Below are 60075 nucleotides of genomic sequence, written 5' to 3'. Positions count from 1 at the left end.
GGTTTTTCCTTAGGAAAACAAAGCCGCAGCAGCCCAGATATGTAGAGATGGAAGGTGTGTTTCAGATGGGAGCAGTTGGGTATAGTTCACACTTGTATATTCCACTTGAAAGACTGCCCTCAGAATGACCCAATGCATATAGCCACATAACAATCACTCTTACGTAGCACTGTTGAGTGTTCAGAGTGCTTAATATACACTACCTTCCTGTACAACAACCCTGTGAGGCTATTATTTCCATATTGCCAGGGAAAAGGTGAGGCTGAGAGGGAGTGGCTTGTCTAAAACCACCGTATGAATTTGTAGGGGACGGGGTTCTGAGGGGGTGCCCTTCCTAATATGTAGCGCTCTCTCACTCTCTCTCTCTCTCTCCCCCATTTGCTACAATAGTATGTGTGTCTTAATGGGACTCCCAGAAGGAACAAATGATGGCCAGAAAATCAAAATGTTGCTGGTCCCTAACACACTGGGAAAAGAATTCTTGGTCCGCCACATCAAATAGTTTGAGTAGTGCTGACATTGATAAGCAACTAGTGTGTGAATAAGGCTTCTTCTAGTGGCCACCAGATGGCACTCTGCCCTTAGAAAACATGAGATGCTCCAGCACCCAAGAGCTGTATTTTCTGTTAAAGAGATTCGTTGAGAGAAAAGCATCCTAAGCATGGACTGGGGGTGCTTTGTATAACAAGCTGCTGAGACACCATTAAAACTAACCATTCATGTGTGCAGTCAGCATGGTTAATGGATAGCTTTTTTCCTCTCTAATCCTGCAAACTCCTGCTTTCTTGCATTGGTTTTCTACCTGCAAATCTACCCTTTCTGGGTTCCACTGTTTTAGATCTCCAGTCAACTGAAAAGAGACAGACTTTGCCAAGACCCCTTAGAGCTGTGTGAGTCATGGCTCCCCAGGGAGCCACAGAAACCTATCAGGAACCACGGAATCTTTGTGGAAAACCTGCCACCCTATACAATGCATAGGATTGTAGCCCTAATGAGGAGCCAGGGCCAATGGCCCAGTAGGTCAAGAGAGCCACCAGTTGAAAAAGTTTGGGAACCATTGCCTTAGAGGTTGATCAAGGGACTTCCCTATCTCAGAAAGCTAATAACAATCCATGACAATGCAACTTTTTAACCACCACACTTTGACTGCACATGCTCAAATTGCAGTGAGCTGGGCAGGTTTTTTTTCCACTTTGGCTGTCTTTATGGCAAATGGTACCAAGACACAGTGCAGAACTGCTTGATGTACAAAGGGGGTTTCTAAGGGCCCAATCCTATCCAACTTTCCAGCACTGCAGCTGTAATGCAGCCCTGAGGTAAAGGAACAAATGTTCCCATACCTTGAGGAGGCCTCTGTGACTGCCTCCCCACCACAGGATGCAGTGCACACCCCATTGGCACAGCTACACTAGCACTGGAACATTGGAAAGGATTTGGCCCTATAGAATTTATCACAGTGCAAAAACCTCACACTGTTCTAAACTAGCCTGTTTTTCTTGGCCCTGCATGCATTGCTTCATTCCAGGGGGCTACCTAAAGCTTCTTCCGTAGAGTGATGGGTGACAGTTTCACTGTCTGCCAAGAACAATCAGTTTTGTTGTGTTTTAGGAGCCAAAAGAGTGCCCTTGAAGGTGGGTAGCAAGAGGCTGGAGGTGTTTGATCACCTCTTGTCTCCAGGCCCACCTGTAAGGTCTCAGGACTTATTTGCTCCATGTTCCTTTAACTATACCATTCCCAGAGGCACTCTCAGTTTAAAAGGTCTCCTTCAATGCAGAAGACATCAGAATTTTGCCTGCATCCACTCTTCGATCATTCTTTGACGAGTCAGCATTATGATGATGATGATTCAGAAATATGTCCCCTTGAGTTTGTTATGTTGAGCGTGCATAGGATCGCAGTCCAAATATTTCCTTTGAAATTACACTAGCTGATTCTTGTCCTTCCGTCTTTTAAACTGTGTGCTTGTGTCAAAGGCCCTGATAAAAACTTTCATTTTAGGCATCTCCCATCATAACAATGAGTTGCTTTCCCATTTCTTTGATTCCTGGGGCGTTTTCTCTCATTGTGGATAAATGCTAGTGTACCTATATAAACATTGGCTTGTATGAATCCTAACACTCCAAGCTGAATGCATCCCGCTATTCCTGTGTAGAAGCCCACAAGGAGCTTGATGAAGTTAGGGTTACACAAATATGGGAACACCTGACAACTTTCAATCTATTGGTAGGTTCCGTATTCACAGAAGTGTAGGAAGCTGCCTTATGTAGAGACCATTGATACCACTAGCTTAGTATTGAAAATCCAGAGTGCCTCTGGATAATCCAGAGGTTGAACCTGGGATTTTCTGCATGTGTGGAAGTTGCTCAACCATCAAGCCACAACAACTTTTGTTTGCTGGCTTCACAAGGTCTAGTATATTTTCCTCTCTTGAATGATCTTCCTATCACTCCACAACAGTCAAATTTTCTCTTATTGTTTTTTAAAGAGCTATGCTCCAAAGGCCCAGAGCTGTATGGGGCAAATGCCCTATATTTCGTATTGCTGTGCCTTAATGTGCAACATGTGGTTTTCCAGCTTAAATTGGCACATAAGGGAGCCTTTCTTGGCATGGAAAGCTACAAAACCTGCTTTCAGCCACTTGAAAACGGCCATCCTCTCCCTGCTTCATTTTCTAAGCTAAATAGGCCTAGTTCCTTAGCCAGGTTTTTGTATATGCCACGCTGCCAAAGTTTTTATCCCCCTTGTTAAATCTCTCTCCACATTGCCTGTGTCCTCCTTGAAGTGCAGCAATCAAAACATGGCATAATATTTCAACTAAAGCCTTTCCAATGCCAGCTAGACCATGCTTAAGGTTGCTGCCCGGTCAGACTCAACTAGCCTCCTTTCTTAAATGTATTGAACTGTGCATGAGTTGCATCCAATATTTAGATAGCCTGTGTCTGATCACCTGAGAGGAGTGAGACCAAGCAGGGATTGTTATGCAAACTAGAAAAGGAGGGTGTTGATTAATTTCCTTCTTTCAGGCTGTCAATGTGCTACAAATGTATAACACATGTCTGTACAGCAGATGGGGGAAAACTGAGAATTAATAATTTTTGGAACTTGGGAGAGGGGTTAGTTAGTTAGTTAGTTAGTTAGTTAGTTAGTTAGTTAGTTAGTTAGTTAGTTAGTTAGTTAGTTAGTTAGTTAGTTAGTTAGTTAGTTAGTTAGCAAGCAACCTTCAGTTTCGAAAGACTATGGTATTGCGCTCTGAATGGTGGTTCTGGCACAGCATCTAGTGTGGCTGAAAAGGCCAATTCAGGAGTGACAATCCCTTCCACACTGGGAGCAAGTGCAGTCTGTCCCTGGTCTGTCTCCCTCGCTATGGGCCTTTGCCTCAGTCTCTTGGCCAAGTGTCTCTTCAAACTGGAAAAGGCCATGCTGCACAGCCTGCCTCCAAGCAGGCCACTGAGAGGCCAGGGTTTCCCACCTGTTGAGGTCCACTCCTAAGGCCTTCAGATCCCTCTTGCAGATGTCCTTGTATCACAGCTGTGGTCTACCTGTAGGGCGCTTTCCTTGCATGAGTTCTCCATAGAGGAAATCCTTTGGGATCCGGCCATCATCCATTCTCACGACATGACCAAGCCAACGCAGATGTCTCTGTTTCAGCAGTGCATACATGCTAGGGATTCCAGCTCGTTCCAGGACTGTGTTGTTTGGAACTTTGTCCTGCCAGGTGATGCCAAGGATGCGTCGGAGGCAGAGCATGTGGAAAGCATTCAGTTTCCTCTCCTGTTGTGAGCAAAGAGTCCATGACTCGCTGCAGTACAGAAGTGTACTCAGGACGCAAGCTCTGTAGACCTGGATCTTGGTATGTTCTGTCAGATTCTTGTTGGACCAGACTCTCTTTGTGAGTCTGGAAAACGTGGTAGCTGCTTTGCCGAGAGAGGGGTCAAGGTTGATATATATTGTACATATAATGTATACTGCCCATGTAAACAGCCTTGAATAAAGCTAGACAGTCCAATGTTCTCCTCTCCATCAGGAAGAAGAGAGGCTAACATATCACCAAGTAAGGGGAAAGCAACAGTTGACATGTCACCTCAAGTAGCGGGAGTCTTTGGTCAGCATTGTTTTCTTTCTTTTGGGTGTCATTCCCTGCTACTCTGCAGTTGACCTCTGACCTCATCCACGCAGTGGTCAACCCAGTAGTGTCACAGCAGGGGTGCAGTGGGTGCAGGCTGCACTGGGTGTCACATTCAGGAAGCTTGACTACACACCTCCCTAGCCTCTGTTTGTCTGTCTTTGACCCAGCCACTCTGCGCTCTCACCGACTAATGTTTTCACCACTCAACAGCGAGAACACAAAGTGATTGGGCCTGGAGCGAGCTAAAGCTCACTGGAGGTGGTTCAGAAGAGGGCTTTTTGCATTTAAAGCAATGCAATAGCCTGGAAGGTATTTTTCTGGAGGAAAAATCCTGGAGGTATTTTTCTGGAGGAAAAATCCATTACGGGGTACAAGCCATGATGTGTATGCGCAACCTCCTGATTATAGAAATAGGCTATGTCAGAACGCCAGATGCAAGGGAGGGCACCAGGATGAGGTCTCTTGTTATCTGGTGTGCTCCCTGGGGCATTTGGTGGGCTGCTGTGAGATACAGGAAGCTGGACTGGATGGGCCTATGGCCTGATCCAGTGGGGCTGTTCTTATGTTCTTAAGGTAAGGGACAATATGATTACATCATTATGTCACCCACGAACTTCTGGAACACTCAGCTCCTGTGTGTGCTGGAGCTGCAGTGGGTGGCACCCCCCTCCAGGACACTTCTACACAACCACCAGCAGCCAGGCCTAGGCATCAGTGCAGTATGATGAGCTGCAAGGCCAGCCACCAGCAGCAGGATCTGAAAGTGGCCAGCAATCCAATAAGGCTGTGTCTTGGAGCAGGAGGAGCCTGTGCCCTGCCACCAGATGCCCATGACAAAGCCAGTCCTCCCTACTTCAACTGCAGGAATAGAGTGTCCATTGCCTGCAGCAATTCTGGGACAGAGAGAGAAGAGATGAAAGGACATTTGTTTAAAGTTAAGCTTAAATCAACAGCACTGCTATTACAGCCTGTATTAGCCTCTTTTGCAGCAGTGACATGCTGATGGCCTATTCGGTTTGCTGTTACCGTATTTTTCGCTCCATAAGACGCACTTTTTCCCCCCAAAAAAGTGGGGGGAAAAGTGTGTGCATCTTATGGAGCGAATACTGCAAAAAAAAAAAAAAACTCCGCTCCAGCCCTGGCCCCGCCCCCTGCCCGCTGGCTCTGCTCTGCTTCCCCGGGCAGTCAGAGGCTACTCAGAAGTAAGTCTCAGAGTCAGTGGGGCTCACTCCCAGGAAAGCGTGGGTGGGGTGGCAGTCTCGCTGCCCAATCCTGTGCATGCCTACTCTGAAGTAAGTCCCATTAGAGTCAGGGGGGCTTACTCCCAGGAAAGCCTCTCTCTCCCCCCCCCCAAGCCTGGAGCATCACAGCCTCTCTTTCCCCCCACCCCAAGCCTGGAGCATCACAACTTCTCTGCAACACAAACACTTTCCCCCCTCTCTCACACACATAGGCTGCCCCCTTCTCTTACACACACAGATGCTCTGCCCCCCCACACACAAACTCACACAGCAGGGGAGGGGCGCTTTCACTTACCTCATCCAGCATCTGAATGTAAGCCCCCCCCCCCCCATCACAAAGAAAAAACTGTCTCCTTGGTCAGAATGCCAGTGTTTGCTTATTGCACAAGCCCCAGGTAAGGCTGGGTTCTCACTATAAATCCAGAGGTTTGTTGTGTCTTGAGAATTCAAGTTGTGGTTGGACTTTCCACTTGTTCATTTGTATTGGAATCACGGAAGAACTGGCAAGGAGGTAGATGTGGTGTCAGCAGTGGCTCCTTTAAGGGTAAGGCCTGGGCATTCAGCAGAGTGTGCTGCACAGCTGCAGCCACTGGAAGGCAATAGGGCCCTCAGGGATATAAGGAGTACCTGAGGCAGAAAGGGTTTGTGGGTTTTGAAGGAGTGCAGGTTGGAGGTAGGAGAGGAGACTGACTGGGTTTATTGAATTTGGAACCTGACTGTGGATTGTGACTGGACTTGGATACCCTGATGGATTTGACTGACCTTGGACTGTAATTTGGCTTATTGGTTCTGGACTCTGATTTGGCAACTCTGATTGATGGGACTGATTCACTTGGCATCTGTGGACTAGAACTGGACTCACTTTTGCTTGCTGCGCTGGTGAGTTGCACAAGGGGGACTGATCAGCCTTAAGCGGGCACAAGGCCCAGTGGATTGGAATTTGGCAGAACATCATTGTAGCAGAAAGATAATGTGATCCCTTATTTGTGTGCACCTACTTTTGTGAGCTTCATAAATTCTGACTCTAGCAATGATGAGTTCTTGGGGTTTCCAGAAAGCTAGAGTACTCAAACCTTTAAGTCTCTCCATTTGTTAATGGCAGTGATAATGGTTCTTAATGCCACTGTTGACTGCTGTTCACTTTATGTGGTTCAAATAGTTTATTAAATATTTTATTACACTATTTGGTTCAGAATATTTTTTTCCTGTTTTCCTCCTCTAAAAACTAGGTGTGTCTTATAGTCAGGTGCGTCTTATGGAGCGAAAAATACGGTAATTACTACTTTCTCAGTGGTGCTATAGCCTAGCAAGTTTCCTTCTTATAGTTCTAATATGTGTACATTAGTGTTCTTTGTAATGTGTAATCCTTCATTTTTGTCGTTCCTGAAATGCCTCCTATTACTTTATAACTCAGTGCTTTGACTTAATTAAGGATAACTTTAATCCTGTGTTCAAACAGTTTGCAGTTTTGTGCAACCATTTGCATATTTTCATGTCCTGTGCAAAATGACTAACTATATTCCCAAATTCTTCACCAGCTCACCTTGGACATGTTGAAACGCAGTGAAACTTCCTCCCCATCCAGCCACAGAATCGTTAATTGCTACTCCCAGGGTGTGACTTTCCACCCAGTGGTGTTACATTATAGCACCTTTTATACTGTTTCTCCCATTTCCTCTTCGCAATGACAAGTGGACTCATCTAAGCAGCTTTCTGATGTAAGAAAGCATTTGTTGCCTTATCACTGCCCACCAAAGTCTGACACAGGGAAAATATTTGTTTGGGATAGTTTTTCCTTGATTCTGCGACCTCTTCAGGCAGGGCTGCCATGTGCTTTCTTGGCAGAGATTTCTGGGCCTTTACCACTGGATGTAAATTTCAACAGATGCATTTTACTCAACAGCTCTAACAGCCAGAAGATACACCTGTTGACTGTCTTACAGGCCTGCAGGTATTAACAACATAGGGTTGCCTCCTCCATTCCTGGCTTCACACTGGGGGAAAAATGAATTTGTGGGAGCAGAGGAACGATTTCTGTGTCAGTTACCCATCTTGAAGGATTAATTTCATGGCCAGGAAGAGCCAGCATCTACTGTCTGTGATAGCTTTGTGATCTCCAAAAAGAGGGAAATCATTAGCCTAAAAAATTGCTGTTATTTCCCCAGAGAATTCTGGGAACTGTAGCTTTATGAATGATAGAGCAACTACAAGGTACACATTCCTCCATTATCCAAACTATATGTTTTCACAAATAACAAAGCAAGCTTCTCTTTGTTCTTTCCTAGTCTTTGGAGCACCCTGGTTCTAAAAACTCGCCTTCCAGTAAGCTGAGCTGAGGTTGAATGTGTACGGTACTGCCATTTAGTGTGCTCTCTTAATACCAGGTCCCACTGTTCAAACATAATTTATCTTTAATCTGCTTTTAAAAAGTATGCAAATAATGAAAAATCCAATTTTTACTACTTCATCCATCACAGTCGATCTTTGGCAGTTAGTCATTTTGTTAAGTAGCTCACATATATCCCTTGGGGCACAATCCTAACCCAGTCTACTCAGAAGTTAGTCCTATTTTGTTCAACGGGGTTTATTCTCAGGAAAGTGTGGTTAGGATTGCAGCCTTGGTTGCCTACCCCTGGCGTAGTTTTAATGGGTATGTGCAAAGGAGAACTCAGCTGCATTCTCCAGACTGGCAATTCCCTACTTATGTGAATGAAAGTGTTTATTTCAGAAGGCTCCCTTCTACAACAACCTCAAGGATCTTACACTGCAACATAACAAAAGTTCTGGGCAATTAGACCGAAAGCATTTTGCATGGAATTTGGAGGTCCTGCTTCGATCTATGAGTTTGCCTAACCTTCGTTTCCATACTGCGATTAGCTGCAGTTTTCAAATGAAAACTCCTACAAAACAACATTGGGATCTGAAAATGCAGAAGACGGGCACCTCTTGCTGTTTACAAAGTTGGTACAGTTGGCAAGACCACTGGCTTGCTGGTGAGCGCCCCTATGACCTAAAAGTGGGTAGCAGCAGCAGGCAGGAGTTAATGCCTCACTCGTGCAAAACCGGATGTTTCAAGTGAATGAGAATTTCATCCATCCCTGGCAAGGGCTTCCAACCAGGCTTAGCTTCTGGCAGGCTCAGGAGGAAGCTGGACAGGGAAGTGGTTAAGGAACCAAGGAACCCTCTCCCCTCTCTCCCACCCCAACCATCTATTCCCAAATGAGAGCAACCAGCTGGCTGGGGGGGGGGGGACAATGGTGGGCCTTTCCCCCTTCAATTTGGAGCCCAAGGCAGCCTGGGGGTGCTAGAGGGGTGGAATAGATCCGGCCCTGGCCTGCTGTTCCTGGCCTCTTGCCACTTGGTGCCAACACATTTCCAGGCTCCAAGCCAGTTCCTTTTGGACTCGTACCCCCCTCCCCAAATTGCCATGGAAACCATCCCCAGAGGGGGGCCTATCCAGATTCCCCTTCTCAGCCACCCTGCACTTGGAAAGGTTCCCTCCTGGAGAGGCCTTCCTCCCTAAGCAGAGCACCCCTTGATACAAATCCCAGTCTCTGGGGGGTGCCTCCCCCAGGGCCAGGTCTAAGTTGAAAAGAAGAGCATAAGGGGGTGGCTGTTTGTCGAGCCTGCAAGTCCAACGCCTTGGCAGGCCAGCCCTGGCACACAAAAGGGCATTGAGAAGTCTCTCGCTTGCGCGTAACACACAAACACACCCTTCACAGCACCCGGCATTGGATCTTTTGTTCCCTTCACTGGGAAAAGTCCCCTCACCCTGAGCCCTGGCTCAGTGACCAGCCAGAGCCTCACACGGGTGGGAGGAAGGCCAGGAACGGAGAAGCTTGCAAAAGCAGCTGCTAATGGTCCACTCAGTAAGACTGCTGCTTTCTTTGCTGGCAGGGTGCATGTACCTTTAAAAACTGCCCTTGGCAGAAATGTAGCCTTATGTAGCAGGCTTCCCAGGGAGGCTGCACCTGTGGAATTTCTACCTGTCTCACAGCTGTGAAGCACAGTGGACACCTGCCAGAAAATAAGGCAACAGGTTCCAACCCCCTCAGAAAAACATCCAACATCTCAACATAGTCACTCCATAGCCCAGCAATTTGTGCCGCGAAGGGTTCACAGGTGCGCCATAGGAATCTGGGGGAGGAGGGTCCTTTATTCGTAGGGCCATTGGGAGATGCAAAACCCCTGCCAGTAGCACGTTGTGCCTTGTCAACTGTCAAACTGGCGTGCCTTGATAATCTCAGCGCCTTGTCAGCACGTTGTGAGATGGAAAAGGTTGAAAATTGCAGCTCAGAGGCTGTGTCTTTTTGGCCACAGAATATCGAGGACGAGTTAATGCCCACATTTTTTAAAAGACCACATTCTGCATTAGTCGATCCACTTGTGGCTTCTGTGCCCAGAGTCACTAATGAGCCGTACAGAGCAAGCCTGTGCATGTTTACTCAGACCAAACCCCCACTGTGTTCAGAGGATCTTTACTCCCAGGAAAGTGTGTCTAGGATTGCAGCCTTCACATTCTCCCTTCAGGTATTGAAAGAGTCAGAAAAATGCTGCCTTGACCGCTCTGTCACTATTCAGCAGATGACAGCCTGGTTAAAGGCTGTTAAGAGAGGTGACTAATCTGTATACAGTGTATCCTTTAAAGACACTTAACACAGAGTGCAGGCTTGCAGCTTCCATTCCCCTGCAAAAGGAAACCTGGCTTTCTGCGTCCTTAATTGTGCTGCGCAGTTTTTTCTCAGTCTGGCCTGATCAGCTGCACCTGCCCAAATTCCCTCTTTGTTCCCAGAACTATTAAAAGTACAGGCATTTCTTCCTCACGAAGGCCAAGCTGGCCTCATCACCTCAACACTGGAGTACTGTTAACATACGCTCGGTGGGGTCTGCCCTTGAAAAGCTTCCGAAACCTTCAATTGAGCCAGAATGCGCCGCCAGGCTGCTGAATGGGGATGACCACATGAGACGCAAATTGCACAGCTGCACTGGCTTCCTCTGTGTTTCTGGGAACAATTCAAGGTGATGCTTATGGTCTTCAAATGTCTTCAAAGCTTGAAACAGTTTGGAACCCAAGTACCTAAAGGGGTTGCTTCCCCCACTCCCACCCACCCCCCAACCCCCGGAGCCTGCCCAATCACTGGTAATCCAGAGAGGCTCTCTTGTGCATCTTGCCTATATCAAAAGTACATTTGGCTATGTCCTAACTAGAATACTGTAGTGGTCTCTGTAGTAGCACTGAAGCTGTGGAATTCCCTGCCACAAGAGAACTGTCTCCTACGCCTCACTCTGTATTTTTGCCACTTTATAAAATATGTACATTGGAGCAATATAGCTAGCAGACTTTCATTACCACATTCCTGGGAATGATCCTCCTGGAACTTTTTTCTGAGTAATCATGTCCTATAAGTTCTCTTGTGCTTTGTCTGCTTTGTTTTGCATTAATTTTAACTGTAAAGGTATATGATATTCTGTTTTGATATTAGCTGTTTGTTAGCCACCTTGAATGTTATAAAAATTTAAAACCTTTTCCTCTGCTGCATTTGGTCAGCATAATTTAAGGAGAACATGGGAATTCTCATTCCAAGACACATTTCTTATTTAAGCCATCTCTGCCCAACACTGCATATACGCAACAGAGATCAAATGTGCATACCTGTGGGCCAGGCAAAAATGGGTTAAACACTAGACCTGACTTGCCTTCCAGCCTGCAGACTCCCCCACTTTTTAAACCTAGAAACCCTTCTTTTCAAATCATAAAAACCCTTCTTTTTAAATCTAGAATAGCTACTATCATTTCATTCCATAGTCACATTCCCTAAGGTAGGTATATACTCCCCTTTTCTTAAGAACACAGTGGAAAAGTGGGGAGAACCCCTTCGTTTACCACCACTTGGTCATCTGAATTCAGCAGGGTGGCTAAAAGGGAAGACATCTAACCCAGGTTAAAACCTGTCTCTGAGATGCTCTGTGCCCCAAACTGCCTACCATCAAGCATTGCTGGGACCAACATCCCCCACCAAATCTTGGAATAAGGTCCAGGAGTCCTTGCTGCCCTCCCATTTGCACTGGTTGGTTGGTTGGCAACCTTCAGTCTCGAGAGACTATGGTATAAACCTACAGCACCCGGTATTCCCAGGCGGTCTCCCATCCAAGTACTAACCAGGCCTGACCCTGCTTAGCTTCTGAGATCAGACAAGATCAAGCACGTGCAGCACTACACACTAGGTTTGACTTTGTTTCTAGAGATTTCAGGGATCCTGTCCCCTTCCACCACCTCCTTGATCCCGTTCCCTCCTGTTTCTTCCCAGAGGTGGGGAGCAAGTCCAGGAGGGGAAGCATCCACTCCTCCCACCTTCCTCCAATAAGCAGTCTCTGTCATTCAGCGGCAACAGCTGCTTCCCTCTGCACCATGAAGGGATTAGCTCTTCCCAGTGCCCAGCCTGGGGTTAAGTGCATTTTGGGCCCGATTACAGAGCTGGTGTCTCCCACGCCCCCGTGCCTGCTCCGGTGTCTCTTTAAATCAATCCTTGTTCGCCTCACATGCTCTGCCAAGTGTCCTATTTTTAGAGACACTCCTTGTCTCCAGTTTGACCCCCCCACAACTTGTTTTGCAGCTTCCCCTGCCAGCCTCTCAGAGGGTGGGCCAGGGGGGACGGGCAGTGCCAACTGAGCTTGCCCCTTTGTCACTGCAGTGCCTCCACATTCCTCTCTTTGCCCGGCCACTGGAGTTCCCCGCAACACTGACTACTTGCCCATGGGACGGCCTCCTGGACTTGGTCCTAGACACACACATGCCCTGGCCTAGGGGTAATTTCAATCAGCTGCTCCCTCCTTCTCGAAACTAGCCCAAACTACTTCCCAAAGGCCAGGTCTTTTCTTCTCCTTCTTTCAAGGAGGAGATTTTTCACTACAAACTGGGTATTGTTGTATAGAAACCGAGGGGGGGGCTTCTCTTTTGTCCGAGTGCTCCCCTTTAGAGCTCAAGGGGGGAGGAGAGGGAGGCGAAAAGAACAGAGCTGAGGCCGGCTTCCTTGCCCTGCTCTGATAGTCCTGGAACAAAATGTCCCAGAAGAGAGTCCAAGAAAAAAAACAACCATGGGGTTGAGGGGTTTGGGGCAGAGGAGAAGAAGGGAAAGGAATTATCTAGAAGCACTAACTGAGCCTGAGGCTGGCATTTCCAAGGGGAGACAGGAAGGCTCAGTCACACTCTGAACCCAGGTACAAAGTAAGTTGAAGAGTCACTGATAGGCCAAATGGGCAGGATTTGGGACACCATTAAAGGGCCGTGCATTTGCTCTTGATTTTTTTCCCCTTTTGTTGCTGCTTCTTTAAGGGTGCGATTTGCATTCTCTTCATCCAGTGCCCAAAAAATACCTTTGGCAAACTCTACCGGAAGGGCCTCCAATCACCAAGTTTGCCCCTCCTATTGCCTCCGGATGAAACGCATCAAAATTCTGCATGCAACAAATCTTCCCCTCCACCACGATGCACCTAAGGATGTCTCTGCACCCAGACTTGCCGCTGATCTGTTGGGTTCGAGGGGTGCCAAGAATAGGAAAGGCCTCTCAGTGGTGATGGCTGATCACTAATGGCTGTTTCAACTATGAGAACAGATTTTTTTTAATTAAAATGTATTGGTATTAAGAGGAAAGTTTTGCCCTTCCTGCTCCCATGAGGCTCACGGTGGTTTACAGCAAAACAAAAAAACACCCAAATGTCCTTATAAAATCATAACAGCCATAACATAAACATTGTATTATAAAATAAAACAGTCATAGGCACACAGGTGTCCCCAGTTTTTTTCACCCAGTCCACAGATGTACACATTTGGTCCCTGTTGCATAAAGGCAACATTGGGAGGAATGGCTTAACAGCCAATCAATTCCACAAGTGTTTCCTGGCTTACTACAGTCATTTCCAAAGAGTGGGGTGTGAGACATCTGCTATGGTGCTGGGAGAAACTGACTTAGGGCGCAATCCTAACCCCTTATGTCAGTGCTTTCCAGCACAGACATCAGGGCAATGCAGTTCTGAGGCAAGGGAACAAACATTCCCATACTTTGAGGAGGCCTCCTTGAGTGACACCCAACTGGAGGATGCAGCACATGTCCCATTGGCACTGCTATGCAAGTGCTGGAAAGCACTGACATAAGGAGTTAGGACTGCACCCAAATTGACCCAAGTCTCCCTTAGCCCAACACACCCATTACGGAGTCAAGACTGCCTGCTGCCTCTCTGTGTGATTAACTAGTCTGACCTGGCCACATCAGACTCTGCTGGGTAAATCTGCTGTATTTCTGTATTGGGTGTGATTGGATAATTCAGTCCTTCCTGATATAAAGATGCTCCAGAATGATTTCTGCACCTTCAGCAGGAAGGAAGCGCATTCAGAATCCTGAGCCCCCCACAATGAAGTCCTATTCCACCTATTTCTCCCTTCTTTCAGTGATGGGGTCAGGCAAGGAGGAGGGGGAATAATAACAATAATTGTGCCATATCCCTGTTCATTATTGTTTGATGTTGCACTCATAAAAAAAAAAATCTATGGACTTTTCAAAGATGGCCGAAGATCTCTAGGCACCTGAGGTGGAATGCCAAATTCTGCCCCCCCCAACTTGATAGGGTGCCAGCCTCTGCTCCTTCCACTCTCCAATATTCTAGCTCAGCATTCTTCTCCCCTCTACATTTCCTCTTCCTCTATGTCCCCTTCTTCCTTTCCCAATCCAGGGAGCAGAAGGAGAAATTGCGGAGGCAAGCAGGTGGACAGAGATGGGCACCCACCACGGATCAGTTGCCTGAGGCAACCGGTTTAGTTGGCCTCAAGGATGAGCCCACCTAGAAAGTGTCCACTCGCACATACTCTAGGATTTATATATAATGTGTGTGGAGACCCAGGCCTAAACCCATTAGTTCCTGAGATGGAAAATTAAACTAGTGCCATGCCTCCAACCTTCTTTCCATGGTGGTAAAAATATAAAGAAACAATACGCTGCCCTTTTATGGTACCCAAAAACCTACTTCCAGTGCTAGAGACCGGCTTGCCGCAATCTGGGGCCAGGCAACCCAGTGTGTCTGTTGTCCTTGGAGGCTGAAATCTGGATGAATTGTTGCACAAACATGGAACGCTGCCTATAAGGAGCAGGGAGAATGGTTGAGAGTGAATCATTTACATTATTTCAATGAAGAATTTGCAGTTCATATTGCTGCTTATATTTAGAAAGTTGTAATTAAGGTTCAGACATTTTCTTTATACAGTGAGATTATTTTTAAATTGAATGCATGTTACGCTGTCTTGATCTGTTGAGAGTTAAAAAAAAAAAGCTGGTGAATAAACCAAATAAATAAAGAGAGGTATGTGTGTTCTTTCTGCTCAAATGTCAGCGTGTCTTCTCCTTGGTATTTATGTGTGAGTTCCTAATGTGGGGGATGCCAGGACTCCACAGTTGCTCTGGAAGCTCCGATCCTCTTATCTCAGAAGTGGAAACTGATTGTTTTTTTTCACTGGAAAAGGAAAAGCAGCCTGCATATGCTCAGAGGTACCCAGTCCTTTATTATGAATTCACATAGACTCAGGCAAATCCCAAGGGTCAATGAAAACCTGATATAACTGGATGAAGGTTTCAGCTAAAAAGTAATTACAAGTGGTTGTGGGGGGAAGTGGTGTACAAAGAGGGTGGCTGGGAGTGCCCCTGGTCTTGGGTGCCAGGCTGCAGGGGGGTGTCCGAAAGGCTGTGCCAAGACATTTAGAGCGCAATCCTATGCATGTCTTCTCAGAAGTAAGACCCATTATTGTCAATGGGGCTTGCTCCCAGGAAAGTATATATAGGATTGCAGCCTTGAACTTCTTTTTCAAGAAGAAAACACATTTCTTTCAAACTTATTATTCAATTGCTTATTGGTATGATTCTGTATATGAGGTTACAAAGTTGTATATAAATATACAAACTTACAAAGTGTCTGTGTGTGCGTGCACATAAAGTGTGTGTGTGTGGAGTTCAATAAAAGAAAATGTTCACGTCTGCGCTTCTCTGGCCATTATTATTATTATTCATTTCATATTATGACTATTACTGAAAATAATATTGTCATAGGGGTGGCCAAAAAATTGTAGGCCTCGGTTGCCAGATTACCTTGGTATGCCACTGGTGGGGGAGGGGGGAGACTTTGAGACTCAGAGTGGTTGCAAAGCTATATATTTAAGTACTCCTTCCTGTACTATCTGAAGATGATGAAGTTGGGTTCCACTAAAAAGGTCCCTTGAGCCACCTACGCAGAGTAGCCAGCAACACAGGAGAAGAAGAAGAAGAAAGGGTGCTGGAGGAGGCCAAGCCAGCCAGCCAAGGAACAAGCAGGGGAGGGTGTGTACCCATGTGTCTGGTGATCCTGAACAAGGATTGGGCCATCAAGCAAACAGTACCGGGCCTAACTGGTTTGACTAGATAGACATGGCGAAGGAATGTGCCAGGGAAAACAGCCCCACCCAGCTCTGCCAGAAAAAGCAGCAGCGTTGAAGGGGTGGGTTAGACACAGGATGCAGCCACGAGCCGTGAACGGATTAAAGTAGGAAGCTTGGGGTGGAGAGAAGTCATTTTCTAGCTCTCGAGCCAAACACAGCCCACCAGCCATGTTTTGGCAGCCTCACAAGGTGGGGGGGGGTAATCTTCCTCCAGTTTATACTGCCATCTTGGGAGCATAGAAACAGGGTAGGCCTGGGTCAAGCACCGGGCAGATCGCAACACATCGCGGGTGGGCTCTGAATTCATCTTGAGTTGGTCAAAAACGTAGACGGTCTGAATCAGAGGTAAACCTGCCAATGAGGTGGGAGGGAGCTTTATATTCTAGGGTTGCTCCAAGGGTGGCTGTTTACAAGGTTACATAACCAGCAATGATGATTTATAACAGATTTTTTTTTTTTTATTCCTAAAATCTTCTCCCAAAGAACTCAGGGCAGTGTATATGATCCCCAACCCACCTTTTTGCCTCACAACAACCCTGTGAGGTAGGTCAGGCTGGCAGATGGTGACCTGCCCAAGGGATGTTTGTAACTGAGCGGGTATTGGAAACCAGGCCTGCCCAGTCTTAAGTCCAAGATTCTAATGCAGGGCCAGCCCAAGACCTCCTTGTGCCTGAGGCAGCATGCCAAATCTGCCCCCCTACTTGATTATGTGCCAGTCTCTGCTCTTTGCACACTCCAATGTTTTTGTCCAGCACTCCCCTCCACATTTCCTCTTCCTCTCTGTACCCCTCTTCCTTTTCCTATCCAGGGAGTGGAAGGAAGCAGGGGAGCAGTGGAGGCAAGCAGGCAGACAGAGATGAGCAGCCCCCACCAATCTACTGCCCAAAGTGACAGCTTCAGTTGGCCTCACAGATGGGCTGGCCCTGTTCTAACTTTTAGGATGAGAATGAAACATGATCAGTGGACATGATGGCCCAGACATTAAGAATCAAGCTTGCCCCTGTCTGAATAGCCCTGTCCTGCATCCTGTTCCTCTGTCACATTAGAGTTTGACTGAGGGCTATGAACTCTTTTTTGTTTATTTTAATAGCGATTGATAAGGGGAAAGGTACCAACAGAATGCTGCCCCATTGCTCAGTAAAAGTTTAACCCACTCCACTTCCAGTATCCTGGTCAGCAAATATAAGCACACTGGTTTGATTGACAAAAGATCTTTAAACATTATTTTTTAAAGAAATATATCTGATTAATTTGGACTTAGGTTTTCAACAGACTGAGGCAGAGACGCAAAGAAGGAAGGCCCATAGCCAGGGAGACAGATCAGGGACACACTACACTTGCTCCCAGTGTGGAAGGGATTGTCACTCCCGAATCGGCGACGCTGTGCCAGAACCACCATTCAGAGCACGATACCGTAGCCTTCCGCGACTGAAGGTTGCCAACACTTCAGCCTGTCTACCCCCACTTCAGGCACATTCACTTATATTGGAAGGGGCCCAAACCTATCCAGTTTTCCAGCACTGATGCAGCTGAGCCAACAGGGCACATGCTGCATCCTGTAATGGGGGGGGGGCAGTCACAGAGGCCTCTTCAAGGTAAGCGTTTGTTCCCCTACCTTGCGGCTGCATTTTGGCTGCAACAGCGTGGAAAAGTTGGTTAGGATTGCGCCCAAAGCCTTTCACAGATTGGAAGCAAACTGAGAAAGGATTCCCAGAGCATCTTTGCCCAAGAATTCAAATTCATTTGGGAACAGATGTTCTGAAGTCATTTCTCTAGCTTCAGGTTTTCTTTCAAAAACACAGTTACCTGTATATTCTCCTGCTGATGGGTGCAGGGATGGATGCAGGGACTGTAGGGAGGAAAAATCCAACAAAGCAAAAGGTACTGAATTTGGAAAATTGATATTTAATATTATTACCTGAAGATTAATCAACAACCAAAACCACCACAAAAACAAACCCATAAAATTCAGAAGCCAAAAACCTGAAACTCTGGTATATTTTGGCTGAATTCTGAACCTTTGCAAAATGCAGTTCCAGCCACCAACACTGGAAACTCTGTGGAACTAAAGGAACTATTTGCACCACTCTGAGCTCCTTGGAGGAAGGGCGATATGAAGATTTGGAAAATAATAACTCAACAATATAGTGCTTAGATCTAATTGGGGGGGGGGAACACTGTATAAATTTAAATTGGTGATGAAAAGCTCAATCCCAGTTCAGCCAAGCACTCTCTAGTTGCTTCTACTTCATTTGGGCTTTAAACTGTTCAGACTTCTCAAAGAATCATACAATCCCACCAGCTCACACAGAGGCATTTTCTACAACACTGAAATTTCTACAGTTCTTTCATATTGACCTCTCTCACCCTGAGGCCTTTTGGACTTTTGTCTTACAGGGGCAGCACACACAAGAAACCTACTTGATCTAATGAGTTTTTCAATATCAGTCAACTCTTTCTCTGTTCTGCTGTTCCATTTTGGACTCTGTGGCTGACTGTGTACATGATGCTCAAATGTGTATTTTGTTTTTGATGTGGCTTTGTTATTGTCTCTAATGCCTATTTTACAAGCATTGTGCACCTTGGGGGGCGTTCTAGGGTCGAAACGAAGCCTATTTGTTTTAGGGCGCAATCCTAACCAACTTTCCAGCACTGAGGCAAGGGCAATGCAGCTCCGAGGTAAGGGAACAAACATTGCCTTACCTTGAGGAGGCCTCCATTGACTGCCACTCAACTGGAAGATGCAGCACATGCCCCATTGGCACATCTGTGTCAGTGCTGGAAAGTTGGTTAGGATTTGGGCCTTAGTTATATGCTTTAGTGTAGAATATATCACACTGCAGAGATTTCCAGAACTGGAAAGAGGAAGACCACGCTACTTGTCGAGATGTTACCACAAGGAATTTAACAGTAGGGTCAGATTATTGCACCCAGAGACACTTCCTTGCTAATAAACCTTGCTAGGATCTGGTTGCAACATGGGGGGAAAGCAGTGAAAATGATCTAGTTGGAGAAGATCTGTTGGAATGTGACTCAATGGATGCACTGATGGAAAAATCCAGCTCAGATGAGTTGAACAATCAATGGGTTCCTCTTCTACAATGCTGGGGAAACTTCAAACTTGCCCAGAAATCACAATTTGTGTCTTAGCCCTTCAGCTTCCATTCTTTATGATGGCTGAGCAATTAAATTAAATTAGCAAGTAATTAAAAAGCACGTAGGAGCATGTGCAGAGTGTTTCTGCACTCTGTTTCAGCAGCATGGTGTCAATTCTCAAAAAGCTGATGGTGTGCCTTGACAATTTTAGCACCTGATCAGTGTGCCCTGAGATGAAAAAGATTGAAAATCGCTGATCTGTATAGCAAGTAATCCAGGTCAGAGAAGGTGTCATGTCCAGGTTTTGAGGGAACCCCCCCCCCCCCCCACACACACACACTTTCCAAAAACAAATGTTAGCTATTTCCTCATCTCAGATTTGTGAGCATAAGATTTCTGGAGCTGGGATGCACTCTGTACATGCTTAGTGGCACTTTCTCTTTCTTGTTTTTCCTGGACTCAGGTGTTTCTGGGGCTCAGCCATGGAGGTTAGATGAAGCCTCCTATTCGAATAGCCACGAATAGCCTATGGTTTTATTCCAGATTAAGGACTACACAGATTATTTAAAAAAAAAAAAAAAGCTTTGTTTTGGACACGCCCCCTTCATGTTGTCCGCGGTTGGGGAGAGAGATTGGGGGACTTTTGCCCTATAGGGGGCGCTGCATCTCTTTTCCCCTTGTTTGTTTTTGCAACATATTATGTTTCTACTACGTGCAAAAAGTATCTTGCAATTGAAGATACTGGAGGGCTGGGTGAGGGGCTGTTGGGCACCCGGGGGGGTCCCTGTTCCCCCTTGCAGGGATCCCCTTTGTTACTGTGATCTAAGGAAAGATGGTTGCCTCTCTCTCAACCCTCCCTTGTTCCCCTCCTCCTCAACACCACCCCTTTCCCTTCCTTGCTGGCAATCAGCATTGGTAGAAGAGGCGGAGCTGGGGTGGGGGGAGGGGATCTGGGGGAGGGGTCTCTCCCTGGGGGTGGGGGGAGGTGGTGTTTGCAGTCAGAGAGTCAAAGGCAAGTGAAGGTGGAAAGACAGACGGAGCGACAGAGCGCACCCAGGGCAGTCGCCCCACAGACAGACGCACGGACAGTGGGTACCAAAAGCGGCGGAGGGGGGCATTCGGTGGGGGGGGGGGCAGGCTGCCAGTTTTCCAAGGGAGGCTGTTCTTTATTCCTCCCCGCCAGCTCCTTGTTTGCCTGCGGCGCCCCTGATCCTTTCCAGGCACCCCAAGGGGGGGGGAGTGAGATCCATTGCCAGATGTTGTCCAGTTAATAGGGGATTAAATGCCCTGTGTGGCAGACCGCCCCCCTTCTCAGTCCCTTAGATCGGGTGCCTTCCATCCCCTGACTAGGCAGCACAGCCCCTACTTCCCCCTCCCCCTAGATCAAGACCATTTCTTGCTAGCCTGAAGTGGTGGTGTCGTGATGCCTCTTCGTGGTTGTGTTTTTTTTTTGGGGGGGGGGGGCGCCTTCCTCCCGTGAGCTGGTTTGATTTGATTCCCTGCCCCTTTCCTCGAAGCGCTTCGCGATTGACACCATCAACACAGACCCAAATGTCAAATGGAAAAACACTCCGGATGGGAGGCAACCGGGCCCCCCTCCCCAGCACCAGCAGCCCTCGAAGCACCAGATTGTGGGGGGGGGGAGAAGAAAGGGGTTCCCCCTCGAGAGCACGGGGGGGGCTGGCAGGTTGGAGCAGGGGGAGAAATGGGGGCTGAGAAATCGTTGCCTTGGCTAGAGAAGAGGGATTCAGTGGGGTGCAGCGCGGGGCGGGGCTGCCCAGTCGGATTCCTGGGTTCTTTTGCAAGGGAGTGCCCTGGAGGGGAGAAGACGCCGAACTGGGGCAGGGGGGATGCGTGGCGATGTCTGGGAGGGCAGTGAGTTCTAATGGGTAGAGGCAAAGGGGGCGTGGGGCTGGCAGTCAGGGTGCAGGTGGAGCACGATGCCTGCCTGGGCTCATCCGAAGCAGGCTGGGCTCTAGAGGAGGTGGAGTGGGTGGATCCGGGATTTCTAGCACTCCTGGTTTTTAGGGGGGGCGATCTGCTGCCCACGGGGGTGGGGCTGGCCCCCCCCCCGGACTCCTGGGTTCTTCTTTGCAAGGTAAGAGCAGGTGAATCCAGGACTTTGGGGTTGTTTGGGAGAGAAATGGAGGTGAGAGGTGAATTGGGTGGGCTGGGTGCTACTCAGGTGGTGGGATCACACGAGGACCCCAGAAGGTTTGCTGCAGAGGCATGGGAGTTGGGGCTCCTGGCTTGGCAAGGAGGTCAGATTGGCCACTGGGAGTGAAGTCCAGTGAATTCAAGGCTTGGACACTGCCTTGACACTGAATAAGGACACTGTCCTTATTCCTGATGCCAGGAAGGGAGTTGGGATCAAGCAGTGCTTGGAGGTAGGACACTGTCCCTTGCTGGGAGCAGAGGGTGACTGGACAGTTGTGCTGCGTGTTCCTGCAGTCAGTCAGTCTTGCGGAGCTTCACATGGTCTGGGCTGCAGGTGTGTGTCTGCACATCCAGCTCCTCTGGTGTGGGTGCCCAGGCCTGCTGGCCCTGACAAATGCCCTGGGTCGGAACATGCAAGCCCTGGGGAGCAATCTGGCTCCCAACATTCTGTCTGTCTGTGTTGCATCGACTGACACTGAGAGACTGTCCCCTTCCCTTGTCGGCTGCAAAAGTGGTTGTGGTCGAAAATCTGGGGGGGGGGGCTTCACCCCAGGCACTGAGTCTGAGAGCAGCTCTGAAGCAACTTCACACGAAAGTCATTGGGGCAGGAAGGGCACTTTCCCAGAAATGGTCATTCCCCACTCCCCCATATTCTGAACCCAAAAGCATCGTTCAAAGCAGGTGCTGGGGGGGAGGGGCACTTGATCAAAACAAGGCCTGGACAGAGGCTGGTGTGTTAGTTAAGACACCCACCCACATTCTCACATTTTATTTTGCTTTCTTTTGAAGTGGGGGGATTCTTGAGATGGAGAAGGGCTGTAAGAGGATCAAAAAGGTTGATTTGGGCAGTGAGGATGAGAGTGGATGAGAGGATGAGAGTGGCAGAGCACATGCCTTGCATGCAGAAGATCCCAGGAAGCCCTGGGAAAGATCGCCATCCCAAACCTTGGAGGGCCGTGGTCAGCCAACTAGGCCAAGGGATTGAGCCTTATGCACCCATGAGCCAGGTTTCAGTGTTCAGTGGAAACAGAGCACACAGAGGACTATACCTCAGGTGGGTGTGGAGCTGGCAGGACACCTGGGTAAGAACCATGAGCCACCATGGCAAATGATGGAGGCAAGACTCCTTGGGTCTTGGCGGGTTAGAAAAGGTGGGTGTTGTTGGGGCAGGGAGGTGTGTTCTGCCAACCTTGTGAGCCAGCACAGCACATCAGCCAACCCAGGGTGGAGAGGCTGCAGTGTACATGGCTGGGAGGCCCCCCCCAATGTTATAGTATTTGTTTTCTACAAAGGGATATTGCAAGGTCTCCAGCCTGTTTTGGGGACTCTCCTAGATATGGAGACAGGAACTCTGCTCTGTGCATGCTCAAAGGAATTCTTTTCCTATTGCCCAAGGCTGAAACGTTAGGGACACCTGAGTCCTGGATCAAAATAGGCTCAATATGAGAGAGGAAAGAATGGGATATGTCATCTTCTGCTGTTCAAGATCACTTTGGCTACAAGTTCTTCAGTTCCATGCCGGATCTTTTAGTTTTATACTGGCTTAGTGAATTGAATGCTTTTTCCTGACAGGGCCTTCTGTACCTTTAAAAGCTGTGCAGCAGGCTTCCATTCAACAGGTGATCACTTTCTTCCAGGAACAGCAGCTCCGTGCCAGGAGAGCTGCACCTGTTGGATTTTGGCTTGACATCTTGCTGGAGAAGATACTGGGGGCCTTGCCAGAGCAAAGCAGAGTAGTAGCAACTGTACAAAAGACTATATACGAGGCCTTGAGAAAGCTGAAGGATAAGAGCCCTGAACTTTCAAGGATCCCCAAAACACTTAATTGTATTCTCCTGCTTTTCCCAAGTCTTTTGGAAACACAGACGCCAAATTCCTCTGTTCTGACTGCGGACCACACTCTTCCTTTTGCATCATCAGAACCAGAAATGACAGGATCCAGTCTCCCCAGTTTCCCAGCTTTCATCTTTCCTCTCTCCCTGTGTGGGTTGCCTGAAGACGGTGTCAGGTTATATCCAAGAGTTGGGTCCTTAGAGCTGGCGGGAGGATTTTCCCCTGAATGCCTGTCCTTGCAGGCCCTGTGGAGGGCCCCAGAGTGGCAGGGAGCCCCAGGGAACTGAATCCCTGCCCATGTCAGAGTGATCGAAACAGCTATTTATGGCCCAGGAGGGGGATCCTTGGGTGGAGGCCAGGTTGGAAGCCGGCCATGGCACCTGGGAGTGCGGGAGCCTGAGAAAAGGGGAAGCAGCTTGCTTTTGCAGGGCTCTGGGGAGATGGCTGGTCTGCCAGCCATGGACTGGCACCCAGGAATGGGAGGGGGGTGGGGAGGCTCTGAACCAGGGCTTTTGGTTCTCTTCCCTACACTAGCAAGGCTAGTCGGTGGGGGGGGGGATGATGCTTTGTCATCTATCTTCCCTTCCCCTCACCTTGCTCCCTGCTTTTCCTATTTTTGAAAGATAATTCCAATCTGTGGCATGATAGGACTTGCAAGTTGTTCTCTAAAGTCTCTTCCAAGAATTGGGGGGGGGGGGGTAGAAATTGCACCAATTAGGAGAAACCACAGAAATGGGGTCTGAGGCTCTGGTTCAATGCTGTCCAGGCCGGTACAGCATTTCTGGGGTACAGCATTTCTAGAAACAGCCGGTACAGCTTTCTGGGGTCCTGTGACCATTATGCATTCTGCTATGGGGCTCTGCCTCTGTTCGCGTGTGTGTGACATGTGAGTACATGCATGTACGCACGTATCTCCCTTTTCTCCTGGGTGCCTTGGGGCGGAGGGAAAGTCAGTTCCTTTTTTCAGCTGAAAGACACATTGGGATATGCACTAGCAACGTCTAGGCAAACACACCCCTTTCCCTTGCGCATCTGATTAGCTAGCGCTTTCATCTGGGAATGGCTTCTCAAACCTTTTTCATTTCCTCTCTGCCGTATCCCTGTGGGGCAGGTTAGGCTGAGGACTGGTTCACCCAGGCCAGTTCCTCACAGGACAACTGCAGCACCCAAGTGAAGATGATGATGATGTGTGTGAATGGGCTGCAGCAATTAGAACACTAGACCCTGCTGTTCAGTGGTGTCCATTCACACATTCAGTTGCCTATCATCATGTGCACAATAACTAGCATTCCAGCCTCAACACACTCACTTGTGAATGAGCCCCTTTCCAAGTAAACAGGCACATGTTGCAAAATGAACAGATGAGATAAAAAGTTGTACAGTATAATAATAATAATAATAATAATAATAATAATAATAATGTAGAGTATAGGCATGTGATATGCTAGTCCCAAGAGAGATAGAGTTGCCCAAGGCTACCCAATGAGCTCTGTAGTTTAGGGCCCCTTTACGACATTCTTCCTACAGGGATCAGATTATTGATTTAAATCATTTACATTTCATTTACAAATCATTAAATAACCATTTACATTACTTTGGGAAAAAAGACCTGTGTAAATACATTGTTCTGAATCGGGTTTTCAGGTTTCCTGCACATGCATTCAGGCTACCTACTTGCTTGCTATAGCAATGAGAACACTGGCTTGAGACTTCAGAACCTAGGTGCATGAGTGAAACTGTTTGGTCCTAGTGCCCTGCAGAATTATATCTGTTTGGAGATGAGTGACAGCTCTGTTAGACTCCCTACAGGGGTGGATCCAGAGTTTGTGTTTTGGAGGGGGGAGGGTCATGAACACTAGCTTAATTCCAGAGCCCAGGTCAACCAGGCAGGTAGTTCAGCTGGGCTCCCAGTTGAACTTTGGCCTATGTGGCTGAGGTTTGCTGGGTGGGTAGACCTATGCTCCTGCCTGGATTTGGAGCCCAGATCTACCTGCTGGGTTGACCTGGCCTCCCAGTCCACCTCTTTCAGACTGGGTTTCTGGTTGTACTTGGGCTGTTCCCTACCCTAGTAGTCATCCTTCCCCACTAGTGTCACAGTTTGGGGGGGGGAGCCATGCACCCATGGCCTCCCCCTTGGATCCATTCCTGACTCCCTGTACACGTGCAAGTATACTAAACAAAATAACTCACTAGAGTTAAGGCTGCAATCCTGCACACTTTCAAGTAGGTCCCATGGAAAAAAAATTCCCTTCCAAATCACTGTGTGGTCTGTAAATGTCCAGGATTTCATTAGCAAGAGCTGATAATTTGTGGACAAAATAAAGTGCTTCCATAAGATGGAAAATAAGTGTGTATGCTGTTTGCTTATCAGCCTCATAAATATTCATAATTTGAATGCTGAACACGTTGTAGGAAGGAAAGGAGGAGTGCAAGATCACCCATGCGCTCTCTGTGAATGATCCTGGTGATATGCGGGATGGCGCCTCCTTCCCCTTAGCACCTATGACAGCTTGCTAGTCTTTAGGTCCAGTAGAAAGCTCACAACAATCAACATGGGACATGACTCATAGTATCACTGTCAGCCTCTGAAGTCAGCTATCTTTCCCCATCCTCCAGCAGCCTTCAGCTCCATCTGTCTGAGCCTTCGCTCTCTTTAAAGAGGTTGTCAGTGTAAACATTCACTGTGTGTTTATATTACATTCTGATTTCATTTTAAACCAGATTATTTTTTTAAAAGTCTGTGATGAGATATACATACATATATACAGTATATTGATTTTTATCCATCCTGCCTAGGGAGAATTTAATATCCTTGTCACTGAACATACCTGCCAGCGAGAGGGACAAGGGAGACACATGAACTTGGTGAAGCCTCCAAACCTGGGGTGGGACCCCGAGTGAGAAAGCTGTGCAGTGCCCTTCTGGCTCTTCTTGTGACTACTAAAAACACGATCAACTATTTTGATTGATTTGTTTTTTTAACCCTAGTGACCCTGCTCTATACAGGCTACTGACCTCATCTTGCATGCACCACAGTAGATATGGTTTAATTATCCTATGTCTTGATCACATACTGCACTCCCAGCAGGGATGAACATCACCTGTGGGGCTGATCCAAACCATCCTGCTGCCACAAGATGTTGTACTGTGAGATCTAGGAAGTGCACCCCATGATCTCTTGCAACATCATAGAGAATGACAGCATGCCATTTTTTTAGCATGCATAACCATGTACAGTTTGAGAATTGTGTCCCTCAACAACCATGGGACTGTTGGAAGGAATTCTGGGGCACATTTCTCCAATGCTGCCTAGTTTTGTTAATGCCCCTCAAAAGTCATTGATAGCCCAAGCGTTTGCTTCAGTGATTTTGAGATTAAGCTGACCTTGGCTGCTTACCAAGGAATGGCCACTTATATATGACTCAGTTGCACCTAGTTACATAAGCAGAAGGTTTGGATCCAGGAGCCTTGAATTCACATCTCCACCTCTCTCCCAGACTCGTTGTGCAGCTGTGAGCAAGTCACTCTCTCTCAGAGTCATCTGCAACTGCTTTCTACTGAGTCAGACCTATGTTCCAGCTAGATTAGTGTGGCCAACACTGGTAGCAGGTTCTCCAGGGTTTCAGACAAGGGTCTTTTCCCAGCAGTACCTAGAGATATCAGAGGATGAACCTTGAACCCCGATCTACAGTTACCTGTAAAATGGGAGATAGTTGTCTTTATCACCCATGGATCACAAGTCCCTACACTACCACTAAGAGCAATGCAAATCAAGCAAGAGTACAAAGGCACAAAATAGTCCACATTAAAAAGAAAAGAAAAAATTTCAGATTATTCCAAATCTTGAACCCATTAAGATCAAATCACAAAAATGAGAACACAACACTCTGGATATGGTGTTTTTACAACGTCTGTTATATTCCCCCCTCTGATCAGTTTAATGTTGGGTCTGCCTTTGAAAGATGAGAGCGATCGTGTCTTTCCTCATAGGGGTGTCATATGGGTGACCACAGTACAGATGTTGAGAATTGCTATGGATGATGAACCATAAAAGTGGTGTTTGCAATATCTTTGTTGGCTGTTTCCACAAGTCAAGTGGAAGTTGAGCGTCCAAGGCCAACCCAAGATCCTTCGGTGCCTGAGGCACTATGCCAGATGCTGCCCTTCTTGACCAAATGGCATGCTAACCACTGCTCTGCCTGCCACTGCTCCTTCCACCTCCCATTTCCTGGGTTCAAAAAGGAAGAGGGGAACAGAGTGGAAGAGGAGTGTGGGGGAGAGGGGAGTGGCTGGGTGGGGTCAGGTGCTTCTGACTCAGTCAGCCTCATGAACAGAGCCAGACTCTGTGTGTGTGTGTGTGTGTGTGTGTGTGTGTGTGTGAGAGAGAGAGAGAGAGAGAGAGAGAGAGAGATTTCAAAATAAAACCTCCAAGAGTTCAAATGTCTGCAATTTTCAATGGGCTATCTTCCATCCACAGTGTTCACACAAGGAGGTGAACAATCAATATGAAAGGTGCTTTAAAGTTTTGTGTGTGTGAAAACAGGACTGACAAGTGTTGATTTCGTGGTTAGTTTAAATCCGATACTATGGAGAGAGAGAGAGAGAGAGAGAGAGAGAGAGAGAGAGAGAGAGAGAGAGTTCACATGTTTATGCCTTGGTTTCTACTGGCACTTGAATGTGAGAACTGATACCACCAGCAAGAGTTGCATTTGAGGGTAACTTCAGGTGTACAAGTCTTATCGGTGGTGTTATCTCCCTGGTGACTTGTTCACATCTGAGATTGTCGCTTGATGGTGCAGTCATGGACAATGAATGCAGACAAGAGAACCAGCCCTAAGCTCTAGCAGATGTTTTAGCGCTGTCAGGAAATAAACCTGATGGGCACCCCCCTGCAGCTGGTGGTTTTCCAGGTGTTCATGAGCTTCCTACTAATGTGTAGCTTGAAATGTCTTTGAGAATCTTTTTCTCTTTTACCCCAGGTGCCATGACGGAGCTTCAGGAAGTGCAGATCACAGAGGAGAAGGCACTTTTGCGGACCCCAGCAGGGCCTGATCCGGGCAAGGTTAGCAAAAGGACCCAATCCTGCCATTCCATTCCCTTCCCTTCCTTGCCACCACTCTTTCTCCTTCTCATCAGTGTTCCCCCCACCATGCAGCCCCACATCTTTCCCTCCTTGCTCATTTCCAGCTGGAATCCAGCTACATCATTTAGCCCAACCATTGATCCCTCCAGCCCAGTGGGTGCTTTTCTGCTCTGTTTGGCAGTGACTCTGAGGCCATTCGGGAGGGGCAGAGAGTGATGGAGCCTCAGCATGTGCTTCGTTTTGAGAGGCGGAGCGGGGAGAAAGAGCAACCAAAGTGAAGAAGGAGAGAGGGAGTGCCATGCCCAGGGTGAGGAGAGATGCTGAGGAGACTGAAGGGGCCTACTGAAAGTGGGTGGGGCCAAAGCAAACACCTGCAAAGGCTACCCTGGCTACCCTTCAAATAGTGCAGGCCTGATCTTCCAAACATAATGGCCACGTCAGCACTGCAGACACTCGCTGAGGTTAGGTTGCAACCCACTTCTGGATCCCAGCCCCAGAGGTGTCATGCACTGCCCAAGAGCTTGGGACAGTGATATTACGATATCACATGACATTGGGTCATGTGACATCACTTCCAGGTTCTCCCCAGGGAAGGGGTACCCTCTGTACCAGCTTTGCACACCCCTCCCCTTGAAGAGAACCATGGCACAACGCAGTCACTTCAGGGTTCTCCCTGGAGGAGGGGTGCTCACAGCAGCAGCTTCACACTCCCCATTCCTTCTCCTGTGGAGGTTCCCCTTCAAGCCTTCAAGTCCCTTCAAGCCTTCAGCCCTTCAATCACTTCAAGTGATTAGAGTGGAGCCTGGAGAGCAGTCATGCACCCCCCTTGGCATAGCACCGGGAGCAGGTGCATATATATATATATATATATATATATATATTTGTCCCTCACCGTTTGAATCTATGAACTTCACAGATTACAGTGTATTTGACTGGAGTTATCTTCTGCTATTTCTAAGTTTATTGGTTGGTTGGTTGGTTGGCAACCTTCAGTCTCAAAAGACTATGGTATAAACCTACAGCACCCGGTATTCCCAGGTGGTCTCCCATCCAAGTACTAACCAGACCTGACCCTGCTTAGCTTCCGAGATCAGACAAGATCAGACATGACATGTAAATCCAGTCATTGTTTGTCATACACTGCTGTCAAGCGAGGTATTGTGGGAGTCACCAACTGTTCTTCTGGCTGTGCTCCTAGGCCTTTTAACACCTGTGTGACCCCTGCTGGCAGGTGCAGCAATTTGAAAAGCTTTCTCTGCTGAATTTGTAGCCGTCAAACAGAACAGGAGCCCTGTCAAGAAAAGAAGTTGGCAGCCTTTAGCTTTTAAGAGACAGTTGTTCCATGCAAAACCTGGTCAGCCATTGTGGGGGAAGTTAGTGCCTTTTTACTATGGTACTACTTGCTTTCTAGCAAGGAAATCTAGAGATGGACTTCCGATCTGGAGCAGTACATGGGTTGAGGTGTGGACATTACTAGATGGCCCCAGGTATCCTAGGACATATACTATGAAATATGAGCTCAGCATAACCATCCTTACGAAGACCAGGATGGAAGGGCTGTGCAGTATAAGTCTCTAGTTACCTGCATGAAGCATGAATGCGTATAGCTGTGGGGAGAGGTGCAAGTCTTTGTCCTTCTCAAGGACACTTTCTGTGCTCATGAAATGAGAAGCACATCAGTCAACTGGTAGCAAGGGTAGGAAGCTGATAAGCTCTTGGATCATTAGGTTGGGACTCTAGAGCAGCCACTGTGCCATGGCACATAGGTGTGCCACGAATGGTCCCCAGGTGTGCCATAAAAATTTGCAAAAGGGTCATTTATTAGCGGGCCACTGGGGGATGCAAGCCCCCCATGGGCAGCACACTGTGCCTTGTCAATGGTCCAAAAACTGGCAGTGTGCCTTGACCATTTTAGTGCCCTGACAGTGTGCCGTGAGATGAAAAAGGTTGAAAATCACTGCTCTAGAGTGTGGTTAGCCATTCACCTAGCTCTTCCCAGTTTGAAAGGCCTCAACCAACCCACAGGGATCATTGCCCCCACCAACCCCCCATTCCTGTAATCCTGATTCTTTTTTTCTCACTTACCTCCCACCTTCTTGCACTGTCTCGTCTGTCTTTCTGTCTGCCTTTTTCCCCCTGTTCTTTCTCTGTGTTCTAGGATGTGGAACTGATAACAGCCAAACTTCTGCAGGAACATGGCCAGGTAATGCCCCTCTCCCCACCTTGATCATGGGGACAGAATTGGTGCCCCCTACAAGCCTACAGAAATCCCCAACCTCACAAAAGTCAAATAGTTTCTCACCGCAACATTTGTCTCCCAGTGGTCCCCCCCCCATCTTTATAATCACTGGATAACTTGCAGGTATAGATCCAAGGATTGGGGTGCCACCTTTTATTTTTTTATTGAGCCCAGTAGTCTGACATGTGCAGCTTTCCCCCATCCCAGGGCTGCAATGCTGGGGAAAAGCTGCACCTGTTGAATTTCTTTCAATCATGAAGCTGTTCAGGTGCAGAGCCTCTGTCAGGAAAAGAAGGCAGCAGCCTAAGAGTTAAAATCCCCATAGGGAAAGAACAGTGAAGTATGAGCTGGATTGTTTTGAAGGTTTCTACCATTTTCTCTGGCAGGGCTTCTGTGCCTTAACAGCCTTGTGACAACAGTGCAAACTTCTCACTGTATTTCAATACTGCAGAAAGCTGCATCTGTTGAATTTCTCCCTGTTATGTAATGCAAGAGCCTTGCCAGGAACAAACACAAAAGGAATATTGCAACCTTCCCCAAGAATCCTGGCCCCAGGCCCAACCTGCTTCCTCTTTGTTGGCTTGGATTTGTAGCTTGGCCTCTCCCTATAGCTGCAGCCTAACCCCTGCTCTTATTTGCCATCGGTTGGGTCCCACTGGACAGTGAGGCAGGCCTGAGAAACCAGACCAGGGTTTGAATTAGGACTGCTGCTTTCCCCACCTCCACTCTGTGACCTGAAATAGCTTCATGATATGTAGAACAGCTGCTCTTTCCCCTTTTCATGGTGTCTTAAGATGACCAAATGTTACACACAGCCCTACTCCTGTGCCTATGACTGTGGTTTACAGCCCAATCCTATGCATGTCTACTCAGAAGTAAGTCTCATTAGAGTCAGTGGGGCTTACTCCCAGGAAAGTGTGAATAGGATTGGGTTGTTAATCTGCAGGCTTTACCAGGAGATTGGACTGAACTCCAGGTTGCATAAAGCATCACCCATTGATGCTTGCAGCTCAGATTAGCTTCAAAGGGGCAATGAGCAGCCCTGACCATTTTTTATAATCAGGATAAATTTTTTCACACTTGCACTAGGGCAAGCTATACCTGTTGAGATTTCAGCCTGTCAGCTACCAACCCTAGCTGTCCTTGGTCGGTCTTAGGCAAGATACAGTCTCTTGATCTTTTTATTTTCCAAGTTAAAAAAAAAAATTTATAGGGCTATTGTAAGGTTAGATGACACAGCTATGTAAAAAAAACTTGTTGCACATTTATACATAATAATTGCACTTCCTGATTGCAAAAGACTTATGACACCGGTTTGTACTCATGTAAGGTAAGTCATTCCTGGGTCCACTTTCCCAATGACGAATTGAGTCAAGAAACTAGACTTGACCAAGACTAGGCAGCATGACACTGATGCCCAAAATGCCTAGCAGATCTAGAATTTGACTCAATAAATTCAAATTCCATCCCTGAACTTGGGAGAATATCCCAGAGACTTGACTTTCACCCCTTACCAGCTGTTAGCTGGTTGTGTTCCACTTAGTGGGTTATAAGTTTTTAATTTTTTTATAGAAATATTTCTACTCCAGCTTTCTATCCCACCCAGGAGGTCAACTCAGGCAGTTGCCACAAGTCCACTTGTCTTTCCACTCACTTCCACCACTCCTCTGTCTCCTTGGATTGGAGAACACAGTGGAAGAGATAGTGTGGAGAGTAGAGCGGTGAGCTAGAGTGCTGGATGCTCTAGACCACCCCTCTTCTCCACACTTCCTTTCCTGCACTTTCTCTTTTAATCCAGGGGATGGGGGAGTGAGGCTATCACCTCCCCATGTAAAGGGCCTCAGGTGCCAGGAGATCCTGAACCAACCCTGCATTTTGGAGACTTCCCAATTGACTCAGAAGTCAAGGTAAAACATGAAGGCAGATAAAACAACAGCTGGCATTAAACAGAGGGAGAAACAATGGTTCCTTATGCCTAAAGCATCCTGGCATAGCACTCTTTTCATCCGGTGTCTGAACATGTACAGTGAGAAGTCTGAACAGACTTCTCAGGATACAGTTCCATAGTGCTGACCTCTAGCAGTGTGAGCATTTGTTATGGAGGAGAGGGCTACTGCACCTTTAACAATTCTGCTTTAAGTGCAGCAGATGCAGCTTCTCTGCCTGCCCACCCACCCCCCATTTCTTCTTCTACAGTACTGTTAAAGGTACAGGTTCTCTTTTCCATCTGGCCACCCACTCAGAGATCTGCAACAACCATTCACCTCCCCAAGCCAAACAGCTGCCTTTGTAAGCGCCTGAGTTTGCTGCCTGCCTGGGACTGTAAAATTGGAGGACCTTCCAAGTGTCTGGCAGGCCATGATGCATGGCAGGCAGGCTGTGTTTAGGTTGGTGGGCTGCCTGTAGTGGTACCAATGTTAACCACTAATCCACCCCCAACATCTCCTTTGGGTCCAACAGTCCTGCCTTACAGTGCCAGGCTTCCTGCACCTCAGCTGCACAGCTTCTCTCCTGAACTGTCTCTTCCATCTCCACCTTTCACCCTTTTCTGACCTGCCTGTGTTATTGAGGTTCTGGTCAGGCGTTTGATCCCTCCTGGAACCTTTCCCATGTCTCCGGTTGCTTTGGAACACACGGAGTTCCCTTGTGTGCCACAAGAGAGATCTTGAGCAGGAAGGGCTGGGAAAAATCAACAATGGACTGAATGAAAAACCAAACATTAAAAACAGGCTGCGATTGTTTGAAACATTGACACATGCTTTTCTGAGCATATCACAGGGGCAATAAGGTGGAGCTGGTTCATTTGCCTTCGCTGAATCCTGCACTTGTTCAGGAAAGTTCTAAGCCACGTTTAAATTTTAAGATTGCAAGTGTGAGGCTTGCCAGACACACCCTCTGATCAATGAGTTCTTCAGGTTCATAGACAAAGTTGCAACATAGCTTGCCTTTTGCAGCCTTAATTGGAAGTGCCAGGGATTGAAACTGGGCATGTGCTCTGTCACTGACCTACCATATGGTGTAGTTGGGACCTGACATATGTGCCACTCCATCTCATCCCAGTTTGAGATTAGAGGAAAGGGCACTCTCTGTATGCTCAATAATACCATTTTTCTTAGTAATAGTCCTTGATATATTCCTGAACTGAAATCTGCCATATAAAATGGGATTTTAGCCCTGGTTTTCAGTATGTCTGTTGTCTTCTACTTCCTCTTGAGAGCCTCCACTAGTTTTCTGCAGGGTAGAAAACTGAAGTACTTGTTGAGCCTACCCAGTGTCCCCTACTAGAGCCATGACAGAGAACAACGTTTTGCATGTATGCAGTTAACACTAGATGATTTTGCAGGAGTTCGACTAGATGATTTTGGTGGGCAGTGTTTCTGGTGTACAAGAAACATAATTTCATCATCTCAAGAATCACAGTTTCATCTAAAAGAAACAGAGAAACCAAATGTCTAGTCTTTAACCCATTTCTGCCCAGGCCACAGGTAGACACATTTGATCCCAGTTGCATATATGCAATGTTGAGCAGAAATGGAATAGATGTAAAAACACAAGGCAAATGCCTGGTGAAATCTCAAACATTGAGGATCAGAGTGGGGGATAGGGATAAGATTGTCAACTTTTCATCTGCATTCAGTAGCTGTCTCTTTAACCCACCCCTTGACGAGCAGGCATTAGGATAATATGTATCTCCATACTGGAAAAAAAATCTTTGTTGATTTTGTAAAATCAAGTAGGTTAAGGCTCAGCAGCAGTCAAGGCTGTTTTTCCATCAGGTTGGTTTGCACCCCTTGGGAGGGGAGGGATCTTCTTTCTGTCTTTTAAAAAATAATTCTGATTTGATTCACTCCCCCAACCCCCTTTATTTTTAAGCACACCCTATACGCAGTCTATCAGGTGGGAAAAAGTAATGTGTGGCATGGCCCTGAACGATGTTCTGACTTGGCCCCTTTCTCTGTTGTGTCTCAGCCCCAGAGGTCTTCTTTCTCAGCCCTGCTCCTTGAGGTCTCTTAAATGGAAAAGCCAAGGATTGAGCCTGGGTCTTTCCTCATGCAAAATATGTCCTCTCCCTGAAGTATGGCTCCCTAGTCTCTCCCCAGACGGGTATGTTGCGCAAATGGGGCCCATAGGAGCCCTGGGAAAGTGGCTGCAATTGGGAGACATTGAGCACGTGGAACATGCACTGGCAAGCCCTACCTCCGGTCTCCTTGTATAGAATGTACTTTGTGCATAGAAGCTATGCACACACACGATGTGCATGCCTAGGTCCTGTCCCTATGATCTGAGGCTATGCATTTTGCACAGCAAGCCTGGATGTGTACAACTTGCACCCCCATCGGTTCTATTCACAAGGCATGATCTATGCATGGAGATCTGGGATCAAGCTTCCTGCCAAGATCTCACTCATCCATCCCTCCATGCCCACATGCTCACTGTGACCCAACTGCAGGTATCTGCCCAAGGTTAGAGTCTAGCATCACAGTACTGTACCTTCATTTGTTCACCTCTCTCTCTCTCTCTCTCTCTCTCTTTCTCTTTTTTCCCTTCCTCAGAAACACACAGTGGAGACACCTTATGGGGTTGTGACAATCACCATCCATGGAACACCCAAGCCCAAACGTCCAGCCATCCTCACCTACCATGATGTGGGACAAAATCGTAAGCCTGGAACACCCTCTTGTGGGGGGAGGGCTGGGAGTTTTCTCATCACTGCAGCCCCAAGAAAAAACTTAGATGGGTCATCCTACAGTCCAAATCACAGAACCTTGAAAAAGATCTTGCAATTCTGGAAAGACTACAAAAATAACTTATTTTGGAGAGAGCAAGAGTCCCCATGCATGCAAGTATTTGTGTGCATAGACACATGTGTCTCTTTTGTGACTTCCCCACGTGCTATCACAAACTCCTACCACCACAAGTGGAATAAGAGCCAGCATTCATATAGAGCAGAGATTCTTAACCTTTTTTACAATTACAGACCCCCCCCAAAAGATAGTTTGCCCAGTGTGTCCCTATTCCCCCTTACCCCTTCATTGAAGTCATCATCATCACCAGTCCTATTAGATACCAATGTAAAGATGGCAGTAACTTGGTTTTATTTTATACAGTATATTGATAGCTAGGAAAAGAACATCTTTTACTGTACTGATAATGGTGATAGTTAATCTAATCTAATCTAGCAACGTTTTTTTTAATTGTTCAGAGATCAAGGCCCATACCTCCATTTAGTTCCCATACCCCCAAAGGCAGAGGTTCCCAAAAGTACCACAGTCGTGGTGCTCTTCTTTTGCAGCAACTTTCCCGACTCTCTTGGGTGCCACCATCTTGAATCTTTTGAGATCTCATGTGATTCTCGCACAATCCAAGATTGTGTTGCCCAGGAAAGCCAGGAAGAAGAGGCCACTGGGGACAGCCCACACTGCCCCTGTGAGTTCAGGACGGCACCCTCGGACACCATGGCACACAGATTGGGAACCACTGGCCAAGTGGTATGGGTACTGCCAGTTAAGAATCCCTGTTATGCAGCCTTGTAAGACTTTAGAATTCTATCTTTGATTGATTGGTGACCCCCAAAAGGGGATACTTACATTCACATTGTGGACTCACTGGGTGGCCTTAAGCTCCTCATAGTCTGCCTGCCTGAGGATCATTAGGCTCTTTTCATGACTTATCTGCCTGTGACTCATTCTGAATTCCTTCGACAGACAGCTGAAAGCTGGAGGGGATAGAAATCTCTCTCACACAAACACACTGAAGAAAGGAGGAACCTGTGGCTGACTTTCCCTGCCTCTTGTTTATCTCCCCTTATCTCCCTGCTTAGCAGCTAATTTGCCCTAGGGAGGGAGAGGAATATTAGCTCCCAAGGAGAGATATCAGAGAAGTTAAAGAACAGGGGGATTCCGGCAAGCATCTTCCCCTCCTTCATGTGGTTATGTTTGCTATCATCTCTTACTTTCTTTGCCTGTTGGACTCTGGGGAAGGTGGAAAGCATGAGAATTCCCAACAACAGACTCTTGCCTGGTGGGGCTGCTATTATGCCAAGAGCGTAATGTGTACCCCTGCTCTCTGTTTCCCAGGTTGGCCTTCCCCACAGGGTTGTTGTGAGCCTGAATTAAACAATGTGTCTAATACACTTTCCACAGACCAAGGTCCATTGAAGTTATCTTGAGTAGTACGTTTTGAGAACCATGTTTTTGTTTGCCAAAGCTCAAATGTTGCAGTGCACAGACGTTTGATATTCATCCCTACATTTTTTGTTGTATGCATTGCTGCTTAAAAATATACTTCAGTATGAAAAAGGGGGGGGGGAAGAAATACATTTTCTGTCATCAGTTCTAAAATTTGAATTCAGATCATGAAATTAGGATCTCCATATTCTGATTAAAATGTGCATTTCCTTTTCTTTTATGTTTCCAATCTGACATGTGTTTTGTTCTGGAACACCCCAATCAACAGGACCAGTAATTTCTTGTTCTGAAAGAATCTGGAGGGTTTCTTTTCCCCTTGGAGCTGTGTGTCCCTTGCGTGCCAGATCTCCAAGTCAAGTTTGCTTGCTTGTTTGAACACTTCCCTGTTTTGTGGGGCCAAGTGAAGGCATTTTGGTGACTGAGGCAGAAAATCTAAATGTGCCTCCCAATGTAAAACTAATTGGTTAACCCCCGGTGTAAAACTACTGCAACTACTGAGAATTTACTGAGTTTTAGTGGCCCCCACACATCTGATACCCACTTCGTGGTAGGGCCACCCCTGTCCACTTCGTGGTAGGGCCACCCCTGTTTTATTTGCACCTTGCCAATCAGATGACAGTGCCTCTTGCCCTTCTGTAGTCTGACACCCCCTTCTTCTGTCTCCCCACCCCCAACTCCCAGATCATTCGTGCTTCGACACACTTTTCCACTATGAGGACATGCAAGAGATCATAAAGAACTTCGTGGTGATACATGTGGACGCGCCTGGCATGGAGGAGGGTGCCCCGGCCTTCCCTCTGGGGTGAGCCTTGCAGCCCCAATTTCCACCCCACCCTCATGGTAGGGTGTGATGGGGACGAAGTCCAGCTGTCTAATGTAGCCCCCCACTCTCTGCTTCCATCCTAGGTATCAGTATCCTTCGCTGGACCAGCTAGCTGACATGATCCCTTGCATCTTGCAATATGTCAAGTGAGTCAGGGTGGGATGGTGTGTGTGTGTGTGTGTTGGAGTCAGGGGAATCAGGTTCCAATGATGTTACCATGTGATCTCACATCAGTTTCTGCTCACCATGCCTCCATTAAGACAAACCAGAAGATGGTTGGCAACCTTCAGTCTTGAAAGACTATGGTATAAGCCTACAGCACCCAGTATTCCCAGGCAGTCTCCCATCCAAGTACTAACCAGGCCTGACCCTGCTTAGCTTCCAAGATCAGACGAGATCGGGCCAACAGCTGAAAGGCAGGATAAAAACCTAAAAGTCCTACCTGCTAGCCCAGGGCTATCAGGATCCCCTGGTAGATTTCAGGGTTATATGGGGTCAGCTGGCAAGAACTTTGAACTGCTAATAATTGACTGATGCAAGTGAAATTACAGGTTAGCACATCTACCCTTGAAACAGCTCTGTCTAGCCTTGTGCTGATTGCTCATCTCTCCATTTCTGAGTGGTCTTTGTGCAGCACTGCTGGCCAGTTTTAGAATTTTGTGGTAGGCTACCTGATCTATCTCAGATGCAGAGTTGTATTTATATGTACAGGTTTATCAAAATGTGCAGCCTGAGGGATGTATACTGAGGGGTGCAGCTTGAAAGGCGTACACTTCTTGAGCCCCTGTTTTGTCCCCGGTTGATAGTCTGGGAAAGTGGATCCCACAAACCTGAAATCTTCTCATCCCCTATATACTGACCTCCTCCTAAAATTGTGACTTTGTTTCTTAAAATAAGTTCAGTGCTTTTTAACAGCTGCTGGACAGCCAGTAATTTAACTGATGCAACTTTGCCTATCCAGACCCATGCTTTTCTTATAGACTTTATAAGTCCCCAGCTCCACAACATTCCCAGAAACTGAGGCCAGAATCCAGGCATTCTTGCTCCCAGCTTCCCTCTGCATTTCTACTGTGCTTCTTTTCCTTCCTGAATCTTGGCAGATGTTTGTGTATGGTGGAATCTAGGACCAGCTTCTAGAAGCTTCTCGCCCAGTCCTAGCTTGCTGGTGCCGTAGACAGAACCTAATGTTCCTTCTTATAGTCCCCTAAACCAAGAATCCTGACCTATTCAGCCTCCCCCTTGGGCACTAGCCAGTGTTGCTATTGTTCTGGAAAGTAGCCATGCTAGTCTGGGACAGGAAATGCCCAAATAAAGAGAGAAAGAAAAGAGGCTTGTGGCCCTTTTAAGGGGCTAACAGATTTATTGTGGCACAAGCATTTCATGGGCAAGAGAGCCTCCTTAATTAGATGCAGGAAGGGTTATCCACAATTTCTACAGGACACACACGCACACACGGGTATAGAGAACAAAAATTGTAAACAGTGGGGTGAAAAGGCCATGAAATGCAAGAGCTACAGCCTGTATCTTATTAGTCACCTTTCTATAAAAAGTGGATATGCAAAGCAACTTAACAAAGGCAGGAGATAAGGCGCTACAATAACAACTCCAGAGCACCATAAAAGACACCTCTTTTATAAGGAGGTTGGGCAGTGCTGGCTTCTTGTGTGTGTTTTGTAACTTGCCTCTCTCCTTCCCTCCCTCCCGCAGCTTCACCAGCATAATTGGAATCGGAGTTGGAGCTGGTGCCTACGTCCTGGCCCGTTACAGCGTAAGTGGCCCAGAGAAACGTGGGTTCAGAGCCCACATTTGCCAGAAGGAGGGGCAGGGGTGGGGCGCACATGAAACAAATATGCACCCTGCCAGATGGATGTGGTAAGATCACCTCGTGGTGGTTGGAACACCTCAGAAAGTAATGTGAAAATCATGCCACAGAATAGGGCTTGATAGTTCAATCAGACAAATCGCATTGCCCTGCTACGGTAGAGTGGTGTAGTTGTTATATTAATATTGTGTTTAAGAATAGTTATTGACCACTTTTCAACAAGAATCGCTTTATGCGGCAAAATGAACTAAGAAATGGCTCCCTGTCCCAAGAAGGCTAAAAAGGTGCAGGAAAAGCACCAGCTCACCGGTTATTTGGGGTGAGCTGGAGTGTGCAGTGGAAATACGAGTCCAGCATACATGCCACAGCAGAGCTAGTACCACGTAGTAGTTAACAGACTGGGCCATGAGCCAAAAATGCCCCTGCCTTCAATTCTCACCCTGGCCAAAATACCACTGAATATCAGGAGAGCCCTGTCAGATCAGACCAAAGTCCATGCTGCATCCTAATTCCTATATCTGCCAGTCAGGGGACTCCAGGAAGCCTATAAGCCAGCCATGAAGGCTCTTGCCCCACCACCACCACCGCAGCATCTGGTATTCAGATGTGTGCTGTCATTGGTTGTTAATAGATGCACCCTCTGTAAACTTGTCTAACTCTTTTAAAAATCATGTAATCCCATTGCTTAAGTGCTTCAAGCCCCTATCATTTTAGTACCTTTTATTTCTCTACCTTTTTCAGTGCTATATTCCAGGGCTATAAAGTCCTTTCTGAGATGGGGTTGCACAGTATGCTAAATATAGCCACTTCGTAGCTATGTGATGACGATGTTGATACTGCCAGTTTTATTTGCCATCCCTTTCCTAATAATTCCGAGCATCCACTTTGTTCATTGTTCTGCTTTTTGAAGCCTGGTTGGTGGCATGGCTTTCACTGCAATGGTCCCTGTTCTATGGAACTCCCTGCCATGTGAAATACATTTGGCTCCCTGCGATCAGTGGAAGTTGACAACGCTCTTGTTCCAACAAGCATTTGCAATTTTCTGTTGATCTCCAGATCCTGGCATTGATGGTTTCGGCTTTTCATGCTGCTCGTTATTTAATGTTATGCTATTGTTGAAATCACGGGTTGCTAACCTTTCAACTTTAGGGCTCCTGGACCTTTAAAAGTTGAAAGGTTGGCCACCTCTGGTTTAAATTAATGTGTTACCTGTGGTATTGTTTATTGTGTTGGGAAGCCACCTTGAGAAAGGTAGGGTAGAAATCTCTTCACTTAAAATATAAGATGTGTTGGGGGTATGTGTTTCCCCTATTTGCAGGGAGATTTTTATATGGCAAACATTCAAAACTGGTATCTTCTGCCCATAATCTGAAGTTCAGTCTATCTCCCTCTTCCCAGTCCTCTAACCCCCACCAAGCATTCACCTGCCTCATTGTTCTGCTTGTAGAAATCCAAAGCTGTATATGGGCAGGCCTTTGAACACATGAAAGCCCTATACAGAGAGTATAGCGCTGATAATTATTATTTATGATTCATATATTATTTCCTCCCCACAGCTCTCGCACCCAGACACTGTGGAGGGCTTGGTTCTGATCAACATTGACCCCAATGCCAAGGGCTGGATGGACTGGGCCGCTCACAAGGTGAGGCTGAGGATGTTGATGAGGAGGCTAAAGGATGCCTGTTTGTGTAATCGGTACTCAGTGAGGAGAAGCAGCCTGGCAACCAGTTCTGAGTCTAAACCCTAAATGGATTACAGCAGCAAACACAACTAATTCATCAACAAACCCCATACATTAATTGAATGTCAAACTACTGTTGATTCTGGGCCAGCAGACATGGAACAGCAGAACTGATGGACTGAAAAGAACATTTATCTGCCACGGAAAGCCTTTGGAGTTCTGTCACTCTGTGCCCACTCTTCTTTCTGATGTTCCATCTTTTTCTCTTTATCTCTCTCTCTCTCTCCAGTTCCTCCTACTCCATCCATCACCAGCCTGGTTTTCTTCCTCTGATCTTTTCCCAACTTGCTACACTTTGCTCTTCATTTGCTACGCATCCTTTGACCCCACAGGAGTAGCACTGGGTATTTTTTGCCTCCATAATAATGTGCGTCCTCATGTATTCCATTCTCATGTGCCCTTTCACAGGAACATTCTGGAATCAATCTCTCACTCTAACTCTCAGAGAGAGAACACCTTTGTTGGATCTCTCAAAGCCCCTATATAATGGGTGTTCATTTTTTGGCTCCGGTTCAAGGTTCAGCTCATTTTTGCATTCCAGACCATTGTTTTATTAGAATTCCACTAGAGGTGACCTTCTACTGCAGGGCTCTATGAGACCCCTTTTGTCATTTTTCAAGCACCTATGTCAGGCTCTCAATGGGTGCTGCTCCTCTGTCATCTCCTGCTGGTGTGACTTGCAGGCCAATTCCCAAAGGGCATTTTCATCTGCCTTTTTCTTTGTTAATGCTCCTGCACCACACTTCTTGAATCTGATGCTGCTCTGCCTGCCTGACCCTCTCTTTTCTTACTCTTTCCCTATTATAGCAGCTTCAGCAGTTTTACTCTCCAGCGATGCGGCAGCTGTCTTTTTTTTCTATCGCACTCCTGCTAAAATGGTTGCCCCTATACGTACAATGCATACATCTCGGATGATGCTTTTGTCAAATTTCTCAGAGAGGAAAATCAGCCTTTGTTCACTTGCATACATCAATTCACTGAAACTTTTTGCAAATTTAAAATGGCTTTGCACTGAAACTTAAAGAGGAAGGGGAAAATACAACTACACATTTCATCAAATGAGGGATTGTGGGGAGGAGGGGCTAAAAAGCCCATCAACCCTCAGCTCATGGCATCCACTTGCTAGTCATCTCTGTACTTTAGCCGCTCCCCAGATCAACCTACCCACCACAGCCACCATCAATATGCAAATAAAAATGGATGCATGGTTCACGATTTTAAAGTTTCTGTACTGCTTAGTACTGAAGTTGCACACTGAAAAGCACCAGGATCCCCTCCCCCCAAATCAGATTGGGCTGGTGGTAAACATTGGTCAGGTTTGCCATTGAGTCCCCAAGTTTACATTTCCTGCTCTTTCTTGGTCTCTAGCTGAAGGAACTGGGCAAAGGATAACAGCAGAAAGTCTGCTACACTCTCGGGCACCTTTTTCATGATTGGTTTGCATGTTTCAGGACCTAACCATAGCATTGAAGTTCTGGGTGAGTCACATTGAGCACTGACTTACATTTAAGCACTGGATGAGGAGCTGAGGACCACAGCATCACAAAGATCTTTATCTGTTCATTATGAACCCCTCCTTCCCATACAGACCCCACTGAGTCCTGTATCTCACTCTTGAACTCGTTCTGATTTATCTCTTCACTGATTCTGCTTCAGCTAATGGCTCGACATCCTCAGAGATGAGTTATGCAACATCTTCGATCTAGTAGGAGGTATGCTGGGGAGAGGAGGGAGGTGTGGCAGTGGTATGTGGGGCAGGGAGGTCAGCAACATGTGGCAGTGTTGAACCTCTCACAGAGGAAGTATTCTGGAATAGGAGGTTGTGTGTTTGTAAGTAATTTTAGTCTGTAATGTGTGTGTTTGTTCTGTTTTATTTGTACAAAAAAATTTTTTTTGTCCATTTGGGGGGGAGATCCATGAATGTTTGCAGTCTAATCATCCTATAGATATTTGCTGAGAAGTCAGTCTCATTTAACTCAGTAGACTAACTCCCAGGTGTGTGTATGATTGTAGCTAAGGCTTACTTTCCACATATGTGAGCAGCTTTCTGTGGCCAGCATGTGATGCAGGCAGTAGGTACACATGTCTATTCTAACTCCGGGTGAACACAATTTGCAGGAATTTACAAGCTCATTAGGTTCCTTGTGAGCCCCACTGAAATGACTGCAGCTGTTCTCAAGGAGCCTCCATAGCATTCAATTGGGCTTGCCCAAGAGAACTTTCCTAATCATGTGCTCATGATATGTCAGGGTGATTGTCTCTCTCCTACTCGCTGCCCCTCGACGCAATCTCAGATGCACCTTCTGGGTGCCACCTTGCCCTCCTCACAGTAGGTGTCCATGGCTTGCTTCTGCGCTCCGGAAAAATTCCTGGCTTGAGAGGAATGGAATGAGTCTCTGAGCTTCAGAGGGGACAGCTGTCAATCAGGGTCAGTGAACTGGGCTCCAGTGCTGCTAGCACTGTGTGAATGAGCCACACGTTTCTGTCAATTGGACAGTATTTACAAGCTGGACATTCAATCACAGTGGAAAATCTGAATTAGTGAAGTCCTGAAGGGAAAAAAGAGACCCATCGCAATGTCAGCTTCAGTTACTTCAGCAATCACCAGTGAAACTCAAGGGCCAGAGCAATACCTCCTTTGCAGATTTGATGAAAATGAGAAAGATTGTCTTTTTTCTCTCTAAACAAGCAGCCCATTCTTTGGTAACTCTCAACACAGTGATACAGTGGCACCAATGTGGCTGCTGCTATATCCTGTGGGGGAGTTTCAGCCTCTGGAGGCCTCCTTGGGTAAGCCCCAGCAGCTGTCATGGGTCAACTTGGGCTGCACCAGCACTACAACCAGCAGCCCTATAGCTGGCACAAGTCTGCATTGATCCAGGAAGGCGGATTGCTCCTTGTATGGGGGTTAGGATTTGGTGGACACCATTACAGTCAAACCCACCCCTTCCCAGGCCTTATCCACCCCCCTCCCCGTTCCCTGCCCCCATTCCATTCAACCCATTCCCAGGTCCCTCCCATCCCCTGTGCAGTTTTACCTGCACTGGTGGACTGTCCATCTTCATGCAGACCCAGAGGCTTGTGATGGCCAGGCCATGCACACAGGTGGTATAAACAACCCATAGGATTGGGCCAAAGGTGTGGTTGGATTTGATCTCCAGTTATGCACCTCAAGAAAATTCAGCTTGGATTTGATAGGTCAGTCTGGTTTAGGCCTGCAAGGGGAGTGGCAACACTGTTTGCAGTCTTTTGAATTTCTGGAAAGTTTTAACTTCAGCTTGAGGGAAGATACGAAGATTGTCAAATGACCAGGAATAAAAAACCTTCACCTGCTCTCTTTGTCTTTAACTTATCTGCAGAAATCAGCTTTCCCTAGTGGAAAGTTACTTGCTAGTGCCTTTAGCATCAGTTTGTTGCGCAGACACAGTTACAACTTGCTAGATGGACAATGGGGTAGCTTTGGAAGGTAGATCAGTCTACAGAGGTCAGAGTGATGCTAGGATGCCTTAGTAATGCCCCTCCCTGGTCTTCCGCAGGAGGAGCTTTCCAAGAACAATGAGTTGGTGCATCAGCAGCGGGACATCTTGAGTCATGCGACCAATTTGCCCAACATCCAGCTCTACTGGAACAGCTACAACAGGTTTGTCTAGGCAGGATGGAGGGGAAGACAATGCTAACAGAAGACCTGAAGGAGGGTGGCGGACTAACGGGTGGGCAGGGCCATAAATATCACAATGTTCATAAATGGAGATATCCTTACCCTCTACAGCAGGCATTTCCCAAACTTCTTACAGTTGATGCATAGGGTTCTCTTTCTTTCTTTCTTTCTTTCTTTCTTTCTTTCTTTCTTTCTTTCTTTCTTTCTTTCTTTCTTTCTTTCTGAGCAAAAAGACAACCTGCCTTCAGAGGGGTACCTCCCCCATGCTTCTATATGAGTCTCTGTTCTGAGTGTATCTCCTGATTGGAAGGAGGCAAACCCAGCACCATGACTCAGTTTGGGGGGGCGGGGGGGCAACAGCCAGCCTCCTTTCAGGGTGGCTCATTCTGGTGCCTCTTTGTATCGGGAGTGAGTGATTATCCAATGATGCCCAATGCAGAGAAGCAGCAAAATTTCTGCCAGAGCAATAAATCACAGTTAATCTCCAGGCAGTCTTCCCCAGGCAGTCTATGCTTTTCGTTCTTGCTTTTATATGAAAATCCACGGGGTTTGTTTGTTTTTAGATTTTTTAATTATTGTAAATCGTTGTTAATTGTTTTTAATGTTGTATTTTTTTTAAAGTGTTGTAAGCCGCCTTGTGTGCCCGTTGGGCAAAAAGGCGGGGTATAAATTAATAAAATAATAATAAAATAATAATAATGGAATGGCTGTTTTGGGCTCACAGGATCATTCAATGAATTCATTTCTTCTGCCACATTCACAGTTTGAGGAGTTACTGTTCCTGCCATTTGCAGCTTTTGTATTGGGAACATGTAAATTTAATTGTATACTTCTCCTTCAACATTGCAAAAAGGCACCAAACTTTTTTGTTCTGGCAATGTGCCCCATGTCCTCAAATGTGAACCAACAGAATCGATCAAGTTAAAAAGCGATGATCTAAACATTTGGAATTCATTAATCACTGCATGGTGGATATAGACAGGGCTGCGTGTTTGCTGTGATTCAGCAACTGCTCTGATAAAGTACAAAATGGTTACAAAATGAAACAGCCCATGAATCATAGCTTTTTTTTTTTAAGTTTCTAGTCCTTATGATGGCAAAGATATACTAGAAGGGCAATGTGGGCAACGTCTGTTGATGTGTCAAAAGCCAGTGGGCTGGTCAAATAATAATAATAATAATAATAATAATAATACAGGTATTTCTATACCGCCTTTCTTGGTCCTCAGATTTCTCCTTAGACTTTATTCAAGGCGGTTTATATAGGCAGGCAATTTAAATCCCCGTAGGGATTTTTACAATTTGAAAGAAGGTTTCTATCTTTCAAGAAACCACAACATTCAGATGTTTCTTTCTTGAGCTGGTCGCACATTCTGGCCTCCATCCTCCCACGCTCAGACCAGGTGGAATAGCTCGGCTCAGCTTGTCAGCTGCTTCAAGGTCGCACGGTGCCGGTGGCCTCGAACTGGCGACCTTCAGATGTTATCTTCAGACAAATGGCGGCTCAGCCCTCTAGACCAGACCTCCTGCCTCCTGCCTGAAAATGAGATTTTCAGTAGTTGAGAACCAGCTACAGTGGCCTGTGAACCTTTTTGCTCCTTTCCACACCTACTAAGATCAAAATAAATGGTAGAAAATAAAAGAAATTCCAGTGTGGCATAATTCATACCAGCTGCAGCATTAGGTTTTCATGAATGAAAAATTTGGATTGCCTGGCTGCACAATTTTGATGGTCCAGGAGGTTGTTAACACCTGAGTTTGAAGGGTATGCTCATGCTATTAAGAGGAGAGGCAGGGATACTGTCAAATGTGTTCCTGCAATAAACTTGTTCAGGGCACAGGCACGCCCTTCCAGCTCAGCTGTTGGCAACCCTGATACAAAGGGGAAGAAAGAGGAGCAGAGCATAGTTATGGGATGGAGGGGAGCAGGAGGGGGACAGGAAGTATAAAGAACTGAATTTACAAGGTTAAAAGAAATTGACAATTCCCTTCTCCTTTTTACCCAGCCGCAGAGACCTGAGCTTGGAGCGCGGAGGAGACATCACGTTCAAGTGAGTGCCATCCATCCTATGGATCTTTCTTTATCCTCTTAGCTTAGCATTATATTGTTGTCTTCCTACAGTTGCCACCGTTACTTCTGACTGGGCTCACATGCTCTTAACAGGTGGATATTCAATTGTGGAAGCTTTTCCTGTCTTTGCATGTCCATTCCAGACCTGTGGATTCCCTGCCTCTTGTATACTTATTAAAGGCACAGGAGCCCAAGCAGAAAAAATAAGTGACTGCTGTCTGGATGAGTTTTCAAAGTGGCCACCACAAATTATTTTCTCCCATCCATCCAAAGAGAGAGAATTATTACACATCTTTATCCCACCCTTCTTTCAAGCTCAGGGCAGCAGCTTTAATCTGTACTAAAGTGTGGATGATTTTAATGCACATCAGTGATCTCTTTGTGTGTGTGTGTGTGTGTGGTGTTTATGCTTGTCACTTACCCTAGTCCAGCATTAAGCAAGATGTCCAGGAAAAGATTGTCAACTGACTAGGGGGGAAAAAAACCAGCCTGGGTTGTTTTCGTCCCTTTACCAGCAGTGTGGTATGCCAGAATCAGCTGGTGAAGCTTTTCACAGCATAGAGATAAACACTATCACTGCTAATGTTTCCGGATTTAGCTGGTGTTAAAGGCATAGGAACAGTGGCTAGTTGAAAAATTGGCAAGCCTTTACATAAAGGGTGGCATTTCCAAGTTAGAAACCCAATGTAAGTAATTAACACTCTCTAGAAGGAAAAGCAGAAGGCTTTGGGGGTTGTTTCTTTTTTTTTAACTGCAGCATAGTCTCCTATATATCTCTGCTTCCTGATTTCTTATCCTAATTAATCTTACGCCGGATTAATTAGATGCAAGTCTGTTCCATTTTTCAAATCAATTTTTTTCACCCCAAAACCTCAGGGACTTGCTTGCATGATTAATTAATCCAAAATAAAAAGGTGTGACCTTGTGAATCACTTCACGAGGTGCCAAGAGGGAGACAGAAGTCACGCTCCTAACGAGAGAGAGAGAGAGAGAGAGAGAGAGAGAGAGACTAAAAATAGAGATTTCTTTGGTTGTGTCTGAATGGAAGCCATCTTTGGCTGCAATTTTTGTGTGTTTCTTTCTTGTTTTCACTGATCCCTGCTGACAGAACCATGAAAAACTCCCAAGACTCCAGTGCCCTGAAAGGTCCTCCAAAAACTGGAGTCAGACAACATGCTTAAGCTTTCCTCTACTGAGCTTCCTAAGTTTCCTGGCCATGTACTCTCCTTCCTCTCAGGACCTATGGGCAATCTGTTGGGTTGAGTAATTAACAAAAAAAGAGAGAGAGTGACTCCAGGATGGTGTAGTGGGCCTTTGTGATGCCCCAGCCTGAGAGTCTTAGACCCTGGGCCCTTAAGGGGCGGGGGAAAGGAGCAACATGATCCCCAGGATTGCACTGCTCCCATGGGCCAAGGGAGGGGTTGTACTTAAAGGGTGACACAGCAGCCTCCAGAGGTGCAGGGAGCCCCACAGAGCCCTCCATGGGGCTCCCCAAGTCTTAAAATAGTAAAAATAAGCAATCAGAAATCACTTCCAATTTCACAATTGCAAACCAGAAGTGGTTTCTGATCACTTATTTATTATTCTAAGACTTGGAGGGCCCTGTGGAGGGGTCTCTGGGGCTACCCTCACTTCCTAGAGACTGCTGTGTCTCCTGTCAGTAAAAAAAAACCCACTGGCCCCCAGCAGCAGTGCGATCCTGGGGATCATGCCCCTGCCTTCACCCTTCCCCTGCCAAGGCTTGCACCAGGAGATTTACTCCCAAAGAGTTTGAGAACTGCTGATATAGTGGTTTGGGAGTTGGATTAAGACCTGGAAGATCTAGATTCATATCCCCACTCAGTCATCCTGGGTGACCTTGGGCCAGTCACTATCTTTCAGCCTCACCTACCTCACAGGGCTGTTGTAAGGGCAAAAGGAGGAATAAGTTCATCCAACTGTGTACACCACCCTGAGCTCCTTGGAGGAGAAGGGTGGTATAAAAATGTGGATAAATAAATAATAAATCTCCACATATATTGCTGCCTTGGGCAACTATTAATTTTCCCCTCCCTACTTGGCATCTGGTTGAATGTGGAGGTTGGGAGGAGAATGTTCCTTCCTCAAGGGTTTCCCCAGTTGCAGGCTCTTGTGAATGGAATGCTTTTCAGAATGCTCTGAAAGTGAATGGAAAGAGATGGGGCTGCAGCTGGAACAATTCTTGGTGAGGCATGTTTGCCCTAGCCCTGTCACCCCAAAGTTTGGGGGAGCAGCTGAGTTCCTCCTCCCTGGACATTTTTATTCAGAGTAGCAGGTCCTCCTTGAATAGTGATGTCCCAGGCACTGGCTGTTAGGTTGGGCTGCTCCAGGAGTAGGCTGAGATTATTAAGCAACCTCAGAAAGCTCTCCTGGTCCGAGCAAAAGGGCTGGGCTTTAGCTGATGCCACAGACAATAATGAGGGATGTTGCCAGGTGACCTTTCATGATAAGCGCACATGATAGACCAACCCTGACTTTTCCTTTACTTGCTCTGGGCCATACTGTAGGAGACACTTGCCTTCAACTTGTGTGTCTTCCTTTCCCTAAATATAAGCTACATGGGTGATCTGGATTGGGCCCATGGTAAGAGGGGAGCTTTGACCCTTTGCCTTGCCATGGTCCTGATCTGTATCAGGCCTCCCTGCAGTTGCTGTTTCTTGTTGGCACCAATGGAAGCTTCCCTCCTGGGGTAAATAGCAACCGGGGTGTGGGGAGCCTTTACTTCCATGTCCCAGTCCTGATCCAGTTCAACCTCTCTCTCCCCCCCCCCACCCAGCCACTTCTGGCATTTAAGAGGGGAAACCCAGAAACAAATAGGAGAAAACAAACTTCTTGTCTAGTTGGTCCTCAGTGGAGAGGATTCCAAGAAAGCATCCTGCTGTCACTCCCCCCCCCCCCACGGAAACCTGAGATCAGGAGACAGCTGAGAAGTTTCTGAGAATCCTGCCCTATAGAGTGACAAATCGGAAAAGTCAGGGCCTGCTCATTCTCAGTCATTGTCCTGTAAGGACAAATCTTGGGTCTGCTTCAGTGGATCTGATGGTGAGGTTGGGAAGAGAAGCTGTGTTGGCCCGAGAGCATGGTTATATGCAATGTGGGTCTTACTGAGAATTCTGAAGTCTCTCCCACCAACAGAGAAAGCCAGAAGGCTCAGAAATCACATGCTGCTGGAGGAGGAGCTGCTGACTGCCTTTCTCCTTTGTTTATTTCCCTTTCTCTGTCTTTCGAGTGGCTTTTCCCCTGCTTGTCTCCCTCCCAACACCTAAGGAAAATCAGCCACTAAGGAAAAAGGAAGATGAATTGTGGATGGTTTCCAGTGCTCTTCCTTCACTGTGGGTGTGGATTTTATTTATTTATTGTTCACATTTTTATCCTGCCCTTCCTCCAAAGAGTTCAATGTGCTGTACATAGTTCATCCCCTCCTTTTGTCCAACAACCCTGCGAGGTAGGTGAGGCTGAGAGATAGTGACTGGCCCAAGGTCACCTAGGAAGCTTCATGTCCCACCTTTCTGTCCCTGGTGGCAGGGGAGCCTTGGCATTTTCACCAGGCAGAGCTTTCACAGTGTGGGGCTGCTTTCACATCGCAAGTATAATGTGTAGCCAGGCTCCGAGACCCCAGCCCTAAAGTTGCTGTACTCAGAAGTAAATCCCAAATAAGTCACATTTCAGCTTAAGAAAAGTTTTGACCTTTGGTCATTTTGTCCATGTTGCCAGGTGCCCTGTGATGCTGGTAGTAGGAGATCAGGCTCCTCATGAAGATGCAGTGGTGAGTGACGGTGTCTGCCTCTCTTTTTTAAAGCTCTGCAGCACCAACAGCATATTCAGCTTCTGGGTCTTCAGTCCTTTGCTCTTATGCTGAAGGCTGGAATTCTCAGTCTCCCCTTTGGCCCTGCTCTTTGTCCTCACATTGTCTGTCTCTCCTGCCAGGTGGAGTGTAATTCCAAACTGGACCCCACTCAGACTTCTTTCCTTAAGGTAAGCAATTGCTCTCGAGAACCCTTTACACACAGCTTTCAGCGCCAAGGGTGATGTTACAGGTCTGGTGTGGATCGAGGGCCCATGGACTCCCAGGGTCACTACGGGCTGAAACCCTCCAAAGCAGGCAGCAGGAGCTTGAGTTGCTCAACCAGAATTATAGCTTTGTCCTGCCCTCCCCATCCATGTTTGGGCTTCCTCAGAGATCAATGTGATGATGTGGGAGCCCCTGAAGAAATGCTTTTGTGGCTGGGGGGGGGGTGGGAGAGCTTGAGTGCCCCTTCCTTAGCACCACTAGAACACCTGGGAAGGGCTTCAGTTTTCCCCCTCTCTTTGCCCAGCCCATCTTTCTAACTGTACTTCACACCTAATTGCTCCCTGTTTTTTTTTAACTGACTTATTTACAGCCTAGCCCACCTCAAGCAGCACCAAATCTTTGACAAACTTCTTTGTTTTTGATTCTTACTTTTGGGCAGTAGTTCCCAAACTTTTTCAACTGGTGGCTCCCTTGACCTACTGGGTCATTGGCTGCAGCTCATCATTAGGGCTACAACCCTATACATTGTATAGGGCAGCGGGTTCTTCACTAGAATTTCCTGGCTGGTTTCCATGGCAAGCTGGGGAACCATGTTTGGGAACCATTGCTTTAGGGATTTTGGGGAGTACATTTTGCAAAAGTGCTCCCTCTAAATTCTAGCCTCAGATCATACCCCTCATTACATATTTCATCATTTCATCACACTCAGCGCAGCTTCATCCTATGCTGCAGCTAGAGATAAGGCCCAACTCCTCTCTCCATATCTTCCTGTCACACGCTGTCTGCAGGGCCTGCCCATTTAAAGTTCTGTTCGTATCTTTCAGATGGCAGATTCAGGAGGACAGCCACAGCTGACCCAGGTGAGATAAACAGACATGAGCTGGGGCTCTGAGGGACGGCTTGGTGAGGAATAGCTTATGTGTGTTCTCAAGTGGGTGTGCGGAAGGTAACTCCAGAGCCAAGTAGCTTCAATGGTGGTCACTTCTGAACCTTCTCCCCTCAGTGGATGGCTCGCATTTTTCCTTGTTTCCTCCCATCTTCCAGGAACCTAGGTTCAAATTCCAACCCAGCCTTATCTGAAGCATGAATGGAATATTGAGCCAAGTACACTACTGAGCAGTATATGTATTTAAAAATGTACAGTTGGCTCTCCTTTTCCACGGGTTTAGCACTACAGATTCGGGAGTTGCCAACCCCACATCTGGAGGGCCTCAAGGACGCAGTTTGGTAAAAACCAGGTGTTACTTACAACAACAACAACAACAACAACAGTATTTATATACCGCTTTTCAACAAAAAGTTCACAAAGCGGTTTACAGAGAAAATCAAATATCTAATGGCTCCCTGTCCCAAAAGGGCTCACAATCTAAAAACACCTTCGGGAGGCTTTCTGAGGTGTGGGAAGGCTGAGTGCCTCAGAACACCACTTCCCTGTGCCTCCGAACACCTCTAAGATGCGAGCAGAGGGCATTTCCAGTTGTGTCTGGGAGATCCAGAAGGCCCTCCCCATAGATTCCATTATCTGCAGATATTGGTATCTACGTAAGGTCTGGGAACTGATCCCTTGCAGATACCAAGGACCAGCTGTAAATTATTGCATAAGGATCCATTTAAGCCTGCCCACCCCAATATGGTCTGCTCTCCAAAAGTCTAATAGCCCAGTACTGTCCCCCACCATGCTATAGTGTTCAGCCACACCAGTGAAGCACACACTGTATGCTCTAGTGAAGGGGACAACCAGAAGGCTAAACCAAAGATAAGTAAAACCCATTCTACTTACCTCTGGGTAGGCTTCCTGGCTGTCTTTGGGTCAGACCCACACCAGCTTTGCAGCTGGCATAAGTCTGAGAAGAAAAGAAGGGCAAGGCAGGCTGGAAAATCACAGATAGGGGGATCCACCCCCTCGGGGCCCCAAAGCTCCCCCAGTCCTCCTCCCATCCATGACAGTCCCTTTACACTGACTTATTTCATCCAGTGTGCCCTGGACAGGAAGCCATTTCCACTGCCAGCCACTTTCACTGCCAGCCCTCGCGCGCTCGGCAGTGGCGCACCATTTACAATAGATGGCAACTTCCACTGTTGTAAGAAGATGTTACAATTGGGCCACTACTCAATAATAGGTACTTTTTTTTGAGATCTTGAAGCGAGTATCGGGTAATTTCATTTGGGGCCTAAGTAAATGCTGCATGCAAATGAAAGCTTGAAAGTCTTTTTTTTTTTTTTAATGATGAGAAAAGCTGCTTTGGGAAGGGATTACTTGAAATGAAGAAACCATGGGGGGGGGGGGATGATGAAAGAAAGTGCCTAACTCTTTCTTGCCTTCTGTTTCTCCACTCCCGAGCCTTTAGACCACACATTTGTGCTTGAAAGCATGCATTTTGGAAAGCCGCAGAGGGAGAAGTGACTGGAATGGAGAGGAGAATCAGACAGCAGCAAGAGGATTATGCACTCTCTCATGTCTCTGTTCCAAGTCACCTCCTTCCCATGATACTTTGCGGTGAAACAAGTTGGCCGCTGGGCGTCTATTACAGGCATTTCTACATGATATAGTTAGGCCCTAAATTGAACCTGCAAGATGATTTGAAAGATAAATACCAACCACCCTGAGTAATTCTCAGCCTTAACCCCTGAGCATAAAGAACATCTAAACCATCTCTACACATAATGAATTAGATCTTCTGTGACTTTCAGATCTCAGGGACATTGTTTTCAGTGCCTGAATGTTTATCAGTCTTTATAGTTTTGACAAAAGCTATAAAGAAGAACTTAATCCACAAATAATTCCATAAACATATTTAATTAAAAATGAAATAAAATTTAATGAGCAAAAGCTCCTGTTCACTTACTGCAAAACGCTAAGGCATATTTAATAATGTTTTTGCTCTCCATTACAATAACTATTCAGAACCAAATACAAAAAGTAGATCCTCAACTCTTAGCACCACCAGTTGAAGTTTGCCTTTGCACATTGAAATTGGCTCCTCCAACATAACTTTCTCTCCCTCTCTTTCTTCTCTTCGATTCTTCAGCCTGGGAAACTGACTGAGGCCTTCAAGTACTTTGTGCAAGGCATGGGATACAGTGAGTATTGAATCTTGGTCTCCCACATTCCACTCTGCATCCCCCATTAGCTATGCTTTAGTGAGAAAGTTGGGCCCCCTGTTTCATGGAGAGCCAGAATAGAGGTTTCATAGAATACCAGCCCCTCCAAATGTGTGGCTTTCTGAGAATATTAAGCCCAATTCTCCATTTAAAGCATGTGGGATTCAGCAATGAATGGGACCCTGACTTGTTACGAGATCTGTCGGCCAACAGCAAGCAGTGCTGTCTTGATTCTTGTTTGGTGTGGGGTCTGGGCTGTTGGAGGCAATGATCCATGTTTTCACCTGGCTGGACTGTGCGCTCCCTTGGAGTGTGCCCCAGAATCCTTTGCAGTTGTCCAAAGGACTCTGAGGTGTTTTCCCTATTCATACCCCTAATCCCCTCCATCTTTTGTCAGCCATGCCTCCACCACAGTTCTGTGGCCATGCAGCTCCGAGCTGAGCTGTGCACAGCACAGAGCACAGCAACCCAGAAGGTCAGAGATAATTTGTGACATCATTGCTGAGCATCTAAGGACAATATCACGATGCAGGCACATTGCTCCTCAGAAGAGGGAGGGGTCTGCACACTGGCTCAGACCCCTAAGACTGGCTTCTACCTCCTTCTCACAATAGTTAAAGGTCCCTCTGAAGTCAAGGTACCTCAGGGCCCCAAAAGCTTGAGACAGTTCTGCCTCTGCTGCTGAAAAATAACAGCCAGTGGTAAATATTCATCCCCAGAGGGTGTTTGGGTTCCCCCCTCCCACTCTAGACTGAGGTATCCTCTCCTATTTCTCCTCAGTCCCTCATGTACTGGACAAGAAACTGAGTATGGGGTCAGGTACCTTCTATAGTATTGCTCCCCAATTCCCCAACAATCACTTGGCCTACCTCCACCAATATGTCTTCTTACCATCACACACACTCCCCCCCCCAATCCTGGTTGCTCCTTCACTCCTGTGTGCTCCAATACACACAACCCACCATTAAAACACCAAGCTTTTTGCAGTGTTGGTGAGATAGCAGAATTTGCTTGACTTGGATTTCTGTTGTGTGCCCCTAAGAGGGCTAATGATAGACACTTGCATAATATTAGCTTTTTGCAATGTTGGTGAGACAGCAGAATTTGCTTTATTTGGATTTCTGTTGTGTGCCCCTAAGAGGGCTGATGACAGACACTTGCATAATATTATCCAGGGGCTGCCAGCAACTTCTCAGTTGTGCACCATGGAAACCCTAGGTTTTCATTCCAAAATGAAATTGTTCACATTATTAACATTGTGTGCTAACGTCCTTGTAATTGCATACAAACGTTATTAATTCGGCTTAATCCTGAATACAATATTGCAAAGTTTTGAAAAACAGTTTGAGGCAGGATAAGAGGTGATCATAGTTGCATCTATGACCATTTGGGGGAGTTTTCAAGGGAGAGAGGGATAAGTAAAGAGCTATGGGGTGGGAAGCATGATGGCAGGCCCTGATTATAGGCTTAATGATGCAAGTTGCAGGTGACAGGGTCCCTAATACGCGTTGCTTTAAAGCAAGGGTCTCCAAACATTTTGGCCAGAGGGATGCATCAAATATCTGGCATGGTGTTGAGGAAAAAAAATTTAAATATAAAATTTAAATTTTATATAAAATTTAAATAGATAAATTAGAGATGGAATTTAAATCTATTTAAAATTTAAATAGATAAATTAGAGATGGAATTTAGATGAGTGAATAAATGAATGAATGGGGTCATTCATTCAACCTGTCTGGCCCTCAGAACACCTTCCATACACAACCAAAGCACAGCTCTGGTCACGTACATGGAATTTAGATGAGTGAATAAATGAATGAATGGGGTCATTCATTCAACCTGTCTGGCCCTCAGAACACCTTCCATACACAACCAAAGCACAGCTCTGGTCACGTACAGTTGAGTGGGCAAGAGGCTGGCCGTGAGCCGGATAGAGGCTTGTTGCAGGCCGCATCTGGCCCCCGGGCCGGGATTTGGAGACCCCTGCTTTAAAGTGTCCTCAAGTATCCTTACATTCCATGAGGACTAGAAACCTAGCAGCATGATCCTTGTTCTGGGGCACTCTGCATATGCAGAAGAGAGCCATATCTACATAGTCTTCTACAGAGGATCATGTAGATCCTCCTCCTCCCCCCAGCCCCCTTCAGTGTTCAGTTCCATTTACTAGCTCTGTGGCTTTCAATGCACACCCAAAGGTGATGCGGTATGGAAAGAGCCTTGTAAAACATGAATTGACAACCTTAAACATTTCCCTAGTAGTTCCAGGCAGGGGTGGATCCAAGAATAGGCCATGGGTGTGTGCCCCCCCCCAAACCGACGCCAGAGGGGAATAGCACCTACCGGGACGGGAAACAGTCCAAGCATGGCTGGGAGCCCAAGTCTACCCACCTAGAAGAGGTGGATTGCGAGCCCAAATCTATCCGCCCAGGAAACCGTCCAATTCAACCAGGAACCTAGGTTTACCCAGCAGGTAGATCTGGGCTTCAAGTCCAGGTGGGAGCCCAAGTCAACCCACGTAGCAAACCTTGGCCATGGAGGCCAAAGTTCAGTAGGGAGTCCAGGTCTACCCGCCTGGGCAGGGCTTGACCTGGGCTCTCGGGTTAAGGTAGTGCTCATGGCCTCCCCAATACAAACACTGGATTCGCCCCTGGTTGCAGGTCTCCATTTTTCACTCCAAATGGTGGGGCAAAGCTGGGACCATTGCTGAGCTTGCCTAGTGCTGCTGTTTGTTGACCTGCTCACCCCTTCCCTCGCCAGACTCTGAGCATTGCCTTGGGTAGACGGTTCCTCAGAGACCAGAGCCTTGTCTGACTCCGCCTTTCTCTCTCCCTCTTTTCCTCCCACAGTGGCCTCATCCTGCATGACGCGCCTGTCCCGCTCACGCACCGCCTCTCTGTCAAGTGCAGCCTCGGGGGACGGGAACCGATCCCGCTCACGCACCCTGTCCCAGAGCAGCGAGGCCGGGGCACCGCAGCCGCCTGCCCCCACCATGGAGGTGTCCTGCTGAGCGCCAAGCCAGGGGACGAGACCGCCTCCCACCTCTGAACAGGACTTCTTCTGCTATCCCACAATGCACTCCGGCCACTGGGCCATGTGACGATCTCCCCTAACGGTACTAAATGTCCAGGGAGGCCCAGATGGGATGCAGTTTTACTCTTTTTAAAACAAACATTAACTCCCCCTGTCCTTTCCTTCTCACCCAACACATACACACCTCCCTTGCCAATCCCCCATTCCCTCCCTTTACCTAAATCTAGCCTCGCCCCCCCCATTTCCTTAATGTCCCTCAGCACCTAAGGAAATATGGATGGAATACTCATATACTTTCTAAAACTGTTAGCACCTGTTTTGAATTTCTCCTTTGTCATCCATCACCTTGTACACGTTAGTTTCCTTAATAAGGGAGGTCTGGATTATGGGTTTCTTCCTGTCTAAATCATCACTAACTAGTGTCCTGCCCCCTGATTTCTGAGTGAGAAATGTTCTTGGAGTCACCTGGACGGGCATCGAATGGTCTTGCTAGCGCTCTCCGCTCCTTCCAGCATGTATATGGACAAAAGCAGGACCTCACAAGAAAGATGCACGTCCCCCATAAGGGCTTGTGTTGCTGCTGTCATGCCAATGTAGTGCTCCTCTAGCAGGGGAGTCACATTTTTGTCCCCATGACCCTGTTCCCTCAACCTGATCTTTCCTCCTGTGGTTTCATCTCCTGAGTCTCCCAGCCACCCATCCAGTTTGCCCTGGAATGTTTGAATTCCTTTTCAGGGCTTGGATTTTCTTCTCCACTCTCGCTTTATGAGAAGCGCAGCCTTTTATTTTGCATCCACACGTCCCCACATACATACACCTCTCTCTGCCCAAAAGCTGCATTTCTTATCCATTCTCTTTCCTTCTCCATTCCCCCCTCTCCCACCCACCCCCCACACCTTAAAACTAATCCTTTGTAGATGATAGCTGCTTTGTGGTTTGCATGTACAGTTCCCGCTAGGACAGAGAACAATTTTGGCGGTTAAGGGGCATTTGGGAAGCTGGGTGAGGCTGAAATGGGGGGCGGGCGGGATTATTCCTCTTGGTATGTTGCAGGGGAATGCTGGGGTGGCAGGGGGCTTGAGCCAGATTCCATTATTGCAACTGTGCCAGGCACAGATTGGCAGTAGGTGATGATTCTCCTGGCTGTGTGTAATGAGACGAGTGGAGGAGACTCCAGAATTGTCATTGGCTGTGCATTTTTTTTTTGCAACAAGCACTGACTGTAGTAGGTTCCAGCTGCTGGCTTTGAGCAGGGCTCTTGTGGCGCCATGGAGGGTGGACTTTGCATCAGCTTATTCTGTTAACGGAATTCCAACTGTACCAGTTCTTTGAATGTTATTGGCTGTGTTAAAAAAAAACCTAATTGTACAGATTGAGTTTGCTATGTTGATCTCACAGCAGAATAAGGAATCCAGAATAAATAAGGTAAAATATTTTCTTTGGATCAACTATAGTGAGGGTAAGCAGTATGTAAACTTTTGAGTGACACAGAATACTTACTTCACCAAGCTGTAGAGCAAAGGGTTCTGTGTGACCTGAAAGCTGGAACACTCCCACACTAAAACATGATGGTCCAATTAGAAATTCGCTTTACTTATTCCTTTAACCTGATTGGCGCTGGGGGTAAATGGCTCAGCTGCCTATATAAAGGGGCATTGTTTGAAATGGATTCCAGCTGGAATTTTAACTCCCGCATGTAATGGGATCCTGTTGTATTTGAGAATGTGCGAGCTCTGTTTTTTTTTTTCCCCCAGAGCAGTTGATGGTGAATCCTGACTCTTAACAATAAAGTCTCTAGAGGAATGAGTTTTTGCTTCTTTTCTTGTGGCTGGGAGTGGGGTGGGTGGGTGGTGTTCATACAACAGACACCAATCAGCGTCTGATTGGACAAATCAGGTAATCACCTTCAATGTTTTGTCTTCTTGCATTGGCAAATCAGATGCCACAAGGAAAGCAAAACCCTCACAACAACCCTTCAAGGTCAATCTGTGTTCTTAGTCCCATTCTGCAGATGAGCAACTGAAAGAGCTTAACATCTCTCAGCAAACTTAAGGCTGAGATGAAAGTTGAGCCAGGGACTTTTCCAGCAGCGCATCCTATCTTAGTCACCACACTAAACTATGGTGGCTCCAGGATCCACTCTCCTTCCAAGGAACTCAAAGGTCCTGTTCCCATTCTCCCTAGCTATATGACCATATGTCTAACAAAAAAAAAACACCTTCCTTTGGTTCTGGACCAAGTCATTTAATATTATTCATGGCAACTGTTAATTTGAGTTTAGAACCCTTACTTTGCCAATAGACTTACCTTCAAAGGGTGAAAATATCAAGGTCTCTACCACATTTTTCAACAAATCTGACAGGCTAATATTTACTATCTATCCATTTACAGAGAATGAGAGCCAAACATAGTTTCACCTCCCAACACAAGCAGCTATTAGCCACAGAGGGGGAAAATGCCTCTCCCTCCCCCCCCCCCCCCACACTTTCAGCTAGCTAAAAGCAGCTGGGAGGGAGGGTACTATTCAGATGGGTTTGAAACATCCTCTCCCGGAGCATCACTTCCTCCTTTTCAAAGTGGCCTGCAGTGTGGCTAATTAGCAAAACAAACTCTGACACTTTTGGTTTGGCCCTGCCAAACTTAGTGATAGACTAAGGTGGGAATATTCTGGATTGTTGTGTGGGTGTGATGATCTATTTTTTTTCTGTTTTTTAATGTTCCTGCACATTAAATAAAAGTTCCCTGCCTGTTGCAAACAAGGTCACCAGAGAGAAGGACTACAATAAATGTCTTTCTGTTGTGTTCATTTACGATCTGCAGGGGTTTTTTTTTTATTTTGTTTCTGAGCCTTCAAAGGGAAGATTCTTCTCCTCTCTTCCCCCCCCCCCCGAAATGGTACAGTCCCAGATTTGACCAGCATTTGGCATAGTGCAAGGTTCAGCTCTGATGTACATGAAGGGATAACTGCTTTGTGTTAAAAAAAAAATGGTTGTTGCACATGTATCATGGACGGGCTTTTCAAAACTCTGTGGACAGAATTCCCCTTACAGATCTGTTTTTCACCCAAGCCTTCCTCCCAGCGGGGTTGACCTTTTACCATCAGCCAAAAAGTGTAAATCTTTTTCCTCTGCCATCTTGTGCCAAGAAGCAGTTCCATGTCCAAAAGGCCACATCGGCTGCCAAAGTCCCCCTTTCCCTTGCCCCAAAAAAGGATCAAAGCCTTTCATTGTTAGTCTGCAGAACAAAAGGAGTATCCATCTTGGTGGAATGGGGAAGTTTTTCAACCTGTCTGTGCAAAAGCCTGGGCCCTCATCCCAGCCACAGGCCATGTGACTGTGTCCAATGTTTTCACTGTAAACTGAATTTGGGTCCTGTCGC

The 60075-nt window shown here is 46.9% G+C and overlaps 1 protein-coding gene across 1 annotated transcript; it reads left to right on the top strand.

Moving 5' to 3' along the window:
- The first annotated feature begins 19900 nt into the window (after nt 1–19900).
- Nucleotides 19901–58503, top strand: NDRG2 (NDRG family member 2). Its single transcript, XM_066631152.1, has 16 exons — nt 19901–20007; nt 27889–27971; nt 30151–30195; nt 34785–34890; nt 37101–37221; nt 37326–37388; nt 38950–39010; nt 40621–40767; nt 42876–42878; nt 44343–44446; nt 46471–46515; nt 50268–50319; nt 50481–50528; nt 51390–51425; nt 53595–53646; nt 56514–58503. The coding sequence occupies exons 2-16, from the start codon at nt 27894–27896 to the stop codon at nt 56672–56674; spliced, it is 1122 nt and encodes a 373-aa protein (XP_066487249.1). The 5' UTR covers nt 19901–20007; nt 27889–27893; the 3' UTR covers nt 56675–58503.
- The last annotated feature ends 1572 nt before the right edge of the window (nt 58504–60075 follow it).

This window comes from Tiliqua scincoides, chromosome 5 (genome assembly GCF_035046505.1).
Source record: "Tiliqua scincoides isolate rTilSci1 chromosome 5, rTilSci1.hap2, whole genome shotgun sequence".
NCBI lineage: Eukaryota > Metazoa > Chordata > Lepidosauria > Squamata > Scincidae > Tiliqua > Tiliqua scincoides.
Note: the sequence above shows the minus strand (reverse complement) of the source record. Positions and strands in the feature narration are given on the sequence as shown.

What these genes read in the sequence shown, in the direction of transcription:
- NDRG2 (XM_066631152.1), top strand. Translation starts at nt 27,894, where the DNA reads ATGACGGAGCTTCAGGAAGTGCAGATCACAGAGGAGAAGGCACTTTTG. An exon ending in CCATGATGTGGGACAAAATC is followed by an intron (nt 34,891 to 37,100) that starts GTAAGCCTGGAA and finishes CCCAACTCCCAG; the next exon opens with ATCATTCGTGCTTCGACACA. An exon ending in TGTGCAAGGCATGGGATACA is followed by an intron (nt 53,647 to 56,513) that starts GTGAGTATTGAA and finishes TTCCTCCCACAG; the next exon opens with TGGCCTCATCCTGCATGACG.